This window comes from Eriocheir sinensis, chromosome 45, assembly GCF_024679095.1.
Source record: "Eriocheir sinensis breed Jianghai 21 chromosome 45, ASM2467909v1, whole genome shotgun sequence".
NCBI classification, from domain to species: domain Eukaryota; kingdom Metazoa; phylum Arthropoda; class Malacostraca; order Decapoda; family Varunidae; genus Eriocheir; species Eriocheir sinensis.
Window position 1 is genome coordinate 7237304 of NC_066553.1, and position 62500 is coordinate 7299803.

The 62500-nt window shown below is 41.8% G+C and overlaps 3 protein-coding genes and 1 long non-coding RNA gene across 12 annotated transcripts; all 4 read left to right on the forward strand.

Annotated features, from left to right (window-relative positions):
* Window positions 1-7496: 7496 nt before the first annotated feature.
* On the forward strand, window positions 7497-20705 carry LOC126980687 (uncharacterized). 8 transcript variants are annotated; one of them, XM_050830814.1, is made up of 3 exons: window positions 7575-7655; window positions 13370-13622; window positions 20458-20705. In XM_050830814.1, exons 1-3 carry the CDS (start codon window positions 7590-7592, stop codon window positions 20517-20519), a joined length of 381 nt encoding a protein of 126 aa, XP_050686771.1. In that variant the 5' UTR covers window positions 7575-7589; the 3' UTR covers window positions 20520-20705. The 8 variants fall into 8 exon arrangements, with proteins under 8 accessions (XP_050686773.1, XP_050686771.1, XP_050686772.1 ...); XM_050830815.1 differs by having other exon boundaries at window positions 13370-13602; window positions 20459-20705; XM_050830812.1 differs by having other exon boundaries at window positions 13370-13478; window positions 20311-20705.
* Window positions 20706-33623: 12918 nt separating this feature from the next.
* Window positions 33624-34389, forward strand: LOC126980815 (uncharacterized). The gene is made up of 2 exons (XM_050831093.1): window positions 33624-33661; window positions 33882-34389. The coding sequence occupies exons 1-2, from the start codon at window positions 33653-33655 to the stop codon at window positions 34212-34214; spliced, it is 342 nt and encodes a 113-aa protein (XP_050687050.1). The 5' UTR covers window positions 33624-33652; the 3' UTR covers window positions 34215-34389.
* A 6379-nt stretch (window positions 34390-40768) lies between these two features.
* Window positions 40769-43822, forward strand: LOC126980816 (uncharacterized). The gene is made up of 2 exons (XR_007733607.1): window positions 40769-40896; window positions 42855-43822. It is a non-coding gene; the product is annotated as an uncharacterized LOC126980816 (long non-coding RNA).
* Window positions 43823-56768: 12946 nt separating this feature from the next.
* Window positions 56769-59346, forward strand: LOC126980817 (acanthoscurrin-1-like). Of its 2 annotated transcripts, XM_050831096.1 has the most exons (3): window positions 56769-56862; window positions 58681-58885; window positions 58916-59346. In XM_050831096.1, the coding sequence occupies exons 1-3, from the start codon at window positions 56854-56856 to the stop codon at window positions 59095-59097; spliced, it is 396 nt and encodes a 131-aa protein (XP_050687053.1). In that variant the 5' UTR covers window positions 56769-56853; the 3' UTR covers window positions 59098-59346. The 2 variants fall into 2 exon arrangements, with proteins under 2 accessions (XP_050687053.1, XP_050687051.1); XM_050831094.1 differs by having other exon boundaries at window positions 58681-59346.
* Window positions 59347-62500: the final 3154 nt, after the last annotated feature.

Consider the following 62500-nt stretch of genomic DNA (forward strand, 5'->3'; position numbering starts at 1 on the left):
ATATATATATATATATATATATATATATATATATATATATATATATATATATATATATATATATAAATTCGTTGGAGCAACACCTTTACTTGGTAAACAGTCCTGTGTGCTACGACGATTTAATTAGTATGGCCGTGAAAGACAGGTACAGCCAATTTATTTGGGGCTATTAAGAGTAACCTGTCTAATTGTGCTCCCTCACGGCATCAGTACACTTCCATAAGCCAGTAATGTGAAGTACTAAATGTTCCCTTGAAAAAGGAAATGGCTTTGTACCGTTGTGAACAGGGTCACTCCGGATCAAGGGTTGTAAAGAATATCTGGAAAGATGGGCCAGGCCCCCAGTGGTTACTGAAACTTTGAACTTACAATACGTGGAACAAAAGCTGATTTGTTAATTCCCATGGAGTAGCTGTCGAATATCAAACAAGATATTGTACACTCAGTGATGTCTTGGCGAAGAAGAAAAGTGGTAAAAGAAGAGGAAGAAGAAGAAAAAAAAAGAGAAGAAAAAAGAGTAAGGAAGAAAAGAGAAGAAAGAAAAAGAAGGAAAAGAAGAGAAAAAATAGAAGAAGAAAAAGATGAAAAGAAGAAAAGCAAGAAATGATAAGAAGTATAAAAGAAGAAGAAAAAAAGAAAAATGCTAAGGAAAAATAAAAAATAAAGAAAAAGCTGGAAATGAAAATTAAGATTAAGAAAGAAAATCATAAAAAAAGTATCAACAATCACGATAACAACAAAACTAACAAACAAACACAACACGAAAAAAAAGTTAAAAAAGAAAAGAAGGCGCAGGGGAGGAGAAGGGAGCGGGAAATGCATAAATAATAAAGTAGCGCTGTTTAAAATACTTTACGAAGGTTTAATAAAGCAAACATTTCTGAAGCAAAATCAAACTAGCGAGTGTGAGTATTCTCGAGGAAATACCTATTACACACACATTTCATGACCTTGAAGATGTGTTCATAGTAGACAATATGTTAGAGACAGAAGTCGATTACTCTTTCTCCTTCGGTGTTGTTATTTCCGATGCTGTAGGGGTTTTGTGGCATTTATATTCCCATTCTATCCTGCCTCATGTATTCATTTCAAATATTGTAAAATAATCACTTTGTGAGAAAGGATATTTCCTCATTTGTTTCATAGACGCTTTCATATCTATTCCTCCTCATTAGGCGACCTACTTATTGTGGTGCATACACGTGTATCAACATAATTATTTTGTGTTTCGGATCCATTTATCATAATTACTCTCCTTGGCATTTATGGTGTTAATAGGAAAGCGACAGTATATTAAGGTTCTTGAACTCCATTTAATATTGTCATAAAATAATACTGCAATATATTTTGCCTACTACAATTATGGTTTCATACAGTTCCAGAACGCACTGTTTCTCCTAACTTTTAAGTTTTATTGTTTACTTCTCATTGCCTTCATTGTTGACATTTTAACGGTGGTTCTCGTTATTTTACTCGCCCTCTGAGCACGTCCATTTTCGTTATTAATCGTCAATTGATAGGTCGCCCAACTGCGAGACAGTCTGCGTTTCTGGAGCACAATGTTACCGTCACTGGCGTGCTCAGCCTATCAAGACTGCACCAGCCGCCGGTACCATTGCTCGGCTATAGCGAGCTACTGATACTACTACACCTACTAATATTACTACTACTACTACTACTAATAATAATAATAATAATAATAATAATAATAATAATAATAATAATAATAATAATAATAATAATAATAATAATAATAATAATAATAATAATAATAATAATAATAATAATAATAATAATAATAATAATAATAATAATTATGATGATAATAATAATAATAATAATAATAATAATAATAATAATAATAATAATAATAATAATAATAATAATAATAATAATAATAATAATAATAATAATAATAATAATGATAGTAGTAATAATAATAATAATAATAATAATAATAATAATAATAATAATAATAATAATAATAATAATAATAATAATAATAATAATAATAATAATAATAGTATTTCTGCTACTACTAGTACTTCTGCTACTGCTACTACTACTACTACTACTACTATGAATAACAAAAATAATAATGAAAATACAAGTAACAAGAACTATTGTTATTTTCATGATTATCACTATTATTTATTATGATAAAAATAACGAAAATACTAATACTAATACTAATACAAATACTACTACTACTACTACTACTACTACTACTACTACTAATAATAATAATAATAATAATAATAATAATAATAATAATAATAATAATAATAATAATAATAATAATAATAATAATAATAATAATAATAATAATAATAATAATAATAATAATAGTAACAACAACAACATCAGCAACAACAATAATAATGATGATAATGTGATTATGATGATCACCGTCATCATCAATCAGGGGTATGCGCCGAAGGGATGAGCCTCTGCCATGCCCGACGGTCCCCCCCGGCGAGTCTCCATGCAGGCCCCTTTCCCATCCTGAGCACCTCTTGGCATGATTCATCGACATGCTCGAGACAGGAACCCTGCGGGCGTCCCCTTGGCTCCTCCACTCGGGATTGTCTATGACAGAGACGACCCGATGAGCAGGGTCAGTTTCTGGGTGGCGTGCCACATGCCTGTATAGCTGGAGTTGGCGTTGGCGATGCAGATAATTGGCCTCAAATCAGTCTGACAGAGTAATTCCCTGTTTGACACCAAGGCATTACAGAGATATCCCGTGAATCTGCGTAGGCACTTATTAACAAAGGCATGATGATGAGGAGGAGGAGGAAGAGGAGAAGTGTGACGACGATGATGATTGTGATGATGATAAAGATAATAATAATAGTGATAATAGTAATACAAACTAATAATAATGATAATAATGATAACAATAATAATTATAATATGTAATGACAATAATAATAATTATAATAAATATAATTATTGTTGGTATTAATATTATTATTATTTACTATTATTATTAATAGTAGTAGTAGTAGTAGTAGTAGTAGTAGTAGTAGTAGTAGTAGTAGTAATAACAGTAGTCGTAGCAGTTTTTTCTCTACTTCTCATGCTAAAAAGCCTTGGTTTAATCACGCTTGTTCTCGTGTAATCAATGATAGAGAGGAAACTCACAAAAGGTACCAGAGCCTTCGCACTCCCGCTAACCATGACCTTTTCATTTCTGCCCGGAATCGTGCCAAATTTATTCTTCGACTTCCCAAAAGCTTTTTCATCAATAGTAAATGTCAAAAGCTTTCTTTTTATAATTCTTCCAGAGACCTCTATCACCTGGCCAAAAATATCCCTCAAACTACCGCCCTATAGCTTTACTTTCTTGCCTATCTAAAGCTTTTGAATCAATCCTTAACCGGGAGATTCAAAAGCACCTTTCCACTTCTGACCTTCTATCTGATAGCCACTATGGGATCCGCAAGGGGCGTTCTACTGGCGATCTTTTTTCTCTCTCTTAACTGACTCTTTGTCATCCTCTCTTAGCCGTTTCGGTGAAACTTTCTCAGTTGCGTTAGACATATCGAAAGCTTTCGATAGAGTCTGGCACAGATCTTTGCTTTCTAAACTGCCTTCTTTCGGATTCTATCCTTCTCTCAGTACTTTTATCTCCAGTTTCCTTTCCGGTCGTTCTATCTCTGCGGTGGTAGACTGTCACAGTTCTTCCCTTAAACCTATCACCAGTAGTGTTCCTCAGGGCTCTATCCTATCACCCACTCTTCCTGCTATTCATCAATGATCTTCTTTCCCTAATTATTTCCTTTCCACTCATACGCTGACGATTCCACTCTGCATTATTCAACTTCTTTCAACAAAAGACGCCCTCAAAAGGAATTACGAGACTCCAGACTGGAGGCTGCAGAACGCTTAAATTCAGACCTTGCTATCATTTCTCTTTGGGGTAAAAGGAACTTTGTGTCCTTCACTCCCTCAAAAACTCAAAATCTCCACCTCGACACAATCTTTCAAACACCTATCCCCTATTCTTTGACAACACTCAGGTGTCACCTTCTCCAACACTAAATATCCTCGGTCTATCCTTAACTCAAAATCTCAACTGGAAATTTCACATTTCCTCTCTCACTAAATCCGCTTCCCCGAGGTTGGGCGTTCTGTATCGTCTCTGCTAGATGCTTTCTATTTATAAGGGCGTGTCCTCCCTCGTATGGAATATGCATCTCACGTGTGGTGGGGCTCCATTCACACAGCTCTCTAGGACAGAGTGGAGTCTAAGGCTCTTCGTCTCATCAGCTCTCTTCCTCTTACTGACAGTTTTTACCTCTTAAATTCCGCCGCTATGTTGCCTTTTTTTCTATCTTCTATCGATATGTTTATGCTGCCTGCTCTTCTGAACTTGCTAACTGCATGCCTCCCCCCCTCCCGCGGCCCCGCTGCACACGACTTTCTACTCATGCTCATCCCTATACTGTCCAAACTCCTTATGCAAGAGTTAACCAACATTTCCATTCTTTCATCTCCTTCACTGGTAAACTCTGGAGCAGCCTTCCTTCGTCTGTATTTCCTCCTGCCTATGACTTGACCTCTTTCAAGAAGAGTTTATCAAGACACCTCTCCACCCGAAATTGACCTCTCTTTTGACTACTCTTTACTTTTTCTATAATGGGAGAGGCGAGCATCGGGCTTTTTTTTTTTTTTTGCACTCTTTTTGTTGCCCTTGAGCCGTCTCCTTTGTTGTAAAAAAAAGTAGTAGTAGTAGTAGTAGTAGTAGTAGTGGTAGTAGTAGTAGTAGTAGCAGTACATAGTAGTAGTAGTAGTAGTAGTAGTAGTAGTAGTAGTAGCAGTACATAGTAGTAGTAGTAGTAGTAGTAGTAGTAGTAGCAGTACATAGTAGTAGTAGTAGTAGTAGTAGTAGTAGTAGCAGTACATAGTAGTAGTAGTAGTAGTAGCTGTGTCATTATCATCGTCATTTCATTATTGTTATTATGACATTACATGTTCCTGATTTTTTTTCAAAAGGCCATTACAGCTCTTCTGTTGACAGTTATAATCTCACTATAAGAAAAAAAAACACTGTTTACTAACTTTAAAATATTTTATCATTGTTGATTTCCTTACTGAACGAATTGGCAACGATTGCAATGTATTGGCTTAGCAGGAATGTGGTATCAAATGATTTATCCCAGCTGTTTTGCTTATACATTTTAATGACAGCCTTTGCATTTTTTTTTTTGTCAGAAATTAGCCTATAGAGAAAAAAAATCATATTTATTTTCAATAGTAGATTCTTTTTCTTAACATTTTAAGTGAATCCCATTTTCATTCAAGGGACGGCAAAAAATGGCACCACATTTCTTACAGCAGGAAGGAAAACGGGCGCGAGAAAGCAGTATTTTGCAGTCATCAGGAGGGACGAGGGCGGAGGAGTCTTTTCCAGTCCACAACTCTGCCGCGGGGGACGCAGACCACTCTTACAAAACACTTCAGGAATGACCTTCATCAGCCCCTCTTCCCCCATAAAAGAAAAACATTATATACCGATTCACGTTTTTTTCTAAAGTACGGAAGCTTTTCCTCTTTAAATGTCATAAGCACATTCTTACTTGATGCGAATAATATAACCAGGTTAACAGATACCCTCATTGACTCGAGACAGTCTCGTTGCGTTATATTTTTTTTCTTATAACATTCATCGCGTGTTACATGGTACTATTGAAACAACACCTTGTCAAGGAATCTATAGACTCCGTTATAATTTAGACAGTCAATTTCCTAAGGAAACACATTGCCAAAATGTGCACTTGAGGCGCCCCTTCCTTGAAAAAAAAGAGCCTCCGTTCGTCAGAGTTATATGTTTTTATGAGTAAGATAAACAAAGACCATAAAAAATTATTTCCTTGATTTCTGGTTTTCCAACCTTGAACAGAGCAGTCGACTGCTGGGAACATGTTGACCAACGCCATACATACACAATGGTTGGCTCTATTTTTGGTTCCGAGCTCAAAAAGACACGTGGCGGCTCCCATAACGCCTGCTCCGTAACATCGCTGCCTCGCCGTTGTCCACCTCCGGCGCTAAAAAAAAAATATATATATATACGGTCGCCCCACCAGCGGCTGCCAAACTCAGGTCTTTTACGCACTTGACATCGCCGCAACATCCTTGTTCCCCGCCGCTGACCAAATGTTTATGATGTAGCTTCCCCACAAAGGCCAACGCTGCGGTGTTGCCGTGCCTCCTTTTTATCAAGGTTTAGACGCCTGAGAACACCAGCTCCCGAAAGTATTTGGAGGCGAGTCTTTACTCCTCATGCAGATAATGATGTTACGTCGTTATGGTCCTGTTGGCTTTCAGAAGCATTTCAGTGCAAAAGTAAATAAATATTGTCATCAAAATCTGTTATTGGTTTGTGTGTTATCATAGAAGTTAAATATGCCAATAAAGCTGTCGTGTTTACATCTGAATCCCTTCTAGGTACCGGAAGTTATTCTGCTATCGTCAAGGAAGTTAACACTATATATATATATATATATATATATATATATATATATATATATATATATATATATATATATATATATATATATATATATATATATATATATATATATATATATATATATATATATATATATATATATATATATATATATATATATATATATATATATATATATATATATATATATATATATATATATATATATATATATATATATATATATATATATATATATATATATATATATATATATATATATATATATATCTATATATATATATATATATATATATATTCGGACATATCAGCTTAGAAATACAAACGTAGCTTTCTCGAATAGTAATAATAGATTTCGGTGCCTCACTTAGCGTTATGGAGATGCCCAAAAATGTCGACAGATGTGAGACACACACCCACCGGCACACATTCCGCCTGTTTCCAGTAACACAGGCCCCACACTTACACAGCTACTCATGCATCTTATGCCTTTTGTTTCGTCTCCCCGCCGCTCACTATATTTTCCTGCCCCGTACACTACCCTGAGCCTGCTTGTTTTTGCCGGGCTGCTAATGTCGCCTGCAGGCCGTGCGTGGCCCAAGGAGGCGGGGCACTACTGCGTCCCTTTATCATCACGCCACAGCTTGGGGCCACTGCGGGGAACTACTACGAAATAATTTACCTTTCTACATGATAGCTTTCAAACCTGCTGTGAAAAGTTTAGTGGGCACAACTTTTCATTAATCTGGTTCCGCACTACAGTAACTGAAAGAAAATAATCCGGTCAGAGATTACTATTCATTGCGCCCATAGATTCTTCCCATTTAATTGTTATGAGAGACAGACTGTAAACTTGACAGGAATGTTCATTGGAGAGACGGCATCTCCTTGATGAGCTCATCAACGCCTCTGAAATGGTCGAGTTGTCGTTGTAAATGTACAGACGGATGTAGCTTTTTATCGAGGGAGTTAAAGGACGGTAAGGGCGATGGAAGAGGCATAAAGGACGGTTTTTCTATGGAGCTTCCAGCTGGAATCGCTCTTAACGTATGGCAGAGTTGGAGGCCTGACACCCCTCGCGGCTGCGGTATAAAGGGAGGCCGGGAAAATGGAGCAGCACAGATCAGCTGAGCTCAGTCCTGAGACACTCACCCAACGCCTCAAAATGAAGTTTGTGAGTATGACTCTGAAGAGGGTTCAGAGGTTTTTGCTGAGGGACGTGTCATCATGGTTAAGAGATATTTAAGAGATTTTAAGTGAATCTAGAGATATATTGATCTTGTCAGAATGTTAGCCCACACCTGAGAACACCTGTTGCTTAATGACTCAGAGGGGTGGGGGTCAGATACGGAAAGGGTACACTCGGGGTGACAAAATGCAGGTGAAAGGATATCTGGAAATATTTGTCACTCTCTTGGGTCTCTGATTATATCAAAAGCTTCCAACAGTAGTAATGTTGCTAATGTAGAATATTACTTGGTGTGCGTCAAGAATAATAGATGTGTAAATATTAATACTAGTCAGTAAACATTCATGCCTCAGCTTTTGATGGGTGTTATGCAGCAGCAGTATTGTTTCAAATTGTAAATAAGATGATTTTCTTCTCCGTGCTTCTTGGCTGGAAAGACTCACATCTGGGGAGTGCAGGTGTTATGAGCACATGTAACCGTCTCTACAGGTTTACGTGGCCCTTGTTGTCCTGGTGGCGCTTGCAGCGGTCTTCAGCTCCGTCGGTGCCGCGCCGGAGCCCAAGAAGGGCGGCTTCAGGAAGGGCGGTTTTGTGGGCGGCTTCCGTGGCCACCGTGTCGTGCGTCCTGTCGTGCACCGCGTGGTGCGGCCGGTGACCGTGGTGAAGCACGTGCCTGTGGTGCAGCACGTGCCCGTGGTGAAGCACGTGGCCGTCAACCACGGTGGCTACGGCGGCCACGGCCACGGCGGCTACGGCGGCCACTGGTAGACGACAACTGTACTCTCCCGCGGGGAAGGAAGATTGCCAAGGTTCTTCGGATATTCTTCGCCCTCGCCAACGCCATCCGCTGATCTGAAAAATGCATACGTCTCTCTGCTCTACTGTTTTCCTATTACCCTTTACTTTTGCTTTTATGTTCCCATTCCTCTAATAAACCCTATTCTACTATAGCCACTGTTTTAACTTCAATCGGTTATAGGATAACACTAAAGTACGTCAACACTCAAGTACTTTTCCGATTTTCCGTGGAATGATCATTGCTCCCAGGTGAGAGACCTCTCTGTGTGTGCCCGGCGCATCACAGAGGTGATTTCTCTGGAATGGAGGCATACATTCCACGTAATGTCTCTACTCCTCGTGCTAAAAAGTCTTGGTTTAATCTCGCGTCTTCTCGTGCTATCAAAGATAGAGAGGTAGCTCACAAAAGGTACCAGAGCCTTCGCACTCCTGCTAACCATGATCTTTGCATTTCCGCCCGGAATCGTGCCAAATCTATTCTTCGACTTAACGAAAGCTCTTTCATCCATAGTAAATATCAAAACCTTGCTTTTTTTTCTAATTATTCCAGAGACCTCTGGCACCTAGCCAAAAATATCTCCTCCAATTTCACTTCATCTTTCTTTCCTCTCCTTAACCCTGACGGCAGCACTGCCGTCTCATCAATCTCTAAGGCTGAATCTTCTCTCAAACATTCTGTAAAAACTCCACTCTGAACGATTCTGGGCATATTCCTCTTACTCATCCCCCCCTCTAACTCCTTTATGCCTGTTATTAAAATTCTAAAGAGTGATGTTTTCTATGCCCTCTCTGGCCTCAACTCACAGAAGTGTTATGGACCTGATGGAGTGCCTCCTGTTTTCCTTAAAAACTGTGCTTCCGTGCTGACACCCTACCTGGTCAAATTCTTTCGCCTCTGCCAATCAACATCTACCTTCCCTAACTGCTGGAAGTAAGCCTTCATACAGCCTGTGCCTAAGAAGGGTGACCGTTCCAACCCCTCGAACTACAGCCCTATAGCTTTACTTTCCTGTCTATCAAAAGCTTGTGAATCAATACTTAACCGGAAGATTCAAAAGCACCTTTCCATTTCTGGCCTATCTGATCGCGAGCATGGGTTCCGCAAAGGGCTCCCGCCTATAGCGCCGGTAGGCTTTCTTCAGGAGCCAGATGGTCGTCCCAAGCCCGTCGTGGCGCAGGCAATTTTTTTTTATAGTGGCGTCAGTTCTTGGCTCATGCTGCCCCCAGGAACTCATTCTTGATTCACTGGACGGTTTCTTTTAGAGTCCGGGTTGATGGGTGGTCTTCTGGACAGCATGTGGGTAGTTTTAGGCCACTCGGCGGTGACTGAAAAATCCCAGGTGGTCCCTTACGCACGAGTTAACCAGCATCTTCACTCTTTCATATTTCACCCAGGTAAACTCTGGAACAATCTTCCTTCATCTGTATTTCCTCCTGCCTACGACGTGAACTCTTTCAAGAGGAGGGTATCAGGACACATCTCCCGAAATTGACCTATCTTTCGGCCACTCCTCTGAGCTTTATATAGAAGCAGCGCACAGCAGGCTTTTTTTTCATCATTGTTTCCTTTTTTTCTTGCCCTATAGCTGTCTCCTCTGCTGTAAAAAAAAAAAGAATATATGGGCGGCTGAAATGGATTGTGATGTTTTTTTTCTGAATAATATGTAGATAACTGACATTAGGCTGTAAGAACAATAACTTTTAGGTTGTTCGGCCTCCGTTATGGCTTACTAGACCTCCTGGCTTTTGATATTTTTTGTGCAGACTTTCTCGTTTATATTGTTTTTGCATCTTAGCTTCTTACTTCTCAGCAAAAAAAAAAAGTGAAATGGTTTGATTGTTTTCTACAGTAATATATCCGGCATCCCGATTTACATTAACACCAAATTCCCGGCCGCTTTCTCTTTTCTCGTACTTTTCACGGCGTTAAATTTAATTTTTCATTTCCGCTGCGACTTCTGTGATATCTTTTTATACTTCATTCTGCTGCTCAATGTCTGAGTGATACAGTTCACCGTAAAACTCTCCAGCGGCTTTAATTTACTTTGCCCACGTTGTAAGCGGGTTTGCCGTTCGGTTTTCTCATTGCAAAAGTCTGTTTTTTCCTTATACCGAGTTTCCTCTTGCTGTTTTTTTTTCTTTCTTTTTTTCACTAAAACCAGAACCCTCCCGAAAATGCTTGGAACTTTGGTGACTGATCGTTGAGTGCGGCGGATACCTCACATAACACCCACACAAACCCAAGTGGCGGGACACAACCCCTGACTAAATCACGGTACCCTTAATCGCTGGGAAGGACAGAAGACACAGATACAAGGGAACTGCCCATTTGTCTCAACTCCGCCCAAGAATCGAACCCGAAACCTCTCAGTTGTGACCCAAGCGCGCTAACCAAAGAGAGTGAGTGAGTGAGTGAGTGAGTGTGTGTGTGTGTGTGTGGGGGGGGGGGGGGGGAGGAAGTAAAAGAGAAAAATATTAGTGAGTAGGATATAAAGAGAAAGACGTTGGTAATAATGATAATGATGAGGATAAGGACAAGGAAAAAGAAGAAGCAAACAGAAAGTAGATAGAAATGATAAAAAAAAAAATACTGATAACTGAAAAAAGGAAAGAATAGAAAGCAGTGGCGGAACTTAGTAAAAACAAGGAAACAAAAATAGAAAAAAAAATATGAGGTTAAGAAAATAAATCCCCGAAACGGTAAGTGGCAGCCCTGTAGGAAGGAATTGGACGCTAGCAACATTAGTGGTTCATAAAAAAAAAGGGTTGTTTCTCTTCCTCCTTGCCTGTCTCCTCCTCCTGCTCTTCCCCCTTCTCCATTTCCGCCTTTTCATCCTCCTGCTCCTCCTTTTCCGCCGTTTCTTACTCCTCCTCCTTCTCCTTTTCCGACGTTTCTCCACCCTCCTCCTCCTCCTCCTCCTCCTCCTCCATCTCCGCCGTTTCTTCCTCCTCCTCCTCCTCCTCCTGCTCCTCCTTTTCCGCCGTTTCTTCCTCCTCCTCCTCCAACTCCTTCTCCTTTTCCGCCGTTTCCTTTTTCTACTTCTACTCCTGCTCCTCCTCCTCCTCCTCCTCCTCCTCCTCCTTCGCTGCTTGGCTTAGACCTCCACGCTACGCAGTGCTATGCAAGGATGTGACCTCAAGACTTTATGGCCGCGTGGGAAAGGCGGTTATCTAGGACGTAAACTTTTTTTTTCGTGGGTGTGTAAGGGTACGTGTGTGTGTGTGTGTGTGTGTGTGTGTGTGTGTGTGTGTGTGTGTGTGTGTGTGTGTGTGTGTGTGCGTGTAAAGGTACGTCTGTGTGGGGTGGGGGGGTGGGGGTTGGGAGCTTTGACTTCATTACTTATGGAATCGAATGTAGTTTGTCGTAGTTTCTCAACTATCAAATATTAAATCGATCAGTGAACGTAAACGATGCAAGAAGTGGGAATATTTCCTATTCTGCCGACAAATACAAATCCATGTAACCCCGTTGTTTACATTTTATTGTGGGGGCAGCGTCATCGCGGGGGTTTGTTTTCTTTTTTGCACTTGATGTTCCTCCTTTACTATTTAAAAACTGTCCTTGCGATCCTCGTTAAGTTTCTTATATTTTTTCCCCCGCTACACCCCCCCGCGTCCACAGCCTCCACCCCATATGTAACACCACGGGCCGGCCACTTCCCGCCAGGCTGGTCTGCCTTGGCGCCATTCAAATTCGCGTGGCCCCGCCCGAGATTACTGCTACGCCACTGTTGCACTGTTGTTGTTGTTTTTTTCACCATAACCCTCAAGACATCATTTTTTGGCCGCTACTTCTGATCAGGCTGGTACCATATTAACATGTAAACAATGTTCGGTGACATAATTCATCAGAGATAAATATTAAATATTACTTATCTACCATTCCTAGTATATGAATATTACGTAAGGCAATGATAAATAACTGGAATGTTGAACTGAGTGACAATATTTCCTTAATGAGCTCATCAGCGCCTCTGAAATGGTTGAGTCGTCGCTGCAACCGAACAGACGGAAGTTAACGTTTTTGCCGAGGACAACACCTGAGAAGGGAAGGCAGGCGAGATGGAAGCGTCTCATAAGGTCGTTTTTCATTAGGACTTCCAGCTGGAATCGCTCTTAATGTACGGCAGGGTTTGCGGCCTGACACCCGTCGCTGCTACAGCTATAAAGGGAGGGCGCGAAACAAGAGCAGCACAGATCAGCTGAGCTCAGTCCTGAGACACTCACCCAACGCCTCAAAATGAAGTTTGTGAGTATGACTCAAGAGGGTCAAGAGACATTTGTTGAAAGACGTGCCGTCGTGGTTAAGAGATTTCTAAGACAATTTGAGTTAATCTAGACATGTAATGATACTGTCAAGATGTTAGCTCATTTTAGTGACCACCTGTTGTTTTTTCCTCCTTGGCCCAGAAGTGTCAGGGTAGGATAGAGTAGATGCAGGATGGCAAAGTGCGGTCATGTCAGAAGGTAGGAACGGTGCGGCAGGGATGAGTCATTTGGGGAGATTGTAAGTGCCATGTGGCAGGGGAGGGTTAGGGGAGGGGAGGATAGGTACAGAGTGGCAGAGGGGCGGGGATGAGGGTAGGCACGGGGTAGTAGATGACAGGTGAAAGATGATCTAATTAGTGTGTAGGGTGTCAGTTGTTAGTGTTGAGCCATGAACAAGACCTCCTCTTAATTAATTTCATTTTGTGGGCATCTCGCAGCAGTCGAGCTACTTATGTCTTGGCTCAGTTTTTGTTGTTTAAATGGCGTCACGCAGGAGAAAGAAAGCTGATGGTCCTTTGGTCTAATGTGTGTGCTCAACCGCTTCTCGTTTCCATGCGGGGCTCGCTGAGGCATTAGGAAGAGACAAGTTTCGTAAGTAGAGTTGCTGTGACCGTGCGTGATTCCTCCTACAGATTTACGTGGCCCTTGCCGTCCTCGTGGCGCTCGCAGCGGTTTTCAGCTCCGTCGGTGCTGCGCCGGAGCCCAAGAAGGGCGGCTTCAAGAAGGGCGGCTTCAGAGGAGGTTTCGGGGGCCATGCAGCGCGTCCCGTCTTTGTGCGGCCGGTGCATGTGGTGCAGCACGTGCCCGTCGTGAAGCACGTGCCCGTCGTGAAGCACGTGCCCGTGGTCAACCACGGTGGCTACGGCGGCCACGGCCACGGCGGCTTCGGCCACGGCGGCTTCGGCCACGGCGGCTACGGCGGCCACTGGTAGACGACGACTGTGCATTCCCGCGGGGAAGGAAGATTGCCAAGGTTCTTCGGATATTCTTCATCCTTGTCAACGCCATCCGCTGATACGACAGCTATCTGCCTTTCTCTGCCTCACTATTTTCCTATACGACTCATCCTGTTCTCCTTTTGTACTTTTATATTTTCCAATAAAACTTGTACAAATGTTGTCAGTGTATTATAAATCATTATTTTAATTGAAGAATTAATAGAAGCTATTCCTTATCTGTTCATCTCTGCCTTGTCATCCTTAGTTGTGATTGGAAGTGTTCTTATTTTGCCTCCAGTGAGGATGTTGGCCTTCTCATCGCCATCCACCTTCACGTCTTGTATTGGCGGTCTAGTAAATCTGCGGTTGTTGGCCACGCTGTCACTGTGTCCAGGTAGGGCTGGCTTTTTTCAAATCAGTGTGTCTTGAATTTTGAATTCTGCCAAGTTTTGAAAAGGATTTCTGGGCTTAATGAGACTCGTCGGAAAATATGCCCCATCCGCAATACTTTTTTGTCTTTCAGTCTAGCATCTTCCGCTTATCTTTGGTCTGCTGCCTGTGGTGTGGGTTTGGTCACTTCAGTCCACCCGTCATAATAGCTTGGCCAGACGTAGGTTTCAGTCTGGGTAATTGTTGCTTGTACAGTGATTGGCACAAGCAGCAGAGGAATTTTCTCATTGTGGACATAATTACTCCTACATTCTTTCTTGTTAATAATGTAATGGTTGTCCTTTCTCAAGGAATCTAGTGTTACTTTGAGGTAATGGAATAAACTTAAGACTGAAAAGTAGAAATCATCTGCTGTGTACTGAAACTTTTTTTTTTTTTACAGTAGAGGAAACAGTTCAAAGGCAAAAAAAAGGAACCAATAATGAAAAAAAAAAAGCCCGCTACTCACTGATCCCACAAAAGAGTCAAGAGGAGTGGCCGAAAGATAGGTTAATTTCGGGAGGAGAGGTGTCCTGATACCCTCCTCTTGAAAGAGTTCAAGTCATAGGCAGGAGGAAATACAGATGAAGGAAAATTGTTCCAGAGTTTACCAGCGTGAGGGATTAATGAGTGTAAATGCTGGTTAACTCGTGCGTAAGGGATTTGGAAAGTAAAGGGATGAGCTTGAGTAGAAAGTCGTGTGCGGCGAGGCCGCGGGAGGGGGGGAGGCATGCAGTTAGCAAGTTCAGAAGAGCAGTCAGCATGAAAATATCGAAAGAAGATAGAAAGAGAGGCAACATGGCGGCGGAATTTAAGAAGTAAAAGACTATCAGTAAAAGGAGGAGAGCTGACGAGACGAAGAGCCTTACACTTCACTCTGTCCAAGAGAGCTGTGTGAGTGGAGCCCCCACACACACACACACACACACGTGCGATGCATATTTCATACGTTGATACCTAGAGTAAGGTCAGGAGTTTAATTTAATTCATGATCCAAAACTTTTACATCATACCTCTTGGAGATGGTACTGAATGTATTCTGCAGGTGTTTTGAGTGTCTCCTGTGCAAGCACTTACCTTTCAGCACTGACCTGACTGACCTAATGTTTTCATGTCGGTGATGCTTCACCATTGCTCATTTGGGAGCTGTGGACGTGTTACACACACACTCTCTCTCTCTCTCTCTCTCTCTCTCTCTCTCTCTCTCTCTCTCTCTCTCTCTCTCTCTCTCTCTCTCTCTCTCTCTCTCTCTCTCTCTCTCTCTCTCTCTCTCTCTCTCTCTCTCTCTCTCTCTCTCTCTCTCTCTCTCTCTCTCTCTCTCTCTCTCTCTCTCTCTCTCTCTCTCTATCTCTCTATATATATATATATATATATATATATATATATATATATATATATATATATATAATGAGGTATATATGGGAAGTGAGGAGAGTGCTTAAGCCCTCCAAAGACCCTTCCCGTGTACTCACTAACTGTTTCCCTAATGTCTTATCAACACCGGAGAGTAGTTCAGCATGCTCTCTAATGACAGGTCCTCTCTGTATCCACACCACACTACATCCACAAAACATACACACCTTCTCCCCAAATTCAGAGTGGCGTACAACATAAATGCCTCGGAGTCCCCGCCTTGGAGGGGGGCCCACAAATTTCCCCAGGGAGGACTCCCCTTCTGGCTGGCGACTTGAGAGGTGTCTTGATAACCCCTCGAACAATTTCTGCAACACTCGCGGTTTTTGTTCTAATTTTCAGTCGGTGGAACACCATCTCTCCTCTAAACCTCACCTTCTCATCCTCACCGAAACACAGGTTTCTGAGACTACTGACAACAATCTCTACTCTGTTCCTTCCTACTATATCTATCCTAAATTTCAATCCAAAGCTGGCTGTTGCGCCTACGTGCGCAATGACATCACTTGTTCTCGTGCTCACTTCCTTGACTCTTCAGAATTTTCCATCATCTGGCTAAGACTTCTTAGTCTTTCTATTACTAAATACATCTGTGCTGTTTATCTCTCACCTAACTCTACTAACTATGTAAAATTCTTTGACTACTTGAACTCTAAAGTGGAGCATATCTTGACCCACTCTCCCTTTGTTGAAATTTCCATCTTGGGAGATTTCAATGTTCACTACCAGCCTTGGCTTTCATCCTCTTTCACTGACCAGCCCGGTGAACAAGCTTACAACTTTGCTCTCATCAACGACCTAGAGCAGTTGGGTCAGCACCCTACACATATCCCCGACCGTCTTGGAGACAGACCCAACATACTAGACTTCTACCTTACCTCTAACCCTTCTGCTAACTATGTCAAACTGCTCTCTCCGTTGGGCTTCTCCGATCACAACCCTATTTCTGTATCCTGTCCTATCGCTCCTGTACATCCTCTGGACCCACCGAATTACTGTTTCCAGGGGAGAGACCCCTCTGTGTGTGCCAATTCCAAACTCATGTTCCAAGTTCTGTGGGGGTGCATATATATATATATATATATATATATATATATATATATATATATATATATATATATATATATAAATATATATATATATATATATATATATATATATATATATATATATATATATATATATATACTACAGCTGCACGTGGCTTCGGTTCTCACATTCGACACTGAACCTTCCTGAGCCTGTGAGCCTTTGACGCGTAGCTTACGTAGTTACATACCTAGGTAGTCAGATATATAGGTAGTGACATGTATATGAAAAGTACGAGGGTTGGTGCACAGGCTGTAGCTGCGCGTGGCTGCGGTGCTTATGTCATATATAGTGGACCATTCTGCCCAGGGACACAGGACATGAATAAGGAACTCTGGCCATCTCAGTTTACCTTCCGTAGCCTTCCCCCAAACACCCATTACTACATCATCACGATGGGAATGATGAAGACCTGAGTGGGCTCAGCGCCGAGAGCCCTGGCTACGATTCGAGCCCATTCACCCTGGTCCGTTTATTCGTAGCTATAGAGCGTGCACCGTACATCTGGCAGCAGGCTGCTTATTTTCTTATCAGACTTTCACACACTACCGCGTTGGAAATATAGAACATGAATTATTGATGATAATACAAGTAAAATTTTAAAAATTCAGGAGAAATTCATCAACCTGAGCATGATATTCTACATAACTAATGTATAAATCACAAATAATAGCCTAGGCCGCAGGAGGTGCGGACGAAAAAAAATCATCACACTGAAAGGGTTTATTAACGGCCAGGCCTCCGAGTGGCTACCAGTCACTAGTGGGGTGCCCCAGGGATCGATGCTGGGACCCTTCTCTTTATCTTATACATCAATGACTTGGAAGCGGGAATGAAATCCTCCCTATCAAAGTTTGCCAGCGACACTAAAGTGGGCGGAAGGGCCCTCACGACTGCGTACTGTGAAGTCATCCAAAACGACCTTGACCAGATTATCCAGGGGCCCGAAAAGTGGCAAATGTCGTTCAACGTTGACAAATGCAAAGTCATGTACTTTGGTTCCTGAAACAGTAACCAAAGGCACAACATGCGCGAAAATTCTCTGCAGGTCGTGCAGGAGGAATCGGATCTTGGAGTCACAATCAGCAGTGACCTAAAACACGCAAAACACTGTAAAAAAGCATATAACTAAGCCAACACTTTGCCCGGGTGTGTGTGTTAGAGAGAGAGAGAGAGAGAGAGAGAGAGAGAGAGAGAGAGAGAGAGAGAGAGAGAGAGAGAGAGAGAGAGAGAGAGAGAGAGAGAGAGAGAGAGAGAGAGAGAGAGAGAGAGAGAGAGAGAGAGAATGAGTGAGTGAGTGAGTGTAGGGGAGGGGAGTGAGTGAGTGAGTGTAGGGGAGGGGAGTGAGTGAGTGAGTGAGTGAGTGGAAGTAAAAGAGAAGAATATTAGTGAGTTGGATAAAAATGACAGAAAAGTCGCTTATAATAATGATGATGATGAGAATAGGGACAAGAAGTAATCAGAAAGTAGATAGAATTGAGAAAAAAATACTGATTACTGAAAAAATGTAAGGGAAGGAAGCAGTGACGGAAATTAGTACATACAAGGAAACAAATATAATAAGAAATAAAACTATGTGGGTAAGAAAATAAATCTCCGACGTTATGTGGCAGCCCTATAGGAAGGAATTGGACGCTACAAACGTTATTGGTTCATATAAAAGGGATTGTGTTTATCTCCTCCTCCTGCTCCTCCTCCTCCTCCTCCTCCTCCTCCTCCTCCTCCTCCTCCTCCTCTTTCCCTTCTTCCTCTTCCTCCTCCTATTTCCCTTCCTCCTCTTCCTCCTCTTCCTCCTCTTCCTCCTTCCCTGCTCGGCTTAGATTTCCACCACCGCAGTGTTATGCAAGGATGTGACCTCCAGACTTTATGGCCGCGTGGGAAATGCGGTGATCTTGGACGTAGCTCTGGAGTGTTTTTTTTTTTGTGTGTGTGTGTATTTAAGGGTATGGGTGTGTGTGTATGTAGGGGGGAGCCTTGCCCTCACTTTTGGAATCGAGTGTAGTTTGTCGTAGTTTCTCAGATATCAAATATTAAATAATCAGTGAACGTAAACGATGCAAAAAGTGGGAATATTCGGGAAAATAATAGCAAATATTAATCACATGAGTAGGGACGACAAGTTATGAAATTCCTATTCTGTCGACAAATACAAATCTATATAACTCTGTTGTTTCCATTTTATTGTGGGGGCGGCGTCATCGCGGGGGGTTTCTTTTTTTTCTTCACTTGATCTTCCTCCTTTACCATTAAAAAATGTCCTTACGATCCTCGTTAAGTTTCTTACCCCCCCCCCCCACCCCCGCGTCCACAGCCTCCACCCCATATGTCACACCACAGGCCGGCCCCTTCCTGCCAGGCTGGTCTGCCTTGGCGCCTTTCACATTCGCGTTGCCCCGCCCGGGATCACTGATAGGCCACTGATGCGCTAATATTTATTTATGCAGCATAACCTTCAATACACCATTTTTTGGTTACCACAGGTGATCAGGATGGTTCCCCATTAACGTGTAAAATATTATTCGATGACGAAATTCATCGGAGATGACCATTTATTATATACGATTATTATTACATGAATGTATACATGTAATTGCGTCAGCCAAAAATAATATATGACTGAAATGCTGAACGGAGTGACAGCATCTCCTTCATGGATTCATCAACGCCCCAGAAATGGTTGAGAGGTCGCTGTAAACGAACAGACGGAAGTTAACTTTTTTGCCGAGGACAACACCGGAGAAGGGAAGGCAGGCTGGAGGGAAGCGTCTCAAAGGGCCATTTTTCTTTGGATCTTCCATCTAGAATCGTCCTTAATGTACGGCAGGGTTTGCGGCCTGACACCCGTCGCTGCTACAGCTATAAAGGGAGGGCGCGAAACAAGAGCAGCACAGATCAACTGAGCTCAGTCCTGAGACACTCACCCAACGCCTCAAAATGAAGTTTGTGAGTATGACTCAAGAGGGTCAAGAGACATTTGCTGAAAGACGTGCCGTCGTGGTTAAGAGATTTCTAAGACAATTTGAGTTAATCTAGACATGTAATGATACTGTCAAGATGTTAGCTCATTTTAGTGACCACCTGTTGTTTTTTCCTCCTTGGCCCAGAAGTGTCAGGGTAGGATACAGTAGATGCAGGATGGCAAAGTGCGGTCATGTCAGAAGGTAGGGACGGTGCGGCAGGGATGAGTCATTTGGGGAGATTGTAAGTGCCATGTGGCAGGGGAGGGTTAGGGGAGGGGAGGATAGGTACAGAGTGGCAGAGGGGCGGGGATGAGGGTAGGCACGGGGTAGTAGATGACAGGTGAAAGATGATTTAATTAGTGTGTAGGGTGTCAGTTGTTAGTGTTGAGCCATGAACAAGACCTCCTCTTAATTGATTTCATTTTGTGGGCATCTCGCAGCAGTCGAGCTACTTATGTCTTGGCTCAGTTTTTGTTATTTAAATGGCGTCACGCAGCAGAAAGGAAGTTAATGGTCCTTTGGTCTAATGTGTGTGCTCAACCGCTTCTCGTTTCCATGCGGGGCTCGCTGAGGCATTAGGAAGAGACAAGTTTCGTAAGTAGAGTTGCTATGACCGTGCGTGATTCCTCCTACAGATTTACGTGGCCCTTGCCGTCCTCGTGGCGCTCGCAGCGGTTTTCAGCTCCGTCGGTGCTGCGCCGCAGCCCAAGAAGGGCGGCTTCAAGAAGGGCGGCTTCAGAGGAGGTTTCGGGGGCCATGCAGCGCGTCCCGTCTTTGTGCGGCCGGTGCATGTGGTGCAGCACGTGCCCGTGGTGCAGCACGTGCCCGTCGTGAAGCACGTGCCCGTCGTGAAGCACGTGCCCGTGGTCAACCACGGTGGCTACGGCGGCCACGGCCACGGCGGCTTCGGCCACGGCGGCTTCGGCCACGGCGGCTACGGCGGCCACTGGTAGACGACGACTGTGCATTCCCGCGGGGAAGGAAGATTGCCAAGGTTCTTCGGATATTCTTCATCCTTGTCAACGCCATCCGCTGATACGACAGCTTTCTGCCTTTCTCTGCCTCACTATTTTCCTATACGACTCATCCTGTTCTCCTTTTGTACTTTTATATTTTCCAATAAAACTTGTACAAATGTTGTCAGTGTATTATAAATCATTATTTTAATTGAAGAATTAATAGAAGCTATTGCTTATCTGTTCATCTCTGCCTTGTCATCCTTAGTTGTGATTGGAAGTGTTCTTATTTTGCCTCCAGTGAGGATGTTGGCCTTCTCATCGCCATCCACCTTCACGTCTTGTATTGGCGGTCTAGTAAATCTGCGGTTGTTGGCCACGCTGTCACTGTGTCCAGGTAGGGCTGGCTTTTCTCAAATCAGTATGTCTTGAAATTTTCTGCCAGGTTTTGAAATGGATTTCTGGGCTTAATGAGACTTTCGTCGGGTAATATTGCAGGCTGGAAAAGATTCGAACTTTAAGTCTTACGTTATGATTGTAGGAGACAGGTTTCTCCTCCTCCTCCTCCTCCTCCTCCTCCTCCTCCTCTTTCTCTCCCTCCTCCTCCTCCTCCTCCTCCTCCATTTCCTCAATTTCCTCCTCTTCATCTTCCTCTTTCTTCTTCTCTTTTTTTATTTTCCTGTATATCCTCCTCCTCCTCCTCCTCCTCCTCTTCCTCCTACCCCTCCTCTTCCTCTCCCTCCTCCTCCTCCTCCTCCATTTCCTCAATTTCCTCCTCTTTCTTCTTCTCTTTTTTCTTCTCCTCTATATCCTCCTCCTCCTCCTCCTCTTTTCTTTTCTCTCCTTCTCCCTTAGGCAGCAGCACTGTAGCGGTGGGGCATGACGCACCGTGGCAGGGGAGCGTTAGCGGAGACATGTGAGCCAGTCTTTTGTCGCGCGGCGCCGGAAATGCCAGACTCGAGGCGCTAAAGTTCCCACCTCCGAAAGTGTGCCTTGGATGTGTTTGGTTGACAGGCCGAGTGAAGAGCCAGTAGTTTGTCAAGGTAGTCATGTGAGTCGGAAATTGTTCTTAGGTATATAATGGAAAGGCGAAACTTTGGCCTTGCATCGCCAGGATCATTTTATTTTTATTTTCCCATTTTATTTTTGTGAAGGTCGGAGTGACAACTTGCTAATCAAGGAAAAACAAGAGAAAGTTATTTATTTTGACTTTTTTTTTCTTATTAAATTACATTGCATGGACATATATACTTCTTGTTTGCTATTTTTTCTCTCTGTATTTCCAGGGTTTTTCTATAAATCGCAGATTGATTTTTTTTTTTTCATTATTTGAAACAGGTCATTTGAAAGCCATAGGGCCTCCGCTGTATTCTCATCAGTTTTTTTTGCTTTGCTTTATGTCTACAGCACAGTGAGACTCCATCGATGGGGCCTTGTGGTCCACCAAAAACTCGTTAGTGGCACGGACCATTATTCTACAGTGGTACCATTCTTGCTTGGCTCATGCTGCCCCCTGGAGCTCGACTTGACCCTCATGAGAGACTTTTGATAGAGTCTGGGGTGGTGGGGCAGATATGAATCAGCATGTGGGTCGTCTTCGGTCACTCGGCGATGACTGAAAAATTTCATCTTTAGCGTGGGGTGCGAGGGTCTGTAGTCTGGGCAACAGCTCCCGCATGCATACCACTCAGCCACTTCCTCCCCACGTCTGTCACTGAATTGAATTTATGTCAATTAAATGAATGATTGACAAAGGAGCAGAAAGAATAAGTTTAGGTATAATGCGTGATCGCTGCAAGAAAACAATATCAGCTCTGCTAAAAAAAAAAATGCGTAACGACATATGGGTAGAATTACAACTGAAAAAGAAGAGGGAAAAATAGTGAGTACTTTCGCATCATATAACTTTAGACAACTGACGTATATATATATATATATATATATATATATATATATATATATATATATATATATATATATATATATATATATATATATATATATATATATATATATATATATATATATATATATATATATATATATATATATATATATAAAGAGAGAGAGAGAGAGAGAGAGAGAGAGAGAGAGAGAGAGAGAGAGAGAGAGAGAGAGAGAGAGAGAGAGAGAGAGAGAGAGAGAGAGAGAGAGAAATAGATAAATAGATAGATAGATAGATAGATAGATAGATATAGATAGATAGCTAGATAGATAGATAGAGATAGGGATAGATAGATAGATAAACAGATAGAGATATATATAAATAGATATAGATATTGATAGATAGATAGATAGATAGATAGATTGATAGATAGATAGATAGATAGATAGATAGATAGATATTCATTTATTTATATGTATATATATATATATATATATATATATATATATATATATATATATATATATATATATATATATATATATATATATATATATATATGCAAAAAAAGGGGAGGAAGGTTTGGAAAAACGTTGGGTCACAAAATGTGCTTTTATGATGCTAAAAGTGAGATAGCGACCATTCTGCAATAGACTTTTATTACATTTTAGTTTCCAAAAATATTATATTCAAAGGTTTCGTGTTTTACTTTGTGTAGCATTTGAAGAAGTGTCATAAACTTAAACCAGGAAAATAGATATCTGCTATTTAGGTGGGGAGGTTACTAGCGGGTGTTACATGATTTTCTATGTGGGGCGGGAGATGGACATGTGTTAGAAGGTGTGACGAAGGGAGAGGAAGGGTAAAAACTGTCCAAAAATGCGTTACGTAATTTAGAACGATCCCTCTCTAGTATTTTTAGGGCATATTTCCATACAATTAATTACCATGTTTTCTATATAATGATTGTTGAAGGCTGCCACTTTGTGTGTTTTTCAAATTATGACATTTTATGAAAGATGATTTGACAGGACTTTGCTTTGTGGCTCATGAGAGGACGGCTGGAAGGCTGGAATGATTGGCCGCTGCATTTATTGGTTGGCTTGTCGATGATTTAGTGTTCAACGAATTTGGCTAATTTTCATTTTAAGAGATGCTTACATTTACCAATCGTTGGCGTAAGTTGTTCCTTGAATTGGAGACAGTAAAGTGAAGTAGGACTCTCGGTAAACCAAGATGTTTCAAATAACAGTGATAATAACATCTGCATACATGTGGACAGGAAACACATGCGGCGGACTGTGTGTGCGGGCAAGAGTATTGTCCCTTGTGGTCATTTGGACGATGTTCCCTGTTGAACTGTGTCTTTGTCGACCTTACTGACCGATGCTCCCCGGCCAACTCTTTGCGTGGCTGCGGGTATAAAGGAAGAGCCGGTGTGTGGAGCAACACAAATCAGCGAGCTCCGTCCTCGACAACCGTTTCCAACAACTGCTCAAAATGAAGTTTGTGAGTATTTCTCCGGCAAGTAACTGGTGCTTGCTGTGTCATTAGCCTGTACTGAATGAGAGATGATACCTCTGGTTTGTTATTTATTTATTTTTTGTAAATGTACATAGGCACAAATAGTCTTCTCAGGACACTACCCTTCACATGGGACACTTACATTACTATGTGACTGTGTTAAATGCCGAGGCTCCTAAAAAGCTCATGTGTGTGGAGGATACAGGAGTTAGGAGACTTGGGAAGGTAACATGACCTATATCGGAGTTTTTACATTTAACGTGTGTCATAGAAAAATCCCGTTGCTAATGTTGTCCTGGCGTAATGTGGGCATGCCACGTGTCTCCCTGCGGCAGGTGTTGAGGCCTTGGGATGGGACGCGTTTTGTTGGTGCAGGTGTGTGATTGCATGACTCTCCTGCAGGTGTTCCTCGCCCTAGCCGTCATGGTGGCTCTCGCCGCGGTGTTCAGCTCAGTCAATGCTGAGCCGATATTTTTCTTCAAGAAAGGTCTCAAGAAAGGTCTCAAGAAAGGTTTCATCCTCGGCAAATTGTCCCTCGGCGTGCCTAGCGTCTATGTGCATCCCGTGCCTGTCTACCCGCCCAGGCCTGTGACTGTCAATAGATATGGCCGCCGCGCCTACTAAGCTACAACAAGACGCCTTGCTGCTTCCCCGGGACGAAGACTGCTGCGCCTCAAGATACTCTTCACAGTCCCGGATGGAAGTTCGTTTGCTGTGTCTGGAAGTTGCTCTTAATACTTTTTTTTTCTTTCGAAACGGCAGAGTATAATACTTTTTTTACGTCGTATACATTTTGCAATAAAGTTTTAGATATATGATATATTTTCCTTTGTACTGATTTTTATGAAAACATGACTATAGGTATATAATAGATTGATCGTCCGTCACCTATGAAAGAATAGATAACACGTTTTATCTTGACAAATTCGATTTACCTCATTAAACAAATCACAAAGAGAGACGATGATCACCTGCGATCCGTCTCATGTAATAATGAAGATCCATTATTGTTTGTCTTCTTGTCGAGGTGGTCCAGTACTCGTGGTGGCAGGCCCGTGGCAGCTGCGGGGCCATATGGTGACTGATTGGTTAACGAGAGAAAGGCGTTGAGCACTGAATACTATAAACTTTGAGACAACGACGTGGGGAAAAATATATCTTAAGTAACCTTATCATTCTTATAAAGAATGAACACGAATCACATTCAAATAAAAAAAAAAACCGTGTGGAGACAATAAAAGTAAAGGAAATACCTTGCATGACAAGGAGAATAAACACACACACACACACACACACACACACACACACACACACACACACACACACACACACACACACACACACACACACACACACACACACACACACACACACACTGTAAATAAGAAATTGTACTCAGTTGGTGTAACAAAGCTTTTCAACAATCTTGTTTTTACGAAATAAGGACTAAGGACATGAAGTTTCAGTTGTCGAGGTTTGGGCGGGTGAGCACCACGCGAAGGAAGAACACTTGAATGCCAGCAGCTTGTGAGCCAGGAAACGTTCTGCCAAATTTCTCTCTTGGTGGCCAAGGCGAGATGCCGGGGACAGTGGTTGCTCCAGACCGCCGCCGTCCGTGCCTGGCCTGACTTGGCCTCTCCTGGCCGACGCCGCCGGCACTACATTCCGCAGTAACGCTGTTGACTTCTACTGCTTCCACGGCCATGCCCACGCCCACGCCCACGCCTACGCCCTATTCCTTGTCCGCCAGATTGGTACTGATGAAGCTTGAATAGGGCGCCAAGTTTCTTCAGTTTCTTTAGTTTAATCTTCTTTAGCAGCACGGGATCGGCCAGAGCATCTGGGGCAGGGCCAGCGGCCACGAATGCCAGGCAGAGCACGAGCAGGAGGGCGAGGAGCACGTGTGTCTGGGGGAAGAAGGGTGACGGTGACACACACACACACACACACACACACACACACACACCTTACAGGGTTAAAAATTGTGTTCTGCCTCTCTGTAGCGGCCACGGGTCAGCTTATTGACCCTCTCCTTGTGAGTGTGTGTGTGTGTGTGTGTGTGTGTGTGTGTGTGTGTGTGTGTGTGTGTGTGTGTAATGCTGGCTGGCTGACTTATGGATGTTTAGGTCTACTCATAATATCATGGACATAGTAGTACCTGAGTGTTGTTTAAAATGTATCTAGAGAATTTCTCGACCCGTGAAAGCTAATTTATCAAAAATTAAGGAATTTAATCATTCTTGACTTACCTTATCCTACCCTGAAGATATTATGGACTTTAAAACTGAATTACGCAAAAATAAATAAGGTTGAATATTTCGTGACGTTTTGATTTGGATGTGGGTGGTGGATTTTTTCTGACCTACTAAGGAAAAAATAGATTCGTTTGGTTGTTACTTATTATCATTATGATTGGGGAGTCATTCTTGGCGTCAAAACGAGCTGTTCACAAACAAAATACTGCTATGGCTTTATTTTCTCTGTTACTTAAGAATCTGAATTGTCGATGCTAATGTAACTGAAGTATATTTCAGGCCTTTACATCAAGTTACTCAAAACCTGTGCACTCTGATATTTCGTGTTTCACTGATACTTTTATGCGAGTGGAAGATTTTTGGTCTTTCATTTGTCACAAAATCTATAAAATAGTCAGTAGCTGTTTTGTTTTCATATGCCACTATGAAACTTTTGGAATTTCAAAGCGAACTATTCATTAACGAAAAGGTCCAAAACCTCGTGACGTGACTATAGTATCTTCCTGTCTTTTGAAACGAATTACTCACAATCTTCATGTTGCTTGGGGGCGAAGACTTAGTGTGACTGCAAAGCGGCGGCGGCGGCGGCGGAGACGACTCTGCGTGCAAGGAGGTGACTCTCCCCACTTTATATTGTTTACCCGGGGGCTCGTGTGTCCCTCAAGGTCGACGGTAATGTGTTGGCTCCTCCATGAGTGACCCAGCCATGAAATTACACCGGAATACCGTCCTTACATCCGTGAGCTGTTCATGAACGGTCCTGTTTTTTTGTTGAGCTCGCCAAGAATGGATAGAAAAGAGAAGAGTAACGGATGAGGAACTGAGGCTGACCCAAAAGAGGAAAGAGAAGGAGAATGGTAAAGAGAAAGAGAAGATGAGGAAGAAGAAGAAGAAGAAGAAGAAGAAGAAGAAGAAGAAGAAGGAAAAGCAGATGCAGAAAAAGAAAAAGAAAAAGAAGAAGAAGAAGAAGAAGATGAAGGGGATGATGATGATGGAAAAACAGAGGAGGAGGAGGAGGAAGAGGAAAAGAAAGATGAGTAAGAGGAAGAGGAGGAGGAATAGGAGAAGGAGGAGGAAGAGGAGAAGGAAAAAACAAAACAAAAAATAGAAAAGGACAGAAAAAGATAAAAAAAAAGGCAAAAAAAGAAAAGAAAACAAGTCGAAACAAAAATAGAAAAAAAATAAAACAAAGAAAAAGCAAGTAAAGGAGGAAAGCGAAGAAAACCAACAGTAAAAAGATAAAACAACAGGAGACTCATTCCCAGAGGTTATATTGCTTGCAGGGCCCAGCGATCCTTTTCCTGCCTTCACCTAAACGTCACTCACCTCCGAGTCTTAAAGCTTCGTTCTTTGTCGCCCGAGGAAAGAAGGAAGGTACGGCCACAGCTATCCCTTTTTTTGCCCCGCTCATTTCCGTCTTTCCCTTTGTCAGTAACGCAACGCTACGCACGGTAAAGTCTAGCTATTATGGTTACTTTTTTTGTCGCGAACATAATGCTACAGGAAGCCGCCTTGTAGGGACGACGGTCGGTGATAAAGTATGAATGGCGGTAATGATGAGACTCTCCTGCATAATCTTCTCAGCTATTAACGGGCGAACACAAGGGGGCGTCTGTTTCCCCAGCGACATGCAGCGCAGAGTTTATGGCGATGTAAAAGAAATGTAGTATTTCCTTAATTATTTTCTTAACTGAGGGCGTCCTTTACTGCGAATGGTCCTACAGCAGCAAAACTTTAACAGAATATCAAACGTGTGATAAATGGGCAGAAGCTTTGTTCGGTACTTCGAAACTAAAATTAAAATGTATGAAGTAAATACTTACGCTTGATGCAAGCATGAAATGGACGAATTAAAAAAAATGAGTTTCACTTCGAATGCTACAAGTACAAGGCAGCTTGGCGTGCAGAAGTAGGTGAACAGTTGAAAAGCAAAATGAGACAATTCAAAAGAACAGAAAATAAATACATATCGCTAATACAACACAAAAATAAATGAACGATAAAATGAGTACCTCAACAGCCACAATCGCCACTTACCGTGTACAATAAGAGTTCCCCTCCCAAACAATGCATTAAAAACCCATAATGAAAGAGTCGCAGGTATACACGTGTGAACAGCGCTGCAGTGTTTCGCGACGCTCCCGAGGCCACAAGGAGAGCCACGGCTCGACAACTGCCGCGTTGGGGCACACAATGCCTTCCTGCTTACCTCCTTGTCGTCCTGTGTTAACGGCCTGCCATCCTTAGTGTGTGATGCAAGGGATGAACAGGAAAAGGAAATAAAGAATGGAAACAGTATATATATATATATATATATATATATATATATATATATATATATATATATATATATATATATATATATATATATATATATATATATATATATATATATATATATATATATATATATATATATATATATATATATATATATATATATATATAATAATAATAATAATAATAATAATAATAATAATAATAATAATAATAATAATAATAACAATAACAATAATAATAATAATAATAATAATAATAATAATAATAATAATAATAATAACAATAATAATAATAATAATAATAATAATAATAATAATAATAATAATAATAATAATAATAATAATAATAATAATAATAACAATAATAATAATAATAATAATAATAATAATAATAATAATAATAATAATAATAATAATAATAATAATAATAATAATAATAATAATAATAATAATAATAATAATAATAATAATAATAATAATAATAATAATAATAATAATAATAATAATAATAATAATAATAATAATAACAATAATAATAATAATAATAATAATAATAATAATAATAATAATAATAATAATAATAACAATAATAATAATAATAATAATAATAATAATAATAATAATAATAATAATAATAATAATAATAATAACAATAACAATAATAATAATAATAATAATAATAATAATAATAATAATAATAATAATAATAATAACAATAATAATAATAATAATAATAATAATAATAATAATAATAATAATAATAATAATAATAATAATAATAATAATAATAATAATAATAATAATAATAATAATAATAATAATAATAATAATAATAATAATAATAATAATAATAATAATAATACCTGTTTCCCCATAATACGTTTCCTCGAATTTATGTCCAGGTTCCATTTTTATTGAATATATATATATATATATATATATATATATATGTATATATATATATATGTATATATATATATATATATATATATTTTTATATATATATTTTATTTATTTATTTTTTTTTTATCTTAATTAATCAACATAAAATAACAAAAATATTTTCCCCCTAGTGATGTTTGCAATAGAAATAGTTTTTTTTTTGTTTATTTATGTTTGATAAAGCGGTATGCAGCTTTAAAACATACGAATGTTGTAAAATTGAAGATATTAAATGAAACTGTACCGTGCTGTGTTGCGGCTGCCACGACTATAACCTCCAGAGTCTCCTCTTCACCCTGATGTGAATTATTGCAAAAGTCACCGTAGCCACATATTTCTATTAGTGCAATATTATAATTTTATATTACCAAGTATTTTTGATCGAGTTAGAAGTAATTCAGTGTATGTGTAGTGCACGGCGCCAGAGTGATATCAGTTGTTAAAGGGATTGAATGGCGAGTCTCTCTGAATGGCGCCCCGGGCAGCGCGGTCTCTCATAGAAAGTCCCTGGGCCGGGCACTCTTTGCTGGCCACAAGGACATCAACGACGTTACTCTCTGATGACCCAGACACACAACAGATTGCATTAGGGATTTTAATTTGTCCCCCACGACCTGGATGCCCCCAGCTATCCTTTCCTTCCTTGACTGTTCTCCGTATGCCGGTATGGCAAGTCGCGGCTCAGCGTCCCCCGTCACCCAGGCCACGTGTTCCTTTGCCACCACGATCTCGTTGCACCAACTTGACACGGAGCTGCACAAGTCCTTAGCTAGGTGGAGGCTGCCGGATGATCTCTCCTGACTGTTATGTGGAGCAACAAGGCGGCCTAGGGAAGAACAAGGGTGTGGGAGTGTCTGCTGCTCTTGCCACCCGCTGCAGCCATCGGGCAGACCCGGCCCTGGGCGCGTCTCGCACACCCTCCCAGCCACGGTGAAGGCCCGACACACCCAGCACTCCCCACAACCTCTCTGTCCCGATGCCGATCCCGCTAGCTGGCTGAACATTGGGACTGTTATGCTGTCGTAAATATTAAAGAAAATCTGATCAATTTCGACGATCGAGGAAAGCTTCTTTGTCTGCATTTTTTTTTTTTTTTTTTTTTTTGCTCTGTGCGCCTTGCTGGGCACAATAGCTCCCTGCACACTGTAACGTCGTTCAGCGATACTGGCTGCCCCGCGCCCCACTGGAAGTGGCGATACAGTGAGTGGACATGAATGGATTCCAATCAGCGAGAGGCGGCCGGCGCTGAGTGATAACTTGATACTGCAGTTGTGTTTTGTTTGTGCGGCTGATGGGGGCAGCGCGATGAATGGAGTGGAAGGGCGGCATTACAGTGTGCATGTAATGGTCAGTTATGTAACGGTGTCCGCCCAGTGACTGTAAGAATATGTGGAATATGCACTTTTATCGGTGTGCACAAACAGTATATATGTGGTTCTATAAGTTTTTTTTTTTTAATAGAACGGAAGCCAATACACATTTTCTTCTTTTCTCTCTTTCCCTCGAGATTTTATTTTTCATTTTAATTTTTATGTATCCAGGAGAACATAACTTTCCTCTCTCGCGCGATCCCACCGTCTCCAGGAGATAAGGAGGCGAGGCTCCGCCGCCTCGCAGCTCCAGGGAGTTTAGCGAAAATGTTTTCTGGAGTAAAATTTTTCCTTCTGTCTACAAATGCACGGCTTTGTAACGCTTAGTGAAAAATAATTACTTGTGGCTCAAAAGTACGAATATTATATACACAAGAAGAAATATCTTGCAGGGCTCGATGAGCAAATGCTATGCCAGCAAATGTGTTCCTTCTTATAGTTCTCTACACAAAATAAATTACCAAGAAGTCAGATAAGGACGAGTCGAGTCCATGGCCCTTGTGTTCCTGGGATTAGCCCAGTGTGTTGGAGGTCGACCCTTGTGTGTTGGAGGTCGACCCTTGTGTGTTGGAGGTCGACCCTTGTGTGTTGGAGGTCGACCCTTGTGTGTTGGAGGTCGACCCTTGTGTGTTGGAGGTCGACCCTTGTGTGTTGGAGGTCGATCCTTGTGTGTTGGTGGTCCTCGTGTTTTGCCGATTGTGACTTACCTACCTTTACCTTGTGTGCCGGTGGTCCTTGTCTTGACGATCTCGTCCTTGTGTAATGGTAGTCTTTGCAACGTTTGTGGTCGTTGTGTGTTAGATGATATTTCTTTGTGTGTTCGTGTCCTTGTGTATTGGTGGTCCTCCTGGGCGTTGGTGGTGCCCCTGCGGAGGACGCAGGGAGTAGAGATGTTGCCTAGGATATGGGTCTCTGTGGAATCCTCTACTTATACGGTGCTACCATTACCAACATTGTATTCTTTACGTTATCAGTTTCATCATTGTGACGCTTCTTCAGAAGCCAATACTAAACCATTTTTCTCGGTCTCATATTTCATATGCTGCCTCCCGGCTCCTAGTCCGATAGTCCTTATAATATGAAGAATTTCTCCAATCGTATAAATTTTGTATAGTCCCCCACTGAGCATCAGAGGCTGTGACATCTTTCGTTTTCAAAGAAGAAAAACTTGGATGATATTTGGCCTGACTAAGGTATTTTCTCATCTACTTTTTTTTTTTTGTGTGTGTGTGTGTAATTCACCACCATGGCCTGATCACGTGTTGGACTCGTAATCGCCAGCAGGTTCCCTCCCGACATGAGCAAGTGCTCTTTATCGTCAATCTATGGGTACTGCCAGTATTGTGTGTGTGTGTGTGTGTGTGTGAGAGAGAGAGAGAGAGAGAGAGAGAGAGAGAGAGAGAGAGTTGTGTGTATTTCTGTAAATATGTTTTTTTTATTACACACACACACACACACACACACACACACACACACACACACACACACACACACACACACACACACACAAATACACTTAATACCTAACACACACAATTGGATAAAAACACAAGCAAATAAACTTACACACACACACACACACACACACACACACACACACACACACACACACACACACACACACACACACACACACACACACACACACACACTTAATACCTAACACACACAATTGAATAAAAACACAAGCAAACAAACTTACACACACACACACACACACACACACACACACACACACACACACACACACACACACATACACACACTTAATACCAAACACACACAATTGGATAAAAACACAAGCAAACAAACTCTCATACACACAAGAAAACTAAGATTATATGATAAAGAATCCAGAACACCAGCGCCGGAACTACACCGTTTCAAAGAGTCCCTTCTCTTGGGGCTACATTATCTAACTTAAGTTTTTGAACAATCTGATTCTCTTACCATGAGATGGCAGAAAACGCATCAACTCAATATTGTTACGTAGTACAGCATTGAGGAGACTGTTGGTCAAAGATGGATTGTTCTATTTGTATGAACGACGTGGCTGTGAATGTCAAAGTGTCGAGCCTATCTCCTTTTCGGCGCTGGCGGCCGTCCAACCTGGCACTGATAAGGCAGGTCAGTGCCTTTTCGTCAAGGAACTTTCCCTCGACCTGAAGCACGTGTGTATAATATTTCCTGTAATTACCTCCCAAAATTACGGGATGATTGAAAAACCAAATGATATCGGTTAAGTAGCAGGAGAAAGCAAAACATTACAATCTAGTATTGGTAAACAATGTTATGATTGTTTACCAATATTATGATGATGACAAAAGCTGAATTTTCGAATATAATCAACACCACCATGCTTCAGGTTATGCGTTAATCTCGCTGTGGCATTGTCCCGGCACTGGTTACCTGTAGCTTGTCTTGGCTGGCAAGATTTGTATGATACTGTTACTCACCTTCTCCTAGCGATCAGAAGGGCCGACAAAAGCTGATTTTTTTAATATAATCAACAACACCAAAATGAAAAACTCGTGAAATGAAATACCAGTATCACGGTTTTTAAAGTCTCCTTACTCTTAAGAAACAATGAAAAGTTAAGCTGTCAAAAAACAGGTTTTCAAAAATACAAATTTCACTATAATTACAAGCGAAGTCATCGACCGTTACCTACAAGCGTTCCACGACCCGAATCACCGAGTGATTGCAACCACTGCCGGTGTCTCAAAGCGAACGAAGGTTTACCCGATCTGTTTTTTTTGTGTGTGTTTTTTTACTCAGGACTTATTTTTCTTTTTTGCTTTTCTGCTGACTTGCCAATCGACCCAGTATATAAATACGAGCCGCGCTAGAGACACAGACACACTCGCCTCTAAAGATGAAGCCAGTAAGTGCAGACACCCTGTTGTCACGGTCGTACAGACGTCCTGCGTTTTGTATGAAATGTTGTTATTCATGATACTAATTCATAAACACAAATTTGAGTAATAAAAAAAAATATATTTTCAGCAAAACTTCCAAAGTTCTGGTCTTGTAGACGAATCTTACTCGTCTTTTACTTACACACAGCAATGCATCTCTACGTCACGCCCTTCCTCTCCCCGCAGACCTCCCTCCTGCTGGTGCTCGTGGTAGCGGCGGCTGCCGTGCTGGCCAGCCCGGCGCCTGGCTCCTTAAGCCCTCTCTTTCACACGTACCCAGTTGGCTACGTGCCGGATCGCTACGGCATCAAGAAGTACTACCCCACGTGGCTGCAGGTGTCTCCCCACTACGTGCCGCGCGTCCACCTCAATCCTCATGACTCCATCCACTTAGCCGACATAGCCTATGGGGGCTACGATGGCTATGGTGTCCTGAAGCCATATGGGGGATATGGAAAGCCTAAAAGCCACGGGCACCACGGCGGACATTATGGCTACGGGAAGAAATTAATATACTAACGCGTCTTTTGTCCCAGAGAGGCGGGAGGTGGCCGAGTGGTTGGCCTGGCGCACAGCGGCCACCACCTGCATCACACAAATTGTACCTGATACTTCTTCCGTGTGGGCACCACACCTACACACCCTCTATGATCCTTGCCCACCCTTTATCTCAACTTGGGCGAATAAAATAAAAATACACTGATAAATGATAGCTTCGTTGACACCCAATATTTCTTGTATGTGTATGTGTGTGTGTGTGTGTGTGTGTGTGTGTGTTGCGTGTGTGTCTCTTTGGGTGTATGTGTGTGTGTGTGTGTGTAATTCACCACGGCCTGAGCGAGTTGGACTCGTAATCGCCAGCAGGCACCCTCCCGACAGAGCAAGTGCTCATTTAGACGATCTCTGGGTATTGTCAGGACCCCACACACCACACAACCCCATCCCCCTTGCTCAAGGGGGACAGTAACCACTCCTAGTCAACTGAAAGAATCCGGCCGGAGCGGGCTCGAACCGCCGCCCTGTCAAACCGTGAAGCCTGGCAGCGCAGCGCTCTACCAGTTGCTCCACAAAGAGGGAAGTGTGAAGAGAAGTGTGTGTGTGTGTGTGTGTGTGTGTGTGTGTGTGTGTGTTAAAATTAACTATTTCTAATTTTTACCACTCCATCAATAGTCATCTGCCATGATTGGCGTGTATGAAGCTTTAAGTGCATTATGGATTTGTCATATCAAGAGCTATGTAGTCCAGGCCACCATGCTTCAGGTTATGCGTTAATCTCGCTGTGGCATTGTCCCGGCACTGGTTACCTGTTTGTCTTGGCTGGCAAGATTTGTATGATACTGTTACTCACCTTCTCCTAGCGCCTCCGTGGTAGAGTGGTTAGTACGCCTATAATTATAGCTACAAATCGGCGGCGTACAGCCCACACAGTTGTTAATCCTCCCTCTCGGACTTGTCGATAAATGAGTACCTGGGCCAACCCGGGGAAGGTAAATGTGGTGGTCCGAGTTAATGCCGAACTGCTCGTGTGTTTCATGGTAATGGATTGACTATTCTCGTCACAGGCTCAAGGGTCAAAGTGACGGAGATGAGCACCAAGGCAACGCTCAGCTATCATGTATGCCCTCATTTCTTACCTTTACCGTTACGCTCCTGCATGAGCCCGTGAATTGCCGCAGATATTTTCTCTCCCTTTAGTTGCCTTTCATATAGAGAGAAAACACAGTTACCATCCAGTCAGACGAAACACTTCAGCCTTCATTAGTTACCCTTCAGTTACTACGGAATAAGCCAACAGCCTTTAGCTACCCTTTCGTTAATGATAGGAGTATTTTCACCGAGCGCAGATATCTTGCAGTTACAGAGAAGACTTGTGCACCGTTTCCATACTTCAGAGAGAAAACCCCAACACGCCTACTGAATCATATTGTTTTGTTATTTTTTTTCGGTTACGAGATATGCAAAACCGAGATTAAACCTACGCAGCAAAACAATTAAATTTCGAGTTTTATCGTGAATGTCTATCCTTCGGTGGCTTTGCGTTTTGATTGGAACACACACACACACACACACACACACACACACACACACACACACACACACACACACACACACACACACACACACGCATTGATATTCTTGGCGCCGTCATGGTCTTCGTCGCGTGCTGTGTGGTGATGGTCAGGGGCGGTAAGCCTTTTAAGTAGGGCACCAGGGAGAGAGGCGGCAGTGTGACCGACAACAACGACTGGGCTGACGACGAAGATTATTAAGAGGAGGAGCGGGGTAATAATAACGGTAATGATGATATCTGTAGTCCGTAATGTGGTAGTCGGGGTAGTAGTAGCAGTAGTAGTGGTAACAGTAGTAGTAGTAGTAGTAGTAATAGTGCCAGCAGTTATGGTAGTAGAAGTGTCAGTATTATTGTTTGTTATAATGGTAGTAGTAGTAGTAGTAGTAGTAGTAGTAGTAGTAGTAGTAGTAGTATAAGTAGTGGTAGTAGTAGTAGTAGTAGACTCCTGAGGTCAGCCTTGGTCTGCCTGAGAGGAACCAGGTCACCTGCACCCAAAACCACCCGCATTGCTGACCTGGACTTTGAGGCGACGGTGGTTGATAGTCGTATCAACCACAAGCTCTGTTAGCTTAAAAATAAAATGTTTAGTAAAGTTTGTAATATTAAATAAAGATGGTTGTCGGCCACAGTCATTGGCGGGGTGGGGCCAATTAATTGCTTTGTGAAAGGATATGAGAAAATATACCGCTCACAACGCAACTCTAATAGATGGAGGCCCGTTAGTTAGTTAGTAGTAGTAGCAGCAGCAGTAGTAGTAGTAGTAGGAGTAGTAGTAGTAGTAATAGTAGTAGTAGTAGTAACAGTAGTAGTAGTAGTAGTAGTAGTAGTAGTAGTAGTAGTAGTAGTAGTAGTAATAGTAATAGTAGTAGTAGTAGTAGTAGTAGTAGTAGTAGTAGTAGTAGTAGTAGTAGTAGTTGTTGCTGTAGTAGTAGTAGTAGAAGTAGTACAAAACTAAAAAAAAAATAAAGAAAATTATGAAGAAAAATAGAGTAATGACTACAATAAAATTAAAAAAAGGAGGAAATAACCTTGAACTTGAACAAGAACATATATTTATTCTTTGCATCTGTTTCCACACATGCAACAATGGTGAAAAAAAAGAAAATGAAAAAAAATATAAACAAATCTGTTTTTAATTTCCTGGATGTGATAGATGCGCAGAGACATGATTCTGTTGCACTTCACCTCACCTCACTGACCTGTTGCTTCATGCAGTAATTAAATTGACATTTTGTAAAGGTTTCCCGAAGAGCATCATCGTTTTAACCATATCGTGAATGCTAAAAGACCTCACACTCCCAGTGACGCATTCAACTGAAACAGTAGTGTCTGTACGGAGAGATATGAGGCGTGCCATTGTTACATAATGTCTGGTGATACAGCAAAGGGTCAGTGTCATTAGACAAACATCAATTGTTATCAACCGTCTCCTTAATTTAGCCACGTCTTAGAGACCAATATTAAACAAGCATTAACATCGATTGATCCATGTCATCCACCGCGTGTTAGTTAGCTTCCTGATGGCCGGTAAAGAAGAGAACATGAAAGTAATAAAGTTTTTGTGTAAAAGTTCGACAATCAGTAAGTTTCTCTCCCACCGTCAGGACTCCCTTAAAGACGTACTTATACATGCACACACATATTACTGAAGGTCTTGCAAGACCACAACACAGCCAGCTGACCCCGAGACAAATCATGGACGCAAACAAGTATACATCTGCGCCACTCACTTTTGGTTGCATTGGAAGGTGGTGAGGGAGACGCAGGGATACATTACTGATTCTAGATTTATGACAGAAATGAGGACACGAACAATATCTTATCAATAATGCATTCAGTTTATTTTCTTACTTAGTTGATCTACTAGCTAGTTTGTTGTCTGTTAATATATTCGTTCATTTTTGTTTTGTTTCCCCCTCTGTTTAAAATATCTATGTACCAGAAATTTCGTGACAAATATGAAAGAGGTTGAGAAGAAGTTGTGGTAATTCAATTTAGCTTTGTTTCTCTCCTTTAGTGAAAGATTATGGAAGTGCCGCAGAACAGGCCAATAAATTCCTGGGTACTACTGATCCTTTTCATAGTATTGGGCCGCGGTACCCGATGCACGAAACGATCTGTATCTAAGACATATTTTTTTTATGAAATGAGTAACCTTTTAGTGTTAAAACTCTCGACATGTACTGACGCTGTGTCGAACTCCTGACTCCCCACATAACCACATTTCCTTCCTGCTTATAATTAAATGTCATGTTTTTTCGGACACAATTTTTTTTTTTTTTTTTTTTTTTATATTTAGGCTGCAATTAAACGCCCTCATAATAAAGCGCTATCATAAAATCATGTTATTTCTAGATACATTCCCCTTGGTTTCCGTCCCAGCTATTCCCAGATGTTGAAGCGTTTTTTTTTTTGTTTTGTTTTTTTACAGCAGTCAGTTCAAGGGCATAAAAAAAGATAACAAACGTTTAAAAAAAAGCCCGATATGCATTGCTCCTAAAAAGAGTTAGAGGAGTGGCCGAAAGATAGGTCAATTTCGGGAGGAGAGGTGTCCTGATACCCGTGACATATATGAAAGAGGTAGAGAAAAAGTTGTGGTAATTAAAAAAATAAATAATTGAAGTCCTCCTAATACCCAGGCATCAGGGGTCATTGAGTCAACTGGTCCGCAGAAGTCCTTTAGTCCGTGCATTCAAGGGCACGTGGAAGTTGTAGGAGCCATGAAAGGGAGCCCTCGTCCACCATCACCTGCACGGCCGAGGATAATCTGTAAGCTCGGCAGGCGCGTACGAATCGTCAAGAAACGCCAATAAGCTGTGACCTCATAAAGCGTTCGTTGCCCCTGCCTTGGTCAAGTTTGTCTCCTCAGCTTCGAGGATCAATGAAGAGAAATAATAAAAATAAGAATAAAGGCAGAAGATGATGAAGTAGAAGAAGGAGGAAAAGGAGATGATAATGTTGATGATGAAAGAGAAGAAGAAGAAGAAGAAGAAGAAGAAGAAGAAGAAGAAGAAGAAGAAGAAAAATAAAAATAAAAGAATGAACAAAAGGAGACGTAAAAGAACAAGAACAAGAACAAGAAGAAAATGATGAAGATGCAGATAGAAATTAATATGAAAAGTAAAATGAGAAAGAAAATGAAAATAAAGATGATAAATTAATATAAAGATGAAGAATGAGGGAGGAGGAGAAAGAGGAGAAAAAAAAGAAAAAAAGAGAAGGAATAGAAAAGGTAGAAAAAGAGAAACTACAACAACAACAACAACAACAACAACAACAACAACAACAACAACAATAGAAACAATAACAGCAAGATCACCCAAATCCGGAAGTTCAATGAATGAGGAGAGGTGATATTCCCGAGGATGAGATGTGTCTCTCTGGATGTCTGCACCAGAGGGAGGGAACAAACATAGCCAAGAGAAGCTCAGACCGTCGCCCGCCCATGACCAGAGTCGGGGAGGAGTACAAATGAGCCCAAGCTATTTGAAAGTACTCATTGCCACCATGTTTACGGTACTCCTCCTTCCAAATCACCCTGCTTACCCTAGTGACGTGATATATAAATGAAGAAAATACAGCATGATGGCGATAGATTTGTTTCTTCATGACAGAAATGGGGACACATCAAGACACTCAGTTTATAGTATCTTGTTCAGTTAGTGAGTCAGTTAGTTAAAGAAAATATAGCATGGTGGTGATGGGTTTGTTTGTAAGGCCTTCAGCAAAGATTATATGTGGCAGGAGTCAAATTGGTTATGCTGTAATGATCGACTTTTTTTCTTTTCTACTGGGTTAGTGTTTGCTTTTCGTCTTTCCATTTTGTCTGTGTTGTGAGGCGAAGTGGCATGAGATTCTGTCCGGTTCTCTCCTACTGCAACGGTAGTATTCTCTCTCTCTCTCTCTCTCTCTCTGTTTGTTATTTGTTTGTTTTGAGAGTTTACATTTGTATTTGTTTCATCCTTGTAAAACTCTAACACGCGAGATTTTCGGGGAAGTGTATTTTTAACTTGGGTTCGACCATTGCCGTGACACAAGATTTACACGGAAGGTTTATTCTTTCTGTCCCTCCCGTTCTGCGGCCTTGGTAATAGTGTGTCGGGCCAGTGGCGGGTGGCGGCCCTCTGATCCACTCAATATGACCAAAGCTTCTGCGGCGGTGACCCAGTGATTGGTTTGCGTGGCGTGTGTGTGTGTGTGTGTGTGTGTGTGTGTGTGTGTGTGTGTGTGTGTGGTTGGGGTTGCGGTTAAAAAAAGTTCGTCAACGCATGGGAGAAATAAATAAACGAAAGTAAAAACAGATAAAAGAGATGTCCGCTTGTTCCGTCCCGGTATGAAAAATGTAAAAAGAGAACTGCGAGGCTTTGTAGTTTTATGCTATATTTTTTTTCTTCGTTTATTGTTTTTAGATAAATGGAAGAAGTTCAAGGGGTTCCGGGAAATATGAATAAATGCCTTGCTAGCTAAACGGAGGGGGAGAAATAACGCTCGGACAAGTTTTTATTAGTAAAATGAAATAATGTTTTTCTATTACCATAAAAAAGTATTAAAAATATCCAATATATTTTGTAATTCTGATTATGAATCGTGTTCCATGTCACACACAAATGTTAGAGAACTCAAAAGGTTACGTTTCACAACAGAAACTCTTTTGTAGTTCTAAAAAACAATTTACGTACTAAATGACATTATTATTTTTACGCGAATCAAAATAGTTTTCATTTTTACACCATAACCTAAAAGCAGCCGGCGCCGTTCGGGATATGAGCGGAACGAAGAAATGGCGCTTTCGCATGACAGTATATGGTACGGCCCGACCGAAGACGGAGGCTGTGTGTCGCTATGCTTCTCAGGGCGAAGCAATTTTGCGAAAAGTTGGAAGCAATCAATGAATTGCTGGTCCCTGGCGATGGCGGAGGCGTGTGGGGTGCTGCTGGCGGGTCAGTGCGCCTCTCCGCCAGGTCACAAGGCCTCCCATACATACAAACACCCGTCGGTAGTGGTGCAACCTCTCCACTGGGTCAGACTTCTCTAACCTTGGGGGGAGAGTATATATATGCGACGACTGCATGAGGGGAGCAGACAGCACAGCGGGACAGATCCTGACGAACTTCTGTCATCATGAAGCTTGTGAGTAGCCTCCGTTGGCATTGTGGTCTTGAGGGAGAGCAGTCTATAGTTACAGAGAAAGAAAACTGTATGACGTGCCTGCGCACCTCGCTGGGCGTCAGACCGCTCGAGGCCTTTCATCTTCGGGGCGCGTGAACTTTGGTGATCGTGTAATCGATGCACCACACTCATTATCGTTATTTATGGTGTCATTAACGCCAGGCTTCCACTGTTTAATTGCAAAATGAAGATTAATGGAAGTTCATTAAGAATTCACAAGTAACTGTATTTTTCCCCGAATTATGGACTTTTATATTTTTGTCTTAAATTTTGTGGATCTGTTAATATTGATGTACTGGCTGGCATGCACCGGCTGAAAACTTCCAGTTGTAACAGTTTTCAGTCCTTATTTTCATTTAAAGAATACGATAGATGGCAATTGAAAGTTGTCTGTTATTATACGATGAATTCGTACTTTGTTTTACACAAAGGGTACACACTACACAGGCATTATTGTTTAAATAACTTTGTGTGCGCGGGGAGGGGGTCAGGTACACAGTTGTGAGTGAATATATTGATAAACCTGTAACTTTGCTGCCGTCACCATTTTTCCCTGAACCTCGTTAGGGGTCGAGAGATGGCCAAAAATTACTCATGGTCTGAATGACCAATTAAATAATGTTGATAATATTTGTCTTTCACATCGTTTCCGTTATTGTCAGGTTCTTTTGTAACCCTGACCAAGGGTGGACATGAACATTTATACAAATCTTAAATTAGGTGTTGTTTTTAAGACTGCTTCAAACGGAATTATGACCGTATTTACCTTTACTTTATTGTTATTATTGTTGTTACTATTACATTGTTGTTGTTATTATTATTATTATTATTATTATTATTAGTAGTAGTAGTAGTAGTAGTAGTAGTAGTAGTAGTAGTAGTAGTAGTAGTAGTAGTACTATCATTATTACTATCACTGTTATTATTTCTTATTAATATTATTATAGTTTATTATTATTATTATTATTATTATTATTATTATTATTATTATTATTATTATTATTATTATTATTATTATTATTATTATTATTATTATTATTATTATTATTATTATTATTATTATTATTATTATTATTATTATTATTATTATTATTATTATTATTATTATTATTATTATTATTATTATTATTATTATTATTATTATTATTATTATTATTATTATTATTATTATTATTATTATTATTATTATTATTATTATTGCTATTACTATTTTTGTTATTATTATAGTTATTATTATTATAATGATGATGATTATAGGGCAAACGTTCCCTTGACGCGGGTACACATGATACTCCGCTGACATGAACAGACGTTTCCATCAAAACTTTACAAAAATTACAGAAGTCGTCTTGGGAACGTCAGCTTGAGGCACGTGAAGTACACTTTTAAGAGTGCGTGACAAAGGTTAAAAGTTCCCGGTCACGCGCTGGGACGGGGGCGCGAGGAGCCGAGCCTCACAAAGTTAATCATATTTTTGCAAAGCGATGTCGAATGTGTCTCTGTTGCAAGTACTTTGAATAGACGAAAAATCCAATGGTTGAGTGACGCTTCAGATCTCCACCAAAAATTTTCGCTCAGTATCTTAAGGCTCAGGTTAGAATAACGAAAAAAAGATCCTGCTTTCCTGTTTGTACTTTGTTTAGTGGAGAGGCAAATGGTCACGTGACGCCTCATAACTTCACCTAAAGTTATCGTACTCTTCCTTAGGCACGTGCAACCTACACTCCCTCCCGCTGCTTCTTCAGTAATCACTTTGTTTTGTTTCAAAGTTAAAACGTTCAGTTGCAGAGTAGCGCATATATTTGTCATCTTCTCCCTTAAGGCATAATGAATAGTGAACCTTCTCCCTCTCAATTGTGTTCCCCCATCCATCGCACGCATCAACCTTTGACAGGATTTACAGTCGCCTCTACCCCCAGGCACTCCTCCTCGTCATCCTGGTGCCGTTGGTGGCGGTGTTTACCTCCGTTAGCTCCGCCCCGTGTCCGGTTGCCTCGCCAGGTCCTGAACCCGACCCCCCACTGGCCCGGTTCATAAAGAAATGGTTCGGGAAGCTTGGCTTAGGGAGGGGAATAGCAGGAGATCTCAAACTCTTCAAGAAGCCAGAACCAGCCCCACCAATGCCTGCCAAACATCTTCCACCACGACCTGCCTACGGCCCACCACCGCCTCCTGCTCACGCCTACACATCTTACGGCCCACCGCCGCCACCTGCTTATGGTTATGCACCTGCTTATGGCGCCCCATCTCCACCTGCTCACGGACAATCTTAACAACCCACCCATACCAAAAACAACACAACCACTAACTAGCAGCTTGCCTACGCCCTAGCCTACTCATCCCCATATTCCTGCTGTCTGCTTACCCCTGCCGCTCTACATACCACCAGCCACCAGTTCATTCATAACAAGGCTCTGTTCACAACTAACCTACCAGCCTACCCACTCCCAGCTCCCTGCCTACCGCTTATAGCTTCACGAATTTGCCGTCTGTTCATTAATAACCCACATATCAAAGTTGTTTACCTGCCCAGTGCCCACTAACATCAGCCTCCTACTGCTCTCAGCCTACTTATCTTCATGCACCTGCTGTCTGTTTAATGCTTATCCCTGCCGGTCAGCCTACCCTCGGCAAAGTGTATTCGCCCCTCACTCCTGCTCGGCGCCCCGCTGCTGAAAGAGGCGACGGATCACAGTACAACAACCATAACCATTTTGCTTCAACCGCCCCGCACTAATGACTCCATGTTCTACCTAAGTCAGTCTCCTTCCATACGTGTGTGTGTGTGTGTGTGTGTGTGTGTGTGTTCATAGCAGTAAACATATTCGCACGAAGTTCCAAAGCACATTTGTTTATAAGGAAGTTATTCAATAAAAGATACACTTCACCCGAGTACTTCTTATTAATTTACCTATAAAACAGGCCAGGTTGTTGAGCATCCATAACTTTAGGGTAGCGGGTATGTACCATCAAGCATGAAAGGAAATAGAAGCTTGTATTTGCTGCTTCATTTTTTACATATACAACCTATACAAACCCAAATTTCGACCCTTGAATAATACAACTTTTGGGAGGCCAAGGCTGGTTTTGTGTGTGCATATATGAAAGAAAGAAATAGATTGATAGACAAAAAGAAAAGGGGAGATATTAGTTGATTAGTATAAAAGGAAAGGTATCCATCGATTGATCATGATGCAGAAGTAATTTTGCAGCATCGGTGTTAACTTCCTATGTCTGTTTGCGTGAATATATACCTGTCAAAATGTCTTATCTCTGTCTGTCTATTTGTTTGCTCTTTTTACTTCTAACACACACACACACACACACACACACACACACACACACACACACACACACACACACACACACACACACACACACACACACACACACACACACACACACACACACACACACACACACACACACACACACACCGTCATTCAATAATACAAAAAAATATTAGTCATTCGCCTTTTTCTAATCCTTCTTATATCCCGATGAAACTATCCCACACCTTTTTGTCATTTATAATTGATGCTTCTTATTTTTATTGTCGGTTTTATTTCTCATTTTGAACGTATAAAACATATTATCTGGAAGCTCCGCCACCATAAGTTAACATGGATGCCAGAGAGAGAGAGAGAGAGAGAGACAGACAGACAGACAGACAACAAGTATATTTTTTGGCATCAAGGCGGCATCGATCCTTTTCTAAAGATTTTTCTTTGTCACGAATGTTTTTAAGGTTAGAAAGAAAATTTGATATCGAGGCAGTGTTTCATTAAGCTTTCTGATTTTTTTTTTCTTTTCTTTTTTACGTCGCTGCCTGTTGCGCCGGTGGGCATCTTCCCGGTGGGGCCTGATGGTCGGCCCAAGGCTTCTTCCAGGTGGGGCCTGATGGTCAGCCCAGCCCGTTCTGGCGCAGGCGAGTGTTTATATTGGCGCCATCTTGCATTGGCTCATGCTGCCCCCCGGAACTCGTTCTTGATTCGCTTGGACGGCTTCCTCTAGAGTCCGGGTTGATGGGTGGTCATCAGGACAGCATGTGGGTAGTTTTCAGCCACTCGGCGGTGACTGAAAAATCGAAGTGGTAGCGTGGGGATTCGAACCCGCGTCGTCCATCACGCGGTGAATGTGGGCCCAGTACGCTACCAGTTCGGCCACCGCCTACCCTAATACACATAATGAATACACATAATTGTTCATGCAAAGGATTGCAGTACTTTCTTTTTTTATATTACTATTAAAAAATCTTATTTTAAAGGAAGTTTTTGACTTGTAATACCAAAACTTTATCTTTGCAGCTCCAATATAATTATTTTTCCCATGACACCTTAAAAAATGTCTCTGACTTGGATTAACTTAAATTATTCGAGGGTAACCTGATTCGCTTAAGTAAGAAGCCATTCACGTCGCTGTGTGAACGCGGCTCACCTTCTCCTGAGCGACCTTGGAGTCTGTATGACATACAAGTTCCTTTGCGGTGGCTTTTTGGGTCATTCAACCTAATGCACCGTCATTCCGGCTCACTGGTAAAGTCGGTGATGTTACTGACTTTCCTAACCCAAAGCGAGGAGTTGCTTCCCCATTTCAATTTTGTTTCGGAAATCTTTATCGGGACCTGTGAATCGAAAATGTTTTCACACGTGTTCGGCTGTCAAGGTCAGAGGCAATGACATTGTGAGGTGCTGTCAATGTTTCTCGTCCAGGACCTTGCCCGAGACCCGGTGTGCATACCTAAGTAATGGAAAGTGAAAGGATAACAGGCCTGGGCCTCACACGGGGACTGACAACGAGCTGGACTCGTCTCGCCGCGCTCCAGCACTTTCTCTAAATCATTCCCCGAGCATTGCAAGTGTCACTGCCTCCCACAGCCACTTGCAATGCAGACCACCACTGTGTGAATGACCTGAATGACATGAAGGTATGTTGACATTCAAGGATAAAATAACTTGTTATAGCCGCAATAACCGTAAAAGCTCTCTGCCACGCAACCTTTGAATGCAGACAAGGCGATTAAGGTAACGATAAAAATTTATTGCCCGTGATACTCAACCGGTAAAACATTTTCTTTCGGCCGACATTACACACCAACGCCAGGTGATCTATATGAGCCACGTCACCCCCCCCCCCCCCCCCCACACACACACACACCATTAACATTTGGCGGCACTTCTCCGTCATCATTATTGCCATCACCTCCGGCACAGTTGGCTTATTTTACTTCTCACAATAACCAACCATTAAGATGAAACGCTTTTAGATTAATTCATAGCAAAGTTACTTATATCAATTACGTAATGTGTGCTGAACAGCAAAGTACATCTCATTCGTTTGTCACTAACTGATAACTGTTCCATAGCATCGTAATTAAGATGGCTCAAGGCTCTCAAGAAGGACTTTGATATACCGGTACTTTATTTAGTATTGCAGGCTAGTAGAAACCATTGCCTGCAGAAGAGGTACGAAAATACTCCCGGGATCAAGTCCCTAATAAAGGTGCTGCATCTTTAAAGGTACCTGGATGACCTGAGCTTTAAGACAAGGAATAGTCTGTCTGTGCTGTTGATTGCATGATTGTGTGAAGAATATTCGTAAATTCTAATCAAATAAGTTTATTTGGTGCAGAAAATAAAATCAAACAACGTATAGCGCCTTGTTCATCCATAACATTTTCGTTGGTTAATCAGGAAAATAACTTTTGTGCTGATTAGCGAGTCACTGACTCCAAAATTCTGTTTCAGGACAATGATGTCGCCCTAGTCATTCATGTTTCATGTTCCTGTCCGCGCCGCAGCACCTTTTCCTTCATGTATCGTGAGAAACACATGAGTATATTGGTGGCTTGCTGCACGTACCCTTTTGCGTACTTGCATAACTTTGCATATAGCAATCAGTGTTTATTTTTCTTCAGATGCCGTCATACAGTTTAGCCTCTAACCAACTATTTTTGTTACTTAAGAGCTAATTTCAGTGTTCGGAATATTTATTAAGGCAGGAGAATACATCTATTTCAGTTCCCCACAAAACGCTGTTCTCTCTTGGCACGGCGCTCCGTCTCCTGTTGTCTCCCTTTCGGCGCCAGATGGAAGCACCTTCCTGCCATACTGTAATGCAAACCCACCGGCCGCTCTTCGTCACACCTGGCCAATATAAAGAATGATAAAAGACGTACTGTACTAACAATCATATTAAGATAGAATTTGCTATATTATTATCATTCTAACTTTGTTTTATTTTATGCTGCTCTTTTTTTCCGTCTTGTTACTAAACTGTCCCGAAAGGAAGATGTCACTCACCAGGCAGTGGCAGGCAGCATCACCGTTGGCAAGTTATCGTACTCAGAGCATAGTATTTACCGGTTTCTGACGCCTAACTCTTGCCAAGAAACCTCAGGAATTAACTATTTTAACGATGTATATAATCGAATCTAGTTATTGGGGCCCAGGAGACAGTTTGGGGGTCAGAAGTTGGTAAATTTAAGAGGCTGAGTACGACAATCTGGCAACGTTGGGCAGTAGCGCTTCAGTCCCTCCGCCACCTCCTTGAGCCGTGACCGATGCACACGTGTCGTTCTATTTTCTTATTTGTTGTCCTATTTTCTCGCATGTAACCAAAATTGTTGGACCAGAACGAAAGTGTTTTAGTGACAGTGAGGAGCTTGAAGCCTTCGAAGCAAGGAAACATGCTTCTGGACTTATAAACTGACATGAGGAGGAGCCGGAGGTAAACATGATAGCGGGAGTGGACTGCCGCGACCACCGAATACTGGGATGGTGTGGTGATAGCGAGTGTGTCACAGGTTGGTATATAAGACATTTTAACTTTTCACGTCACCTATTTCTGAAGGTCAAAGAGGGGGTCAGTCGGGTTTTGAGTGTTTCTTCAGGTTCATGGTGCAGAAGGGCGAAACTACCACTTGGGTCAAAAAACTACTACTGGAAATGCCCTCAACTCCTACGAAAGTCTTGTCTAATGTGTGTTCTTGGGCGGCGAAATGTCTTAAAATACGACCCGGTTGGTATTATAAGACACAATCGCTTCTCACATTTACAATTTCTAAATGTTAAAGAGGGGGTCAGTTGGGTTCTAATGAGTGTTTCTTCAGGTTCATGGTGCAGAAGAAGGGCGAAACTACCACCAGGGTCATAAATCTACTCCTGGAAATGCCCTCAACTCCTACGAAGTCTTGTCTAATGTGTGTTCTTGGGCGGCGAAATGTCTTATCTCCGGTCGTCGCAAAAGGTGTTTCGTACAAATGACGATGCCTATTCTTATAAGTGGTTCAAAATGTTTTAGTGCTGGTGACGTGTGAAATACAGTTGCATAATTTAGCGACTGAAGAGAAAAATGTACGTCCGAGAAGCTAGCAGTTTGTGATCGTCTCCACCGCGCCAGCAGCGTCCCGTATCGTCTCGTTGAACTGTCGTCGGTTCGGGTTCAGGTTTCGGCGCAGCGTTGCCAAATTATCGTACTCAGCGCATTGCATTTCCGTAGTTTCCAACCGATAACTATAACGAAAAACAACGAAAACCTTTAATATTCAACAGTTTTAACGGTAACTTTGATTTTCTATAGTTATTTGTGTGGTTATGACAATCTTGGAGCCTTAAAATGATAAATGCAAGGTTCAGAGTACGACAATTTGGCAACGCTGTTTCGGTGCGTGGTAAAATGAGTTCCTGATGACTCTTGGCACACATGAAAGGATACTGAAAGACGGAGTGAAGATGGTTGGATTACTTAACAGCGAGACACCAGTTTCCTACGCACAAGCTGACACGTTTGGGTGAGTGTTGGCTCATGTGTACTTAGTATGTTAGCTTTAATAATATAATCAGTATCTTATGTTAAAATTCTACAGCAACGTAATGCGTAATAGTTGTCGAGAGAGAGAGAGAGAGAGAGAGAGAGAGAGAGTGTACAAAGGGTATAATCGCGTACAGTCATTATTCGTGGTTGTTACTATGTAGTTAATGTTTAACCCGCAAAATTATTCTGGCGATAGAAGCTCTATTATACATCTAATATGACAGCTATGATATTAAGGTAGCCAAATATATACATCTCTTGCTGACTAATAAGGAGCGTTGCACAATATAATAGTTATTAGTAGTGACTTATGAGACAAAAAAATTAGTAATCATGTTTCATCATAATCGTTCGTGCTTCATTGGTGTTGGTATGCATGTTTTTCTTCTCCGTGATCCAAAACGCACCAGAAATTGCAATCACATGTTCCTGTATGAACACTTAAGCATACATAGGGTAATGTCTACTTCAGTTATACATTGATTAATAAAGCATGTTTGTTCCTTTATATTCATGGATACCCTTCATGTTGGAAGCAGAGTGAACGTCTCTGACCCGCCCCGCCAGCCCACCCTGGGGAAACACTGCTCTGCAACAATACCAATGACAAATATTACAACGGAAAACGATATTGCTCTCAAAAGGTTTTCCTCGCTCAATCTCTCACAAGAAAAGTCCGCGGTGTGTTTGCCTCGCCTGCCCGATACACGAAGATACACAATCTCCACTAGAATCTAGGCACCATTTTCTTTCTTCTTTTGCGTCGGAAGGAACACGACAAATCCTATGATGCCGGCAATACGAAGGTAAATAGTGTATCCATGTGTATTTCCTCTGCGTATGATGCTTGTCGAGGCCGTGAACGAATCTTGTGAAGTGCTCGTGATCGTTCATTCGATCACCAGTTTCCTATTTTTCGTTATCCTGAACCCTATCGGCCGCGTGTCAGGTCATCAGCATGCCGTGTCCAATGCAATATTTCCGCAGTCATGCATAAAGAAGGCGAACACACAAAAATGAAGCACTTGACAATTCCCTCACTTCCACAGTCGCGTGTGATAAAAGCGTGTATAGTTAATTCATTCATGAAGTGCCTGAGTATTTTATTGTTACAAATATTCCATATTTTCACACTATTGAACAAACCTTTCTTTGAACAAAATCTTTGCCAGCAGGTGTCTTAATGCACATATCTTCTTCGACACGCTTCGTAACGTTTCGATGAACCTTTATGTGAATCAGTCAAGTGATGCGTGCTCCGAGGCAGGAAACCATAAAGCAAGGGCAGTCTGCCACGCAACTACCAATTAACACTCATCTTCCTCCATGAAACGTGATGAAACGGGAGAAAAAGACGAGTACGAGTTATAACAGTTGTTCGCCCGTGCTGTTCGCTTAGCTAAGTGACAGAGTTTCCCAACCTGTGGCTCGCTGCTGCTGCCGCTTCATAAGTTAATCTGTTGAGGTGCCTCTGACACCCACTTTTTGAACATCGAACAAAAAACCTGAGTCTTATATGACGGCCCAGGACAAGGCTGAGCATCTCATTACATCGGAGTGTGTGTGTGTGTGTGTGTGTGTGTGTGTGTGTGTGTGTGTGTGTGTGTCTCTCTCTCTCTCTCTCTCTCTCTCTCTCTCTCTCTCTCTCTCTCTCTCTCTCTCTCTCTCTCTCTCTCTCTCTCTCTCTCTCTCTCTCTCTCTCTCTCTCTCTCTCTCCTCTTCGTGGGATGATGCGTTTTCCCTTAGTTTTTTTTTTTTTTCTTTTCGGGGAATGACGCGTTTCACCTAACTATTAAAGCTAAGAGTCAAAACAAAGATAGTCAAAGCACGCGACTTTCTACTCATGCTCATCCCTATACTGTCCAAACCCCGTATGCAAGAGTTAACCAGCATCTTCACTCTTTCATCCCTCACGCTGGTAAACTCTGGAACAATCTTCCTTCTTCTGTATTTCCTCCTGCCTACGACTTGAACTCTTTCAAGAGGAGGGTATCAGGACACCTCTCCTCCCGAAATTGACCTCTCTTTCGGCCACCTCTTTGGATTCCTTTTTGTGAGCAGTGAGTAGCGGGCTTTTTTTTATTATTGTATTTTTTTTATTGTGCCCTTGAGCTGTCTCCTTTGTTGTAAAAAAAAAAAAAAATCCCTGCTCCTTTCTGTGTCGCCTCGTGTCATCGCCGCCACGCAGGCTGTTCATGTCCTCCCCCGGGACGACCCTCCGACCCGCTGCCTTTCTCCCCATCAGCCTTGTCTCTGCCCTCGTCGCGCCCGGCCCCCTCCTCCCCCCGCGAAACATCTTCACGACTCTGAAGAGTAGCGACTCATTGTATTTTTTTTCAAATGATCAATAGATATAAATGTTGAAATAATGGAACCATATTTCACACATTGGTAATGTGTGAGCGCATGCCTTATGGCCTCATCTTAAAATGTCATGATTACTTTCTAATTTGACCAAGCCTAAGACTTCTCATTAAACAGGTGATAGTGTTCAACCAGTAGTAACAATATAACCTAACGGAGGTATAGCGTATGGCAGCTGGAAATTACTTCCTCCAAAAGGCGCGCGGCAACCCTGGAGTAAGGTTTAGGGTGGTTCATGGATTACAGCTGTTGAAACCACAGACAGCAGCATTGTTACTTGGGGCTTTAATACTCATGTATCCATAGCGACTTTCATGAATCCGTTTATTGTTTCTGTAAAAGGGTACGCATTATGATTACGAGTAGTGCGCAGGTACGGTTGTGGACATATGGAACAAAGACCTTAGCCACCCGCGAAGTGGTGTGCTCTCTGGACTTGGTAACACTGGTGAATGTGAAGCTTCACCAGGTTTCGATCGGTCGCTAGGACGAACCGAACGCGGGTATTATTGCCGCTGCTGTGTAGAGTCGTTGTTGGTATGTAAGCAATCTCCCGCCTTACAATATAAGAATATTTTGTGAATATGATAAGAAAATTATTTCTCGCCACGCATTTTGATTATATTCACATGGAACACGTATCGTAATAGTGACTCTCGACAAACTTCATGAACCATACATTACTTACCAACGGCCGAGATATTAGCTTTTATAATATCACTACCAATGATATTAATGGTAGAATTACTGTGACCACCTCCTACCTGCCGGTGAACATGAAAATAGTAGAACTTTTCAATTGAGGTGTCGCCACAGGAGGAGGCAGAGTAGGGCCTCGGGGGAGATAGAAGGAGGGTGTGTGCTGAGGGGCAATAGTCGTGTTGTTTTGGGCTGGGGTTCGGACAGATGACGAGTGATTGGGTAGTGGACGTGTCAGACAGCTACGATGGGACGGATACCTCAACTGCTTGGACTATAGTTTCAGCTAATCCACCTGTATTTTACACAGGTGCTATACAAATATTTACGTATGTGAACCACAGATAACATATAAGAAAAAAACTACAAGGGTCTTCCACATCTACTATGATGATATCACATGACGCGTAGTGCCCAACAGACTGATGGGGATGGACAGTCCACCAGCTTTATGCCCGCTAGCCTGCAAAGGTATTTATTTCCCAGGGCCTTATGAAAACAGGTATAATATGTCAAGCTACAGACGTCATTGTTATTTGCATGTTAATAAATAGTCACCGTGCTCAAGTAGAAAGTGTGCCGTAATTTGTTACAAACCTTGATTGCTATATGTAAAACATGACAACGCGAACATAACGTTTAAAGTCCGACTGTACAAAGATGTAGCCCTGTCATCACTTTGTAACCTATCCCTTCCCCTGCAGCACTTACTCCACGAAGGCCAGTTTCCTTTTTTTTTTTTCTTTTTTTTTTATTTATTTATTTATTTATTTATTTTTTTACGTGCCAGCCTATGGCGCCGGTAGGCTTTTTACTTGAGGGGCCTGGTTGGTGGTCGGCCCCAGCCAGTCATGCCGCAGGCAAATGTTTTTTTATTTTTTATAGTGGCGCCATCTTTTCTTGGCTCATGCTGCCCCTCGGAGCTCGTTCCTGATTCACTTGGACGGTTTCCTCTACGTAGAGCCCGGGTTGATAAGTGGTCTTCAGGACAGCATGTGGGTTGTCTTAAGCCGTAGATGAGAGTACAGAGAGATAAGATGGTAGTTTACAAAGCAAGTATTTGTGCCAGACTCTGCCAAAGGCTTTCAAGATGTCTAAGGCAAGAGCAAAAGTTTCACAGAAACGGCTAAGAGAGGATGATTAGGAGTCAGTTAAGAAATCGAGATCACCAGTAGAACGTGCCTTGGGAAACCCGCACAAGCGATCCGAGAGGTCAGTTGATAGATGCTAAAGAACTTTCGTGTTTGGAATTGTTTCAAAAGGTTTAGAAAATAAGAAATCAAAGCTATAAGACGGTAGTGTGAGGGGTTGGAACGGTCACCCCTCTTAGGCACAGGCTGTATGTAAGCATTTTAGCAGGAAGGGAAGGTAGGTGTTGAAAGTCAGAGACGAAAGAGTTTGACCAGGCTGGGTGTCAGCACGGAAACACAGTTTTCAAAGTTCCGTAATCCACATTGACTAAAGTGAATATTAATAATAATAGTCATGATTATCAAAACAGTTTCAGTAATATTTGGTAATAATATTATTATCATCTAAAAAATTATATAAAGTGGTTTATTAAGGAAACACTAGATGAAAAGAGTACATTATTTCTGACTAATAGGTCTCCTCACTCAAGGGCCTTTTAAGTGAAATAGAATATTATATACTACTACTACTACTTTTTTTTTTAACATCGTAGCCTATTGCGCCGTTAGGCTTCCTCACTGGTGGGTCCTGATGGTCGGCCCAGCCCGTTGTGGCGCAGGCGAGTGTTTATAGTGGCGCCATCTTGCATTGGCTCATACTGCCCCCCGGAGCTCATCTTTGAGCCTTTCCTTGGAGAGGTTATCTAGAGTCCAGGTTGATAGGTAGTCTTCATGGCAGGGCAGGTAGGCGGTGGTTGAAGGGTAGGCGGTGGCTGAACAGATAGCAAGACGGCCCCGCGTTCAGAAGGACGTGAGCTCAATCCCCGACCGGTGCTAACAAGCTGGGATTTTTCAGCCGCCGCCGAGTGGCTTAAAACTACCCACATGCTGTCCAGAAGACCACCTATCAACCCGGACTCTAGATTCTAGGATTAAAGATGAGCTCCGGGAGGGCAACATGAGCCAATGCAAGATGGCGCCACTATAAACACTCGCCTGCGCCAGAACGGGCTGGGCTGACCATCAGGACCCACCGGGAAGAAGCCTTGGACCGACCATCAGGATCCACCGGGAAGAAGCCTACCGGCGCAATAGGCCAAGACGTAAAAAAAAAAAAAAAATAAATAAAAAAAAAATTCTGAGTAGTCTTAGGCCACTTGGCGGTAACTGAAAAATCCCTAACCCGAACCGACGTCTCTCCTGGATCTCCCGAACGCGACGCCGGCACGCTACCACTCAGCCACCGCCTCCCCCAGAATACTAATACTAATACTAATACTAATACTAATAATAATAATAATAATAATAATAATAATGATAATGATTATCATCATCATCATCATCATCATCATCAGCAGCAGCAGCAGCATTATTATTATTATTATTATTTTTTTTTTTTTATCATCAGTTTTCACTGATTCTATTATTTTTATGACATTATTTTATTATTATTATTATTATTGATATTACTAATTTATTTCCTGTTATAGCAAAACGAGTAGTAGTAGTAGTAGTAGTAGTTGTAGTAGTAGTAGTAGTAGTAGTAGTAATAGTAGTAGTAGTAATAGTAGTAGTAGTAGTAGTAGTAGTAGTAGTAGTAGTAGTAGTGGAAATAGTAGTAGTAGTGGAAATAGTAGTAGTAGCAGTAGAAATAGTAGTAGTAGTAGTAGTAGTAGTAGTAGTAGCATAAATTATAATAATGAGAAGAATGACTGATAATTGCAATAATAAAGATAAGAATGATAATAGAAATAATGATTATTTTTGTTATTACCTCTATTATCGTTGTTAATGATATTATTCATTCAAGTAATAACATAGCAAAGTGAGTAGTAGTACCAGCAGCAGAAGCTGTAGCATGAGTAATAACGAAAATATGAAGCATAAGGATGAGTGATAATTGAAAAAATGTACAGAGAAAAGAATGATAATAATAATAATAATAATAATAATAATAATAATAAATAGTAATGATAGTAATTATAAAATTAATAGGGGGCTTCGTGGTGCAGTGGTTAGCACACTCGGCTCACAATCGAGAGAGCCCGGGCTCGATTCCCGGGGGGAGAGGAAAAATTTGGACGACTTTTCTGATACCCTACGCCCCTGTTCACCCAGCAGTGAATGGGTACCAGGAATTAATCGGGGGTTGTGTCCCGTCTCCTGGAATCTGTTCCCTTCATCTATAATTCCTTCCCCTTCTGTCTCTCTCCGGCATATGACCACAGATGTTGCGCCGTCTAAACGAAACTTTCCAACTTTTATAATGATAATAAAAACAGTTATAATAATAATAATAATAATAATAATAATAATAATAATAATAATAATAATAATAATAAAACTTTTATTTTAATTATAAGAATAATAGTTATTTTGATCATAATATATATAACAGTAAGAATTGTAATATAAGAAGCCTATTAATAGTAATAATAATAATATGATGGTTAATATTATTTTAATTTTTACCTATTATTTATTGTAAGTTTTTATTATTATCATCATTATTATTATTATTATCATCATCATCATCATCATCATCATCATTATCATTATCATTATTATTATTATTATTATTATTATTATTATTATTATTATTATTATTATTATTATTATTATTATTATTATTATTATTATTATTATTATTATGATTAGTATCATTATTATAATAAGGACAGCAGTTACATGTAATCTGTAGCCATTGCTTAGCAGAGCCCTTCGTCAATTATATCATTGCACGTGACCCTGAAAAAAAAAAGGAATGAAAACTATTAACAAAGAAATGCAATAACTCACTGTCTTGGGCATCCTGGCCTTGCGCCCCTGTTGTGGTTTTCTGCGAGTCACGCCGCGCCGAACAGTCGCTGCATCATGATGTGGTATTTTTTCCGTCAACAAATCATCTTTATTTCCTGCACTGTTACTTTGAAGTTTGTTTGTTTGTTTTTCACAAAACATTCGGCACTTTCTAGGGCGATGCTCGGATGTAAAACACTGATATAACAAATCACCGTCTCTCATTTACTCGTTGCTGCTCACATTTAGTCTTTACTGAAGCAGAAAAAGTAGAAATTAAATGTTCACTCAAGTTCATATCCCTTTTTTTTACGCATAAAAAAGATAATGTACAAAAAATCTCTAGTCTAAGCTCCTAGGGCTTGGCCGCCAGAAGGACGCCGGCCGCGCCTGGAGTGTTGCCCGCTGATAACAAGCGCACGCCGAGGCCTTGGACCCAGCGCCCGGTGTTTTCCGTGTTTTGTTTCGTTTTACGACTACTCTCGGATTTTCTATGATTTGAGAAGTTTTTTTTTTTTTTTTGTAGTTTTATACGAGATATTTTATCCATTTTTTTTCTGGTATTATCGTTGTATCATTTTATAGTCTTGATTATCCCAAGATGTGTATATGCCCTTAAGAGAAGAAATGAAAGCAACAAACATTGTTTGTCGATATGCTCCGTTGAGAAAGAGCTTCAGTAAAACACACACACACACACACACACACACACACACACACAAATGCAGATGACGCAGCAGCACCCTTACTCGTCATGACGTTTGCTGCCGTACAAAGGACACGCGTGAGGTTGTCGTAAGTTGAATGGATAAAATTCTATCTTATAAAACTGGAACCATGAGAGGATGGCGCTAATCGTCGACTTGCGGTGTAATAATTGTCACGAGCACCCGCTTCGTGACGTGTTCTACCTGAGAAAATCTTGAACGCGTGGCCTTGCTGGGAGGGGGAAAGACGAAAATCCTGTTTGGCGTATCGCCTCTCAAGCTTACGCACCACAAAAAAAGTAAAAACCACCATTTGGCATCCTGCTCAGAAATGAAAATATATAAGTGGAGACAAACAGGACTCAAGACACACTTTTGTCGGGAGAACCAATAAGCCAAGGAAGATGAAGCTTGTGAGTATTAGAGTCAGTGCCTGGAAAGGGGACGGATTTATATTCAGTGTTCAGAAAGACTTAGGAAAGACGGGGACGTTCACTCCATTTTTGTTTCAGTTACTTCAGCATTTTAGTGAACAGTTACGAAGTAGGTACAGTGCAGTTTGATTTGGTTTGAAACGTAAACATCCCTACATGAAAAGTGAGGCTGGAATTTCCAATGTCTATTCACTGAGATAAAAAACACAAAGTAAATACACAAGGATAAAAACAGCCTTCAAAATGCCAGTTGACCATTGCCTTCCCCATGCACAAGTCTAATTAACCTCCATTTGAACATTTTCATCGTAATGCGTTCAGTACACAACTGTTTAACTTATTTGATTAATCCACTTCATCCATATCGTTTTATAAATCAACTGTTTTTATTATCTCCTTGAACCAGAAGATAAGGCAGTACGTCTTTGCCGGCAGCTCGATCGTTGAGACGCCTGCTTGGGCTTAGTCATGAGGATAATAATTTCATGTAACAAAGTACGTAAACAATATCAAGCAATTTGTGATTTTCTCTGAGGTAAAGTCATGTCTCGGCGATACTTTTCTCAAAACCGATTCCTTGTCCCGCGGGCGTGCTACAAGCCTCTTGCGTTACCCGATGAAGCTCTAGCGGGCCGTTTTCTGTTGTAGTCCATCGCTGGAGTTAAAGTTTTGTTGGAGTGTCCCCTGCATAAGGTACATTTACGTAGGGAAAGTGTGTGTGTGTGTGTGTGTGTGTGTGTAGTTCCCATGATGTGTAAGGTAGTTGGAGTTGAGTTTTGCTGGAGTGTCCCCTTCATAAGGTACATTTACGTAGGGAGAGTGTGTGTGTGTGTGTGTGTGTGTGTAGTTCCCATGATGTGTAAGGTAGTTGAGTGTTGTGAGAGGAAAACTAATCCATGAAAACAATGGCTATAATTATACTGTCCTTGTGCTTGCATTTTCCTGATTACCTTCTTTTTTTTCATCTCTACTCACCTCACTTTCATGAACATCTTCTTGTACTACTTTTTCTTATACTCAGAGCGCCAGGAAGGAAAAACAGTAGCAGATAAAAATGAGTTGATTTAAAAATATTCTTCACTCCGTTACTCTTCTTGGTCTTTTTTTCCGGCCCAAGAATCTTCCTCCTCGCCTTCAAACGGTTTCAATCCCATTCTTTCCTCTAAGCTATTAAAATGCCTTTCACTGTTATATTTTGTCATTTAATTCAGACTAAACTATTCACCCTTATCTTCCATCTTTCCTTATCTTATTTGCTTTATGCGTCTGATACTTTCCTCTCAACATATACTCTCGTTCCTGTGCTGCTCTTCATCCTCCTTCACTCTCTCTTTAATTTTTTCCTTATCATTTTTCTCCCCCGTCATCACCTTTCGTTCCCTCTTGCTCTTCTTCCTCCTCGTATCCTATCTCGCCTGTACGTGTTCTCATCTTACTTTTTCTTTCTTTATCAGAGGATCTCGCTCTTTCATTTCTTCTCCTCCTCCTCCTCCCCTATCTTTTATCATTTTCCCTCGCTATCTCCTCCCTCACCACTCCTCCTCCTCCTTCCTTTCTTCTATTACCTTCCCTCATAACCTTCCCTCTCTTCTCATTCTTCTTTACCTATTATATACTTTTTTTTTCGGTTTCCTTCACTCCCTCCCCCTTCCACATTATCACTCCTCGTTCCCTCTTCCCATCACCTCCTCCCTTTGCTCTATTCACTTCCCTCATCATTTTTCGTTCCTTGTACCCCCTCCACCTTCCTCTCTCCTTTACTCGACCCCACCTCATCCCACCCTTCCCTACCCCTAGAGCATCCTTGCCCTGGCCCTTCTGGTGGCCCTCGCAGCCCTCCTCGCCCCTGCCAGCGCTGACCCAAGCAAAGGCAAGGGTGGCGGACGGCGCTTCGGAGGCGGCCGTCGGGTGTCTTTCGGTGGCGGCGGCGGCGGATACGGCAAGGGCTTTGGCGGCGGCAGGAGCTTCGGCGGTGGCAGGAGCTTCGGCGGTGGCTTTAGCCGTGGCTTCGGTGGCGGCAAGGGCTTCGGCGGTGGCTTCGGTGGCGGCAAGGGCTTCGGCGGTGGCTTTAGCCGTGGCTTCGGCGGGGGCAAGGGGCATGGCGGCGGTGGCTTCAGCCGTGGTTTCGGAGGCGGCAAGGGCTTTGGCGGCGGTGGGTTCAGCCGTGGCTTCAGCGGTGGCTTTGGGGGCGGAAAGGGTGGATACGGCCGTTGATAATTCCTCCCTCCCTGGACCCCTCCAGTGTGTGAGGCCTTCCCCCCGCCCATTACTCCCTGTGCACTTGTCTGTCTCACTTCCTCTCACTTCGTCTCCTCACTGCGGAAGACTTGCCTTCTGAGGATATTCTTCCGCAGGTGGTCGTTGGAGATTCTCCCGACAAAATTTATGAATAGTGTGAACGAACTAACCGAATGTCTGGAATATATAAAATAATTTTCTTCCAATTACATGACTCACCTAAAACTTGTTGTTTTTATTTTCCTTCATTCACATACATTGATATCATAGAGCAGAACAACGGAGGGTCTAGTCAAGAAGTCTTACGGCCGACTGTCTTGGCCTACGGTGTTATGGAATTGCTCAGCACGAGTATCTGGCGTTGTCGATGCCTGTCTATAAGGACAAAAAGATCTGGATCCTTAAGTCTCTTGTGCTCCCCGTCTTACACTTTAGCTGTGAGACATGGACACTAAATGATGACTAGAACTCGAAGAGGTGCATTGATGTCTTTGGTAATAAGTGCCTAATCAAAGTCATGGGATGTCGACGGAACGACTTTGTGTCAAACCGGCGACTACTCGGTGAGATTGGATCGAGTCCTGTTACACGCAGTCTGTGCACGCGAACTCCGGCTATACGGGCATGTGGCATGCTACGCAGAAGCCAACCGTGCTTACCGGGTTGTTTCTGTAAGAGACAATCCCGAGAAGAGGCCAAGGGGACGCCCACAGAGTTCGTTACTTCAGAAAGTCGATAGATTCTGCCATGAGGTACTTAGGAGTAGAGGGGCCTGCATGGAGTTTTACTCGGAGGAACCCGTTTGGCGTCGAAGGGTGGGTGACACGACGCGCCCCCCCGGCATATGCCCATATTAATTGATTCCTTCATTAATATACGCTTTATAAGCAAAGGCTTTAAACATTTATCTCCACCTATTAGTCTGTTGCCTTTGAAAAAGTATTTCCTGATATCTTATATACATATCTCATGAATGTCTCATTTTATCATCCTCGTCTGTGCTTGTATGAGTATATATTATTTGCTCTCTCTCTCTCTCTCTCTCTCTCTCTCTCTCTCTCTCTCTCTCTCTCTCTCTCTCTCTCTCTCTCTCTCTCTCTCTCTCTCTCTCTCTCTCTCTCTCTCTCTCTCTCTCTCTCTCTCTCTCTCTCTCTCTCTCTCTCTCTCTCTCTCTCTCTCTCTCTCTCTCTCTCTCTCTCTCTCTCTCTCTCTCTCTCTCTCTCTCTCTCTCTCTCTCTTCTTCCACCCTCTTTTCATCCTCTTTTTTCCTCTTTCTTATCTTCAAACAAAAATCCATATAAAAACTTTGCAGACATTCTTTACCTTGTTCTCCGCATCCCTATTACCTTCATCATCATCATCATCATCATAATCATAATACTTTTCCTTCTCTTCCCTTTATTTCATTCATTCCCTTCCTCTTCAACGGGTGCACCACCTACGCGGGAATGGCAACAGAAAACATTGTAATTTCATTTGTTCAGAGATTCCGACATTTTCATAAAACCTCCCTCACGCCTGCAGGACTTTCCCGTGTTGCTACGTGACCGTTGTAGCAAAGCGTCATTTCCAAGTACCGGAGCATGCGACGACTTCAATTTAGTCAACCGTTTGTTACAATGAAAATAATAGAAATAATATAATAGGAGAGGAAGGGGAAGGATTGTGAAACTAGGAGAGGAGGAGCGAAAAAGCAGACACGGACGCAGGTAACAGTAGGTGTAATTTGAACGAAGGGAAGAACATGGACACAAGAAGAGGTGAAGAGTAAAGACGGAAGAAGGAAAGTGATAGAAGAACGATAGAGAAGCAAAAATTATCGAAAGAAGCAAGCAAACAATGAAATGAAGTAAGCCAGTGAACGAAAGGAAGGACAACGAAGCAAGAAGAAATAAAGAGTAAAGATAGAAGAAGAAAACTGAAAGAGAAGAGGCAGAAAAGTAAAAAAAAAATAGATGGAAAGCCAACACAAACTTAATGAATAAAAGTAAGCAAGTAAAGTGAACTAAAGAAAGAACAGAAGAAGGCAGGGTGAATATAATGAAAGAAAAAAAGGGTATGTGCAAGAAAATTAGAGAAGAGAAATAAGGAAGGAAGGAAAAAAGGATATCAGACTCAAGCGAAAATACTGAAACGGTCAAAAAATGTAAAAAACAACAACAATGCGAAAAGTAAATGTAAATGTAATGATATAATATTGAACAGCTGCTACAACGAATGAATTAGAGAAGTGAGAGGAGCGTAAGAACCACCAAGAGAAAGAGAGAAGAGGAGGAAGAGGAAGAAGTAAAAAAAGAGAAAGTTAGAGATGAAGATGAGGGGGAAGCGAGAATGTGAGGGAGACGGGAGAGGAAGGAAGGAGAGGAGGAGGTGAAGGTGAAGGAGGGATGACGAGTCGTGATAAAGGAAAGGATGAGGAAAAAGAAGAAAACAAGGAGGTAGAGGAAGGAAAGGAAGCACAGATGACACGGTAGATAGTTGCAAGAGGGGAAAGATGACGGAAAGAAAAGGAGGATGGATAGGAAACAGGCAGAGAAAGGGGGAAATGTAAGGAAGGAGGAAGAGGGAAATGAAGGTGACTAAGAAAGGGAAAATCACGATGATGAATGAGGTAAAAAAAAAGAGAGAAAGTGAGGAAGAAAAGGGACAGGTGACAATAAGAGGGAGGGAGGCAGGGAGTAAAGTCAGTGAGAAGGAAGGAGGAATGAGGAAGAAGAGATGGGAGGGAAATGAAAGGGAGATGTGAAGATGAGGGGAGGAGGGAAGGGCGGGGAAGGAGGAGTGGGTGAATGGTTGGGGGGGGGGGGGGGTTCCAAGGCTCAACGTCCCTCCTCAACCTTTTGGCTCAACACTTTCTCCTTCCTACAGTGAGGCATCTTCACACACACACACACACACACAGAGAGAGAGAGAGAATGGCCCATTCTCACCTACCACGTGGCTGCGTCAGGTGCTGGACGATGGAACTGGTTGGCGAAGGTCAGCAAATTGAGGGAGAGGAATTTAGAGAGAGAGAGAGAGAGAAGATGGGATTCATAGTGACTGATTTGTGTGTGTGCGTGTGTGTGTGTGTGTGTGTGTGTGTGTGTGTGTGTGTGTGTGTGTGTGTGTTCGCTGCGTTGACCATCCTTACCTTCTCCCATAGTTTGCTTACCTGTGTTGTGTTGCAAGACGCCGCCGTAAAGTATTCCGTGTCATACTTTTATTCATTTCCTCCCCTACACATCCCACGCGTTCGGTGCTGAGTCGCCCGCACGTACATTGCTTTACCTTGATGCACTGACCATCCGGATACTGGAATAAAAAGGGCTGGAGTACATGGGAGCTGCTAAAGACCCAGGATTTGTGTTCAGTTCAGTTCAGTAGTAGGCGTGGGATA

Coding starts and splice junctions, on each gene's coding strand:
- LOC126980687 (XM_050830812.1), top strand. CDS start 7,590: ATGGAGCAGCACAGATCAGCTGAGCTCAGTCCTGAGACACTCACCCAA. Junction 7,656..13,369: donor AACGCCTCAAAATGAAGTTT/GTGAGTATGACT, acceptor TTCCTCCTACAG/ATTTACGTGGCCCTTGCCGT. Junction 13,479..20,310: donor GAAGGGCGGCTTCAGAGGAG/GTTTCGGGGGCC, acceptor GCTTCAGAGGAG/GTTTCGGGGGCCATGCAGCG.